Genomic DNA, 72089 nt, shown 5'->3' with positions numbered 1-72089 from the left:
AACTCTCACAAGGAGAGCAGTTGGGAGTACCTTAGCAGAGGCAGCAATCTCTATAAAAGGCTGAAATACAACAGAGCAAGAAGGAAAGTCTATGGACTGTGACAGGTAGAAAGGAACGGCCCAAGCCAGAGGAGCAGAGAAGGGGGATTTCTAAGGCAACAGGCAGAAAACAAGACGAACTGAACAGGAGACAACAGTAAACTTTCAAAGGAACCAGATTGCATCAATACTTTCTATTGCCTGTTACAGCTGCAGCGGACGTTATTCAAACAAATCACGGCGCCGTTTTCGTGTGCTCTGCTGTACTCCACGCAGCATGAACGTGGCCAATCACCCCAGGCACCCGCGCTTATCGCGATTGCTTTGTTGAATTTCATGGATTCTGTTTCTTTGGGTGCAATGAAATGAATGAATTGCAATGTGTAGTGTACTGTGCTACTCTGTCAATTTAAGGTGTTTAAAAAACAGAACTCTAAAATGCCATTTTCTGCACTCGCGTCTTAAGGCTGTACGGTTGGAAGACATCCCGCGTCATGACATCAGTATTCCGATGTACACAACGCTTGATTTGTTTGAATAACGGCCGCTGCAACTGTATGTGGAAAATCCCTTTAACATATCTGCATTGACATTTCAAATTGTGTTGGTAAAAGCTCAAACCGGAGGTCTGAATCCTTTGATAAAAACACAGGTTTGTTAATGGGAATACATATATTACCATGTAATGTAAAGCATAAATCATGTTTAGCTGCTTGATTAGTAACACTGTTGGTTATTCATTTAACTATGATGGTGCTGATCAAGTCACCATCACATTGAAACGCTCATTGAGTTAAATTTGAATTTCCGTGCTATTGTGCCCCTCATGGTACTATCCCAGTTTAATGAATAATCCTGATCATATTGACTGCACTTTAATAAATTGGTTAGGCTTACGCAGGTTTTTTTTTTCTGTAGTGTGTGTTTAATACACTTGGTGAGATTGTTACATTGTAGTGGGATAGACAGACTTCCATGCACATGTACTTTGTTGTGTTATGTCCCAATTGTTCTGTCATGTGAAGGACAAACTATGAGAAGCACTGAGCAAAACTGAGAAGCGATGAGATGTGGGTCTCAATGCTGGGGATGTTTCTCACAATCACAGGTATGCAGCCCATAATTCCCAACGAGCCTACGGCTTACCAGGGCATGATGGGTGTCCAGCAGTCTCAGAATCCAGCCATCCTCAACAACCAGAGAACCGGTGTTGGAAGTCAAATGCAGAGCATGATGGTGCAGTACACTCCAATCCCTTCATATCAAGTGAGTGGTCAGAACAAATTGGTTTGCTTATTGAGGGGACATTATTCGTCCTCCCCTTCTACTTTGCTAAAGGGGTCTGATACTGTATAGCCACATCTACAGGTTGAGTATTGTGCATGTCGGCAGTGCAGAGAAATGGGTATGTGTAGAGTTGTCATTGTTACAATACAGTCTTTGTTTTCAAGTAGAGAGTTTAAAATAAAAAATTGGGTGCAGTGAAACTGAGGTGGGGGTTGCTCAATCACCGATTCTGTGATTTATATTTTGGTGGATTCACATTTCAAAGTTTTGGTTTTACCACATCAGTGTTACTGAGCTGTCGCTCTGGTATTTAGACTTCAGAAAATAGATTGGGGACACCCCTTGGTAAAGGGGGACTAATCTCTCCAAGAATTGAAGGGCTTACAGTACAAACATCTTCATTGCATTGTTTCCCCCCCCTGAAAAAGTGAAGGTACTAGTAACATGGTGCCGTTTTAACTCTCACACCATTGTGCCAGACTCTTTATTCATATACTGTACATTGTAAAAACAATTCTGTAGTAGTTGTATGTGTCGCTTCATATATTTGACTTTGTCTAAACACCTGTCCCATAATCCATGCTCTTGTGTACAGGTTCCAGTGGCAAACGAATCACAGGGAGTTGTGCCACAGACCTATCAGCAGTCAGTGTTGGTGCCCACCAACCAGTCAGTGCAGGGAGCCATGCCAGCTGGCGGGATGCCAGTCTATTACAGTGTTCTACCACCAGCTCAGCAGAATGGCTCCAGGTATGTTTTCGTCCCATCCACATGGATCTTTGACGTTCTCAATTCTTGTTAAAAAAAAAACAAAATGAAAAGTGAGGTTGGTTAGGGTGGGGGTTTAATGTCGTATATAGGGATAGCGGGGGGGGGGGGGATTTGTTCATGGAATAGCCATTGGTGTTGCACCTTACTACATTGTATAGTGGCAGAGTGGAGCTTGTGCACTTTACTAAAATATGAAGGCGTTGATGCAGATATGTTTGATTGCGCATTGACTGAGCAGTTTGTGGCGCATGTGCTGAGGGGTCAGAACGAGAAAAGTAGTAGATCTGCGGGATAGTGTTAAAGCCACATTCCACTCTACTCACCATAAAATATAAGTCTACTTTATTTTTACCATTGCAAAGTCCTTCTGTTGCGGTTTATAATAATCCAACACTTTTTTTTAATGTTGTAGTTGAATTCTGGAGAGCAGTTACTGAAAATGTCACCCTGGGATGCCAAAGGGGCCACTGCCATTCACGTCATTAAGACAAGAGGTCGCCCTTGTTACAGCCGATTTAAAAAGAAATAGAAATTATAAACTGGTGTAAACTAAAAAATAAAAATAAAAAATTTGAAATAGATCAGCGCAACATGTTCCGACTTAATTTAATTTTTTGGCTGGATTGCTGATTTTAAGTTCAGGCAGAGGTGTTTTGGGCAGCAGTATAAGTTGCAGCAAGGATGGAATGACATTATGTGGTAGGAAAGATATTTGTAGATGGTACTAGAAAAATGAGCTCAGCGATGTGCAGTAGAGGATTGAGGTTCTCTGTTTGTGATATTCCAGAATATGTATATTTGTTACTGGAGTGAAACCAAATGTTATAGGATGTTTTTTTGTTTTTTAATTTATTTTTATTTCTGATGGAGTACTACGTATTTTCAATGCATTTTCCATTAATCTTGCCATCTCTCTCCCCACCTCTTAAGTCCCTCAGTCGGCTTTCTCCAGCCTCCTGGCTCAGAGCAGTACCAAATGTCTCAGTCTCCTTCACCCTGCAGCCCTCCACAAATCCAGCAGCAGTATTCAGGTGAGTGCTGTTTGGGATTTCCTGTTCCCAGCAGAACTGAGTTTGAGGAAATGCCAAGACTAAGGCTGCGTCCAGGGTGCCTTCTCGCGCGCGGAGGCTGAGGGAAAGTGGGTGCTTTCCCTGGCCTTGGTCCGCGCGCCGTCGGGGGGCGGGCCAGTGACGTCACGGAGCTGGTTCGCCCTCATTGGGCGAACCGCTCACGTGACCGGCTCTGCGCTCCGGCGAGCGCCAAATCTAAAATTTGGATAAGACCTACGCTTCCTCACGCTTGCGGAAGCGTCGGCGAGCCCCTACTAAAGCCGCTCTCATTGCAGCTGTAGGGGCTCACTGATAAGCACCAGCGCGCCTCAGCACAGGTCACCGCCTAAGCGCTGACCATGCCCGAGGCCTTAGATTTGGTTTTGCTATAGCTTGAAAAGTTACTCCTCATTGCAACTAAAGTTATTTATTTATATAAACACATAAGATACTAGCCGCTCAACCTTAATTAATAAACAAGTTACAAATGAATATCTAAAGTATGAGGTTTAGGGGGATACTAATATATACAGAGTGACACAAGAAGGGTCAAAAAAAGATTCCCCACAATTGCACTCAGCCAAAAATATTAAAGTCTAATGTGTCAGACTAATGGTCTTCAAATGGTGGTGTATTCATTGGTGTCAATACACCTACTGTATGCTATACATCAGAGAAATATATCTGATGTGACTTAGAACCAATATCTGGTCATAGCAAAATGTCTAAAAGCATCAAAATAATACAATTTTATTAAACAAAGAGACTCACTAAGTGATACATATACACACACATTTATACAGTGTCAATAATGAAAATCTCCAATGGTGGGATACAAATGCCTATTGAAACAATGTAAATATTCAGATACATGTAAGCAACTATCTGTTATGTTGCAATAGCATCTGAGAATGAATATCACAATCCTCTTGATCTATAACCGAGTGGATAGGTAAATAGTACTTTAAATCCAAGTGATAATCCGTTACAGGTAGGTTACCTTTCCATATATATATTGATATCCTATCATATTGAATAACTAATGGGTACTAGAAAAGTAACCATGTGGTGGTGGAACCCAATATCCCCGGTTGTTTAAGCAAAGGGTTCAATCATAATGAAACATAGTGATTCAATAAGTTATATAAAACAGCACACATTTAAAGCAAAGCAGAACAGACACCCAAAAATATGGGTAAATGCCAGATACTTTTATACTCATAATATAGTGACTGGGTAATAAGACTATATAGTGTAACCCATGAGAGTCCCCAATGGTAAGAGGGAGAAATCTAAAGTCACAGTATAATATTAATAGATGTGTTCCAGTTGTTCTCTCATGTATGAGTATACATGGAATGCTCACAAAATAGTCCGTGAACCATTGCTGTCAGCTGTAGGGTAATCTATACATGTGGCTGCATTGCGGGAGACATCAGTTTTAGTACCCAGAGTCAGGCTTAACTCAGTCCCCCTCCCAATAGCTCAGTAATGCCAGAACAGCCAGTATGTCCAATCACTATTAAAATATAAAACCACCGCTATGCGACCAGTTTTGAGGAGTGTGATTTCGGGTGCATCGGTCTCCACCGCCCGACGCCATCGTCATGACGTCAGATAAAACCCGACTTTATAACAACATTCATATGCAGTAGTGTCCTTATCCAGGGCACTGTACATTAGTTAGCACAGACACAATCTGTGATTTTGATGCCCCTCGTTCTCTCTCCGCTTGCCTCTCGCTCTCCCTCTGCTTGCCTCTCGCTCTCCCTCCGCTTGCCTCTCGCTCTCTCTCCGCTCGCCTCTCGCTCTCTCTCCGCTGGCCTCTCGCTCTCTCCCCGCTCGCTCGCCTCTCGCTCTCTCTCCGCTCGCCTCTCGCTCTCTCGCCGCTCGCCTCTCGCTCTCTCTTGCCGCTCGCCTCTCGCCTCTCGCTCTCTCTTGCCTCTCGCCTCTCGCTCTCTCTCGCCTCTCGCTCCCTCGCCTCTCTCTCCGCTCACTGCCTCTCGCTCTCTGCTTGCCTCTCGCTGCCTCTCGCTCTCTACTTGTGTGCGTGTGTTCCTTTTTAACTATCTGCGAACGGATTGTCAAAAATTCTTCTGGGAACGGATTGCTCTTTGCATCTGAAAGAAAAAAAAATCTGCCATTTTGGATTTGTCCAATGAACCGCCCGATCCAAGGCGGATCCGAATTTGCATTTTATTTTATTTTTACTCGTACTTCTATCTTGCACTATCCCCACCTTTTATTTATCTGTCGATGGGCCTTATTCATCAAAGAGAATAAGCTACGGTATAACGCATTCTGTGAACTCGTTCACCTCAAAATGTTACCTCCAGGAACTTAACTCCCCTTTGCAAATGGTTTCCAATGGTCAAAAAAAGCAACTCAGTCTAGAAGGGTATAAATGAGAAGGTAATCCGTCCACTCCTTACTATTAGTAGGGGTGATCCAAGTATAACTCCTTATATAAATGTTATAAATAAATATTCGTAGTGTCTTAATTTGATTAGATTGTCTCCCCCCTCTTCCCCCCTCTTCTGCTTGTTAGAAGAGATTCATTGTCTTTGGCCGCGGTCCCAGTGCGCTGCATGAACAAGCACCGCCCCTCAGTGGGGCTGGGCCCAGTATGTACCCTCGCATGGAATGTGCAGCCGCGCTGTATGACACGTTTTTCCAAAGGCATTCAAATTGTATTTGCGATGGAGGGGTGGTCACGCCCCCGGCGGCGGCTCAGCCAATGATGGCGAACCAGCAGTGTGTGGTCATGGCCACACCCTTGGAAAACCCCAGCCACGCCCCGCCCCCCCGTCGCAATTTCCTGCATCTTCTCCCAGACCACAGATCGCGGTAAAGCGCTGTGCACTTGCTGCCGCCCCGCGCGTGCTCAGTGCACACTGGGACTGCGGCCTTTCACTTGCATCTATGCATTGAGACTAAGAACCAGCGAATTATGGTAGCTCTTTTATTCACTTTTTCATGTGTTTGAGTAATTTGTTTACATTTACTCATTTATATTAGGAATATATAGATATATACATATCCCTGGTTAATTTATTGCATATTTTATATAATTTGATTCATATACATTGTTGCTTGAATACACATTATGAAGGCTTAAGGCTTTATTTTAATGTTTTCTTTATGTAGATGTCCATACAACATCTCTATTTTAGGAGTTGGTGGTTCTATTATATGTACAGTATTTGATTTAGATACATTGTGCTGTCTACATTTGTATTTGTATGTTACTTTGTATGTGTTTTGTGGTACCCATGTGATCCTAACATAGAACAAGTTGTCTTTATTTTTTGAGTAATTTGAGTCCATGTCCAATTTATTAACCCGCAGGTGTGTAGTATATAGGACATACCTGTATTTGTTCTGGTCCTATCAGAGTGGAGGGGGCTATTTATAGGGTCACCTGGGTGCTTAGCCATATACTCTTTGAAAAGTTCCCATTGGAACGAAACGCATCAAAGTGCGGTTTTAGCATGTGTATATCTGTGTTTTTTTTTGATCATTAAATTTGGCATTTTTTATTAATTGCGTTTGAATGACTTTTTGACTAGCAGTGCACCGCCCCGCAGCATTTTGTCTATTTCTTTTATTTAAGACCGTTCATTACTTAATCACTTAATAGTGGAATTGGAGCAATTGTGTCTGGATGATCTTGATAGATCTGTGTCGCTTTATTACCTTGATATATGTAAGAGGCACCACACATAGATTGCCATATAGTGAGAGAAATTGGGTGTGGTAGTACAGCTGTTCCTAGGAGATAAACTACTAATAAGCATTGGGTTTTCTCAGTACCTGTGCCACGGTTACTTCATCCAGATCTTCTAAGCTTTGTTGCACATCACTGCCTGCAACATTATGAATAGGAGGAGTTTCTTTTGCCCAATTGTCACTGTGGGTATTTCAGTACCCAGAGGGAGCTGGAGAGGCAGTTATAGGGAAAGGTTGAAATTGTCCTCACTGATGGAAGAAGCTGCAAAGAAACTGGGACTGCTACAGTATTTCAGGTCACCAATTGACTTCCTATCATATTGTCCAATGCTGCCATCTAATGTCTTTGCTGTTCTACTGCACTTTTTCCTAAATATTTCAGATGACCTAACTGAGTCACTTCACTACCTTTTTCAGGAGTCAGCCCTTCAAGCATGGGAGTTGTGGTAATGCAGCTGAATGTGCCCAACGGCCCTCAAGCAACATCGCAGAACCCACCTATGGTCCAGTGGAACCACTGTAAATACTTCAGTGTTGACCAGCGGGGGCAGAAACCAGAGCATCTGTATAGCCCAGATGCCAGCAGTCAGGTAGGTAGAGATAATTGCTCAAACTAGGTTGAGCCATGGCAGATTATGTAGTACTACAAAATGAACGTCCCTCTTCCCTTTTGCCTGGATCCTGTTTATACATAGAACAGACACTGTAAATGCATGTGCTGTGCAAGCTTTTCATCCAATACACATGTGGGTCTCTCACTCCAGACCCTTGTTATACTTAATGCAGGAAATACACAACCATATACTGTGCAATTATTATCCTCTTGCTAAATCGTCAGAAACCCAGTCTATTAACTACCCTGTGTACTGTGTAGAAACTGGAGTCATAGTTGGATTACCTTGCAGGTTTGAGTTAAAGGGCAAAATATCAACTTTAATAAAATAATTATCCCATTACTGTATCTATTTTTGTCCAGTGCAATGTAATTGTCCGTCTTAGTCTCTAATGAATTTCCATTTCAGATTTTGGTGCACTACAGCTCTTTCAGCTTTCAATGTGACAGATTCTGTAATCTTTTTCTCCTTGCCTCTACCTTCCCTCTAGTGAGAGATTTTCACTTAATACCCTCTCTCTACACCTTCCAAAACATTCTTGGGTTTCGTTAATTAAGTTGTGTTTATTTGCATTCAACTTTCTTGTCTTCCACTTTGCAGGCCAATAACCTGATGAGCAGCCCCATTACATCCCCAGCACAGTCCCCAACACCTTCCCCAGGCACAAACCTGAACAGTATGTGCACAGGGCTCTCTCCACTTTCTGTCCTCACACAATTCCCCCGGCCTGTGGGCCCAGCACAAGGTAATTAAGGTCTATGTAGTAGTATTCACCATTGGTGTAAAGTAACACTCATTCATGGGTCCCTTTTGCCTTTGTGTTACATGCTGTACTGGCAGAAGGTTGATGGCCATTAGTACTTCCAATTAGTGTCACAGTAAGAAAGCCATAGACATGTTGGCCATAGGTCGGTGTCCTTAAAACACACGGTCTTCGGAAAGACACTGTCTGTCTGAATCCGGTCCGCAGGTTTCCGTGGATCGTTTTATCCAAATAAGATTCGCTCACCGAAATCCGTGCGGATTGGATACTATTGTTTTGTATTGTATGTCTTTATTTATATAGCGCCATTAATGTACATAGCGCTTCACAGTAGAAATACACGTGGTAATCAAATAAATAACAGATAATATAAATAACAGATCATGGGAATAAGTGCTTTAGACATAAAAGTAACATTAAGGAAGAGGAGTCCCTGCCCCGAGGAGCTTACAGTCTAATTGGTAGGTAGGGAGAACGTACAGAGACAGTAGGAGGGAGTTCTGGTAAGTGCGTCTGCAGGGGGCCAAGCTTTATGTATCATGTGTTCAGAATATCCACAGTACTATTCATATGCTTCTTTAAGCAAGTGTGTGGGGCAGTCAGTGAAAAAGGTTTAAGGCGGGAGAAGGCTTTAGATACAAAGGGGGTAGAAAGAAGACATCCTTGAGAAGAACGCAAGAGTCGGGATGGTGCATAACGAGAAATTAGGGATGAGATGTAAGGAGGGGCAGAAGAGTGTAAAGCTTTAAAAGTGAGGAGAAGAATGGAGTGTGAGATGCGGGATTTGATCGGAAGCCAGGAGAGGGATTTCATGAGGGGAGAAGCTGAGACAGATCTAGGAAAGAGTAGAGTGATTCTGGCAGCAGCGTTTAGGATAGATTGTAGGGGAGACAGGTGAGAGGCAGGAAGGCCGGACAGCAGGAGGTTACAGTAATCAAGACGGGAGAGAATGAGGGCCTGAGTCAGAGTTTTAGCAGTCGAGCAACAGAGGAAAGGGCGTATCTTAGTTATATTGCGGAGGAAAAAGCAACAGGTTTTAGAAATGTTTTGAATGTGAGGGGCGAATGTGAGAGAGGAGTCGAGTGTGACCCCTAGGCAGCGTGCTTGGGCTACTGGGTGAATGATGGTAGTTCCAACAGTAATGTGGAAGGAGGTAGTAGGGCCAGGTTTGGGAGGAAGTATGAGGAGCTCTGTTTTAGCCATGTTGAGTTTAAGGCGGCGGAGGGCCATCCAGGATGATATAGCAGAGAGACATTCAGAAACTTTGGTTTGTACAGCAGGTGTAAGGTCGGGTGTTGAAAAGTATATTTGTGTGTCGTCAGCATAGAGGTGATAATTAAACCCAAAAGATGTTATTAGGTCACCTAGAGAGAGTGTATACAGAGAAAAGAGGAGAGGTCCCAGGACAGAGCCCTGGGGTACCCCACAGAGAGATCAATAGAGGAGGAGGAGGTATTAGCAGAAGAGACACTGAAAGTACGATGGGAGAGGTAGGATGAGATCCAGGATAGAACTTTGTTCCGAATACCAAGAGTATGGAGAATGTGGAGGAGAAGAGGGTGGTCCACGGTGTCAAATGCAGCAGAGAGGTCGAGTAATATGAGCAGAGTATAATGACACCTGTCTTTGGCAGCATGGAGGTCGTCAGTTATTTTAGTGAGGGCTGTTTCCGTGGAGTGAGCAGTACGGAAGCCAGATTGTAGAGGGTCTAGGAGAGAATAGGTGTTGAGAAAATGGTGTTGAGAAAATGGAGCAAGCGAGAGAATACAAGACGTTCAAGGAGTTTAGAGGCAAAAGGCAGGAGGGAGACAGGTCGATAGTTAGAAGGACAGGTAGGGTCAAGCTTGCTGTTTATGTGTAATGGTATGACTGTTGCATGTTTGAAGGAGGATGGAAAGGTTCCAGAGCAGAGGGAGGAGTTAAACGTGTGTGAGCGTAGGGATTATAGTAGGAGCAAGAGGTTAGAATCTTTAGAATCAGAACTCTTGATTCCATCTTGAATCCAAGTTCGAATTCTAAAAATCAGATGTCGAGACAGAGGACTCGATTTAGTAGTATCTGCGTGCGTGTGTGTGTTTGTGTGTGTGTTTGTGTGTGTGTGTTTGTGTGTGTTTATCCCCTCTAACCAGCCTCCAAATAAATTAGGGAGAAATGCTTGTGCTGAAAAAGGAGTACACTGGGAGATATGCAGAGTATATTTAAATGAGTCAAATCACACATTTCCTAAAAAGATTTCCATAAGAACTATGTTGCGTTAGCAAGCCTAGGGCACCTAGTGGCTGGAATGGTTTACTGGTGTCTGACCCGGATGTAGGCGGAAAATTCATCCATCTCTATGTATTGGTGCCACCCATTCTTTTGTTTGTCCCTTCTTGTGGTATGAAGGACAAAATGTGATGGCATGTAGGCCTCCAGTGCCGATTTGGGTTTACAAGTTGTTTTTCTTCCAGGTGATGCTCGGTACTCTCTACTTGGACAGCCACTGCAGTACAACCTTTCGGTCTGTCCCCCCTTATTGCACAGCCAGTCCCCTTACTCAGCACAACTGGTACGGTTTTATCATAAGGGGAAGATGTAGCTTAAAGGTGCATTCATGCTTACAAACCTACATATCACTTTTCTCAGTTCTTTACACTTCATAATCAAATGGTATTACATTTAGTTCACTTTTATGTCTTTAACTTATGATGCCTGACCAAGTAGCAAGTGTAGTCTAATCGAGCCTTCCTCCAATGCTCTATAAAAATCCACTTCTTTTCTCCTCACATGCTCTATTAACGCATAAGAGAGAACTCTTAGATAACACTTATTTGTATGTGCTTACTTTGGCGAGAAGGAAAGCTTATTTGCAAGCTATCCATAAGGCCTACAAAAAATGCATATTGTATGTTTTTTCTCAGAGCGGCTTCAGTGCTTTTACTTAAAAGTGCCGCAATTCAACTACAGAACTGTGGAGACAGGTATTTAGAATATTTGCTCAAATTTCTTTATTTCTTTTTTTACTACGAGTAAGATTGAATGCACCTTTATAGAGAGCTGCATTGTTTGTTTCATTGTTTGCTAGTAGAACAACTACAATACATTTTCCCTCTGTGAAGAGTTTGTTTTTCACGTTTGTGGCTGGGTGACGGATTTTCGTTTTCTATTGTGTTGTAGTCTTTTACATGGGGTCCGGTGCTCTGTAGGTGCTTGATAACATAGAAGCTGTGAGTGTGGGAAGGATGGGTATGTTTTTGGACTTGTGATTGGGTTTGTTTTACTTGCCGTTGGAAGTTGTTTCAATTCTGTGGCAGCTTCGGAACCCCACGTTTTTAAGGTTGACATAGTTGTGTGCTGATTTTCAATACCTGTTCTATGTGGTTATTCATGCTCCTGGGAGGGGGTGTGTGTGAATATGCTCTGATGCTCTATTATTAGTGGGGAGATAACAGAACTTCTTCTTTATTATCACCTTTTCTTGGTGGTCGAAGAGTGACATGTAAAGTGTAAGAGCATGGGGGTTGGGTGTAGAACATGGACTATTAAAACTTTGACTGCTGCTCACCATTTAGGCCTTTATCCCCTCTCCCTGTAGGGACAGACAGGGATGAAGCATGGGAACCGAGGAAAGAGACCGGCTCTGAAATCGGCATCCACGGACTTGGGCACAACTGAAATAGGCAAGTGACATTCACCCTACAGTATGTACTACTGTCACTGTATGTGAGCCATGTATAGCAAAGAGGCAGGAGAGGGCAATGTGCTAATATCAGAAATAGGCTTGCTGTTTCAGTGGATCATCTATGCGCTTTAACAATTGTGTGCGCTTACTATAAAGTTTCATGTCCATCCTGTACTATCTGTGTCACCTTGACACAGTAGTGTGAATGCCGTTTAGGAGAGATTTCCTTTGCCACGTTGCATCCTGTGCTTTTGGTGTTTAAGGACTGTGTGTATTGATTGGAAGCATTGTCATCAGAGTCGTATGTTTGGGAATGCATGCCCTGCTACTACATTGTTTACAGTTAAGAATTTAGCAAGGCAGTTTGCCAGGAAGCGTTTTTTTGAGACATTTGCAACGTCACTCCCCTCAGTATATCTGCTTTCACACCTGTCTCTTCTCCCACCTTTCCTAGTTCTTGGACGGGTTCTGGAGATCACAGACCTACCTGACGGAATCACGCGAGGTGATGCGGGCAAGCTTTTCACACAGCTGGCGATGTCTGGGGCCAAAATCCAGTGGCTGAGGGACACTCGGGGCCAGCCCTCGGGGCCTTGCGGCGATAACAATGGACCTGCAGAAAATGGCCGTCCCCCCCATAACAGTGACTTGGCAGCCTTTTATACCATCGTGGCAGTCTTCCCCAGCACCATGGCAGCACAGAACGCCTCCTTGCAGCTTAACGGCCCAATCAGCCGTTTCAAGCTGCGCAGCATCAAAAAGAACTACGACTTGCGCATACTGGAACGTGCCAGCTCGCAATAGCGTGTGGAGATGGGTGGAGGAGGTGTGAGCGAGGAAGCAAGAGGGCTGAGAGGGGAAACTGGGAGAATGCAAGACACATCTTCTCCCTTTCCCACGTTCTCTTCTTCCTCCTTCCCCATTCCTCCCCAAATAAGAAGCACACTGGACTTATAAATACAGCCTCTCCTTACCCAGCCCTCCCTCTCCTCTCACCTTTATTTTTAGCCGTCCCTTTCACCTCTTTCACATTCTCATTCGCTCACCTTTTCATTTGTCTACAAATCAATCCTTCACTCTTGGTTCACCCTCCGGTTCTCACACCAGTTTCTGATCTTGTGCGCTCTCATTTTCATTATAACTTTCTCTCCTATCTTGCTATCCAGCTCTTTTCATTGCATTCACTGCTTTCTTTTACTGCTGCGGTCTCGCATGCTTGGTTTCTCGCCATCGCTCTTTCTGGTCTACTGTATCTTTCTCTCCAGCTCTTTTTCAATGTGTCCTGCTTTTCTTTCACTTTCTCTCCTGTTTTCTCCTCTGTGCCTCTTTTATTGCTCTTACCGTTTTTCATTTTCATTCTCGCCCTCCACTCCCCATGCCCTTGCTTTTCCTCTGCCTCTCCCATTTGTTTTCTTGCACATACTGCATACAGTACATTGCATTACTTCGCAGTAAGTTGCAGGCTCTTCTACCGAAGGGATTAAACCTACTGTATATCTTTCGGTTTGTGTATTTCCCCCTCTTCTAATTCTTTCCTCCGCGGTTATATTGATATAGACATTACCCATTTTTTTGCTGATTGCGAGATGATGTTCTCTCTAGCGGGTATCAAGCTACCATAGGGTGAAGGAAAGAACAAATTTTTTTTAATTATTTTTCTTTTTGCCCTGAGTGGTAATTCTGCCTTTTTTATTTCTTTTTCTTGGAGTTGGTTGTCCCTGAACATTGTATATTTTTTTTTGTTTTTTTTTCGTTGACGCTTGTGAGAGTACATTAACATGGGTATTTATTTGCACAAATGGGCTGTACTCACTGTAAATTTTATTTAATCCAATTTTGTTTTTAAATATGAAAAAAAAAAAAGTCTGTGTCACATTAAAACAGTAGTGTGTCCTTTTCTTTATCGCTTTGGTAAATAAGATCTCTGCTTGTGTTGTCATTGCTGGCTCAGGGCTCCACTCTCACAGGTTCCGTGCAAGCCTGAGACGGCCTTAACATAGTGCACGGCTGTCAAAGTTGCGGGCCGCATGCCACCTTGTGGAGGTGTCGCCATGCGGCCAGCGCTCGCGAGCCAACGGGGGAGACCCGGGACAGGTGTGCCGTGCGCAATGACTGCGGGGGCCCAGTGAGCGCCGGAAGTTGGTGGTGCGCGCTGCCTCCCCCGCTGGTGTGCAACGGAAGGCGGCCACGGCATCAGAGGCTTTCCCAAGGTAAGATGCGGGGGAAGTAGTTAAATGAGGGGCTATTGTGGGGGAGGAGGGCAGGTGTGAAGCTATTGGAGGTGGTTATGGTGCTATTGTGGGGAAGGGATATTGTCAGGGCCGCCGACTGGAGGACAGATGCCCGGGCGCCGTGAGTAAAGGGGACCGGCAAACCTTGCATAGGGGGCCTGGTGGAGGCTTACCTTGGGGGTGCCTGTTTGACACAGCATGCTGCAGGCAGGTGGAAGGGTGGCTCCCCTGACAAGTACATCGGTGGGCACCCTTCAGCAATCAGCTCTACAGACCCCTTCAATCCGGAACAGCAGGTAGGCTCATCCCTATCCCCTCTCCCCGCCTCTCTTTCTCCCCCCCTCTCTCTCCCCCCCTTCCCTCTCCACCCCTCTCTCTCCCTGTCCCCCCCTCTGTCTGTCCCCCTCTCTGTCTCCCCACTCCCCACTGCCTGCTCGCTCTTCCCCCGCACACCGCCCGCTCGTGTGTTTGTGTTGCAAGAGTTATTGAGAAAGAAAGAAAAAGATACCAGCGATGTTTTTGTATTTTTAATAAGAAAAAACACAAGATAAAAAGTGTGCTCTTAGGTTATAGTGACTTTTTATTTAAAAAAAAAAAATGCTGATGCGGCCTAAGTCTTGCATTCGGACTTAGGAATCGGCACCCGAGCTATTCTGAGTTTCCATGGCCAGGCATAGTGCTTTGAACAGTGCTTGTGGTGCCTATGACAGCCTAAGTCAGGGGTGCACAATTTTCCAGGGGGTGGGAGGGGGATGCGGCGGTTACAGAGATCCAGCGCTCTCCCCAAGTCTTTTAAATTAAATCCTTTGGGGGATCGCGCGAGGCCTCTGTAACTGTCTCCTAGCTTATCTGCAGGGAAGTTTCGCCATGGTAACCTGGCATCAAATGACGCCGCGTTGCCATGGCAACATGACGTCACATGGCCCTGCAACGTCATTTGACACCGGAGCAGTGACAGGGGCACGAGCAGGGGAGAAGAGCAGGCAGGGGGGCACAGGGAGAACACTTAGGCCAAGGGTGCGCAAAGTTATCAGAGCAAGTATGTTTCCCTTTATCCAGTGGGTGGGGCTCAGTGACTTCAGTGTTCTTCTTTAGTAAACACAAGAAACATGCAGTATTCATAGCAAGTATACTGTACATTGTAATGAGTTGAACATTCAAACATTTTTAGACCTTAGGCATGGTAACAGTATCCCTATGGTAAGAGGGGTTATTTGATCTTTGTTGTATACAGTAAGACTTACTCTTCAGGACCTAAGTCATGGTTCTCTGTTTCATTACAGTATATGCTCCATCATTGAATTGACTAATTATAGTCCAACAGCTGGAAACATGTTTTGAGTTAGAGGAGACAATAATTCACTGGTAAACTCCGAATAGGATGAATATATTCTACTTTTGTATGTGAATATAAAGTTAATAATGGATGCAAAACATGCCTACAACAAGAACCACCCACGTGAATCTGGACCCTCTTGTTTTATTAAACATTCAACCTAGTTGTTGAAATGGTAAAAAAAAAAAAAGTTTTTTTTTTTTTTTTTTTTTTGTTTCTGAACTGGCAAATGTACGGTATCTACATTTCTGTGCAAAATAAGGCCTGAACTGCTGAGTATCATAAAGTGAAGGGATTGCTTTGTCTTATGAAATGGTGATATTTGACAGATGAAATCACCATCTCCTCTGCAGAAAAATGATAATGTGTTTGATTGGAATTAACATAACATTTGTCCTGTGTGTGTCAGTTGTTAATTGAGGTGTGTGTGGGCAGAAATTAATTGAGTCAGGTGACTTCTAAGGCCTATATATTTAGAGTGTCAGACTGGGGAAGAGGCATCTGCAGGGGGCAAGCAGCATTCCATCTTCAAAGTGGCCCATTTTTAAGTGAAAGTGAAACACAAGGTGGACCACAGCACACCACCTGGTCCTGGATTCTGGAGTTGAACTGCGCTGGAAACTAGGAAATTTGCTACCACAGACTCGAGACACAGGACACTTGAGCACCACCATTCATATATTGTGTCTCGCATTTTGAACATTGCCTTTATCCTAACGTCATTTTCAGTGCCCAGCCCTCAGCCAACTCTCAACAGTGAACTTGGACCACTGCCATGCCCCCTCTGCTATTTATATTTGTTTCTTTCTACCAGTCTCATTATGTCTCTAACGTCATTAATATTTCTCCATCTTCTGCACTTCTCAGTTCACATGAACTCCTTTCCAATCTGTACCCTTTAACACTGCACAACAATGCCTCCTGCATTAAACACACGCCTACAAATCCTCACACATGCTCTTTCTTTCCATGCTTCTCCTTGCTTCTGGGGCCATCTCTTCCAATCACATGCTCTTGTCCTTGTCTCACATGCCACTTCACTTCCGTGTGGTTTAAACCCCTAACCCAGGGGTTGGCAACCTGCGGATCCCGAGCTGCATGCGGCTCTTTAAGAACCTACATTCGGCTCTCCGTCCGCAGGTTGCCGTTCCTCAGCTGCTGCCTCTCCCCCTCACTGGGTTGCTGGTAGCTACGGGGGGGGGGAGGAGGGAGCGGCCGGCGCTGGTCGGGCCTCTTGTTGCCTCCGGGCATGTCCCCAGCTGCTGGCATGCCTCCTGCACTGTCCCACGCCAGGCTGCTCTGATACCAGCACGCACCGAAAAGCCTCCCTCTCTAATCCTCCTCATTTTACCCGCTGGCGAAACTTATCTGTGCGTAGTGCAGCATCTCCTGCTTCTCCCCCTTCAACTCCCGGCAATCTCCTACAACTTCATTGAAAACGGGCGCACAGCGTCAAATGTCGCATTGCCATGATAACGGGATGCTACGTGAGTTGACATGGCCGTGTTGCGGCTCTTGGAATATTTAGGACAAATAAGTTTTTTATAAAATGGCTCCTCTTCCTTGAAAGGTTGCAGACCCCTGTCCTAACCTCATACTCATTGCCTGTCAGCCTACGTCCGCCCCCGCCCCTTCCCTTGTGCCCTTTGGAATGCACGCTCCCTTTGTAACAAGTTCCTCTCTGTACATGACCTCTTTTTCTCTCAATCTCTGCTCTTTGTTATAACGGACACTTAGCTCACTCAATCTAACTACTGGAAGGTGGTCTTTCTCCAACACCCTGATTGTGAGGCTCCTCTCATGAATCTGTAATTACCGAACCCTTCCTATCACTCCCTCCTTACCTTTGAGGCTCACACTGTCCAGCTTTTTTATCCTCTCCCTCTCCAGGTGGCGGACATCTTTCGCCCACCTATGTCTACTCATCCCCCCCTCTGTCTTTCTCACTTTGAATCCTGGCTCTCCTTTCTCTCCTCTGACTCCCGTTATTCTACTTGAGGACTTCAACTGCCATATTGATGACCCCTCCCTTTGGCTTCCTGCTTCTAACCTATTTTGGTATTCACAACTGCGCAAGGATTGCCTAGACCTGCTTTTCACAAAAAAACTTCTCTCTGACATCTCCATTTGACCCTTTTCTCTCTGACCATCTAATTTTCTCTCTCACTTCTCCCCTTCTCAACCTCCATGTACCCCTTGTTTCTGCAGAAACTTACATTCCATTAACCTCCCAGCTCTTGATTCCACTTTGCGCTCCTCCCTTTCCTCTCAGCCCCGCATATAGACTGACAACCTGGTCTGGAACTACAACTCTGCCCTATCCTCTTTGGATCTACATGCCCCTCTTTGGATCTACATGCCCCTCGTTTACTCTATTTTTGCCCTTCTAACCCCAAGCCCTGGCTAAACTGCCACAAACGCAGGCTCCTCTGGATGCCTCTGAAGGAAATTGCATATTCTCGCAGACGTCTTTCACTACAAACGCATCCTATCCTGTTTAAACTCTGCCTAAACAAACCTACTTTTTATCATTAACACACACTTGCAAGTCTAACCCACACAGATTCTTCTCTGTCTTTGATTCTGCTCAGATCACGGTCTGTTACCTGTTTTTCTTCCTCTATTTCACCACAGGATTTTGCAGACTATTTCAAGTCAAAGGTGGATTCCATTCATCAAGACATGCCCTCTGTATTCTCTACATTCTACACATCTTCCTAATTCTTCTCTGATGATTGTTGATGCTCTTCTCTCTCTCTACCACTTGCCCACTTGACCCCTTCTCTCCCTTCTCTCCAATCTCCTCAAACCTCTTGCTCCTACTCTATTCCCTATACTCGTACATCTTTTCAACTTCTCCCTCTATTCTGTTACCTTTCCTGCCTCCAAGTACACAACAGTTATACCCTTACTCAAAAACCACAAGCTTGACCCTATTTCTCTCATTATCTCCCTGTCTCCCTCCTGTCTTGTGTTTCTAAACTCCTTGAACGCCTTGTATTCTCTCGCTTGCACTATTTTCTTACCACCTATACTCTCCTAGATCCACTACTCATTCCACTGAAATAGCCCTCGCTAAATAAAAACAAATGACCCCCATACTGCAAAAGACAAAGGTAATTACACTTTGCTCATATTACTCAACCTCTCTGCAGCCTTTGATACTGTGAACCATCCTGTTCTCCTTCACATTCTTGATACTCTTGGTATCGGTAAAAGAGCTTTATCCTAGATGACCTCTTCCCTTTCCAATCATACTTTCAGTGTCTTGTTTGCCAACACCACCTCTGTTCTCTCTGGGTATACCCCAGGGGTCTGTCCTGGGACCTCTTCTGTTTTCACACTCTAGATGACCTTATCACATCTCTTGGGTTCAAATATCACCTTTATGCTAATGACATACGCATTTACATTTCAGCCCCTGACCTTAAACCTGCTGTACAGACCAATGTCTACAAATGTTTCTCCGTTATATCATCCTGGAAGGTCATCCACCAATTCAAACGTAATATGTAAAAGACATCATACTCCTCATACTTCCTGCCAAGCCTGACCCTACTGTCACCTTCTACATTACTATCGGCAGTACTATCATACACTCCATGTCACAAGCACACTGCCTAGGGGTCAAATTTGAGACTCACATTCACAATGTAGGTAAAACCTGTCAATTTTTCCTCTTATCACTCTACTGCTAAAACTCTTAACGCAGGTCCTCAATCTCTCCCATCTAAACTATTCTAACCTGCTGTCCGACTTTCCGGCCTCTCACCTGACTCAACAAGCTATCCTAAATTCTGCTGCTAGAATCACTTTACTATCTTCTAATTCTGTCTCTGTCTCTCCTGCTGAAATCCCTCTCCTGGCTTCCTATTAAATCCTGCATTACTTACAAAATTCTCCTCTCTTTTTAAGGCTATACACCTTGGCTCTCAGCTCTAATTTCTTGCTATACATCTGCCTGACTTGCGTTTTGCTCAAAATGTCTTCTGTCTACCCCTTTTTTATCTAAAGCCCTCTCCCGGCTAAAACTTTTCATACTTTCTGCCTCACACCTCTGAAAACATCCTTCCTCTCAATATCCGACTGGCACCCGCTCTCTCCACCTTTAGGACCTTAAAATATACCTCTTTAATCAAACATGGGTAGCTCGGCTGCCTGATACTATACATCTCGTATGCACTGACCTTGACCCTTTGCAGACGCACTTACCAGAGCACCCTCCTACTCTCTCTGTAAATTCTCCCTATTTACCTCTTAAAGTGTAAGCTCTTTGGGGCAGAAACTCATGTCCTATTGTTACTTTCATGTCTGAAGTGCTTATTCCCATTATGTTTTATAATATTATGTCACATGTATTACTGCTGTGAAGCGCTATGGAGATAGATGGTGCTAATTAAATAAAGATATACATACATTGTGTCACATCTGATCCTCATGTAAATAGTGGTTACTGCATTGGTTGGCTACCAGGACTTATCAATTTCTTATTTTTAGAGTTGTATACTACACCATAGAATGGTTTCCACTTGGTAATGTTACCTTTTAAAAAGCAAAAGGTTTACTTTTTTATTATCTTTATTACAGAAGGCTTTAATCTGTATTCATTTCTGGTACTCCCAATATACTGGCTATTTTAACGCCTAATATCTTCACTTGGTTTTGTGTCTGATGAATCTGCCTTTTACCTGTGTAACCCCCATTGCCCCAGCTATGAATAGTGTCACATCAGATTGTGAGTGCTGGCCAGGTCTGTACGGAAGTGTGTTTATTGAATATTCGTTCAGAAACCGTTCACATAATGTAGATAAGCATTTCACAATACACATGGCAAAGTAGAAAAGCTTGAGGGGATTCCCCCTCTAGTAGGGTCCGGTCTTATTTAAAGGAGGTACTTGGCTTAGTGACTCGTTGCATAAGGATTTAGTAGTATAGTTTGTAGTCGGATAGTGATGCGAGAAGAACCTCCCGACTCAATACGAATGCAGGTTGCTAAGGGGGCAACCTTATGAGTCTGAACAGTGCTGCATCCATCTCCTACAAGCAAAGGCATTCCTGAACCTTTAACAGGTGCTGGCTAATAATCGGGGCATGTTATTTATCTTGGAAACAATAAACAGTCACAAGATATAGTTGGCTGCACACTAGACACACAAAATGTATATACAAGACTTACATTACATTACATTAAGGACCCCAGTCAGAACTCTGAAGAACCTGCTTCCAAGACAAAGGGTGGGGTTATTTCTACCCTTATGCTGATGTCATACAGTACATCACAAGGTAGCTAGGGGAAGGGGGGGTGGGGAACATGAGGGTACACACCCAGTTAACCTCTTAAGGCAGTAAACTCTTTCTAGAAACCAGTTCCCATCCAAGAGGGGGCTACAGCCGTAACAGTTACAACATACAAGAGTCTTTACTGATGCCATAATTGCTCTATGGATTGCACTGGGGTCAGAAATCATGATTTTAGTTGCTGTTTTCACCATGGACATTTTAAAAACCTTAAGTATTGCTGTATATTTCAACATGTTATGGTTTAGGGCTTTGCAGTGCACCATTAAAGCAACAGTTTGTTTGGGCCATTCCCGTCACAAATACATACTGTATATAAATATACACTGAGAATACTGTTTGATAGTACTGTATGCCAATGCTGATTCTAGCTCTACACTTTTGTTTTCCCCAAATTGGCTTGGCGATTTTCAACCAGGATGTTATTTCTAAAGCAATATTTTAAAAACCGCAACAAACTCAGAGGTATTTGAAATGTAGAACTATAAACTTGCATACATTAGAATGTGAACATTATGCATGGTTAAAGTTGTCAGACAATATTAAATTAAGTCAAATAAGGGTTTAAATAGCCCTGGCATATATGTCACCTGTGTTTAAAAAAAAAAAAAAAAATGCTTGGTGTGTTTAACTACTGTTCTAAATTAAGAGCTGGTCCAAATAGAAGTTCTTGGAAGGGCTCCAAGAAAAGCTTAATACAGCTGCCCCCACGAGTTCTTCAGATGTTTAATAAGCATTCTTTTGGTAGCTGGGATGGGAAAGCAGTTAACAGGCCTTGAACGACAGCAAGAAGAAGCTCATAGCGATTGTAGTTGTGATTCTATATAGCAGGTGCCAGGTTGTTGCATTTCCTATTGACATCAATGGTGGATACCTTCTAAACCTGTTACAAATGGAAAGGGACCCACTTGTGTTAACTTCCTTCTGCCTTGTCATGTTTAATAAATGTAATTGTACAGATACAAATAAATAAATTGTGAATGGCAGTGGTTTATCTATAAACTCTTAGGGGCTTATTCCGTAAGGTGTGATAGCACAGATGACGTGCTATCGGATAAACTCCCATTTACTCGAATTGGTCTTTTCATGCAATCGCACGTCATCTGCGCTATCACACCTTGCAGAATAAGGCCTTTAGTCCCATATTTACTCCATCTCATCCCAAGTAACCCTTCAGATGCTGTTATCTGTATTGTTAACAGTAAACGGAAAGGAACCTTAAAGTTGCATTCCTACATTGAACTAATGGCAGTGATATGTTTAATACCTTGGTTATTGATTCCCATGTCAAAAAAAACACAAACTTTTAATATAATTCTTTAGTCTGGATATTTTCTATTTCATTAGCGACCCTGAAGGGAGAGAGGGAGAATGGTAGTCCCATTTGTACCTCCTCCGTGATCGGGTAATCAGATGTATTCACACTCTCCAAAAATTGAATAACTTGAAAGATTGGACAAAACCCCAGCAAGCTCTTTTTGGGAACCACTGAGCCCCCACTGTGTGTGTGTGTGTGTGTGTGTGTGTGTGTGTGTGTGTGTGTGTGTGTGTGTGTGTGTGTGTGTGTGTGTGTGTGTGTGTGTGTGTGTGTGTGTAAAAGGAGAGCTTGTGAGCGTGGCATATGTATACAACAAACGACAGAGAAGCCCAATGCTACATCCAATATGACAAAAATACACAGATTGGACAAAACAAGGTAGACTTAAGGACAGTAAAATTCAGACTTCCATGTTTAGGAACATTGTCAGGAAGCATTCACAAATATAACATAACATACGTACACACACTCTGATCCTTTTATTTATTTTTTACATTTCAGAAGAAATAGGGTCTGGTTTGCACTCACCTGCTGGTTAAATTTAGGAGCGGTGCTAGTACATGTGGGATGGCATATCCCACCCAGAGGTATACAGGAACAAGGGGACCTCAATTCAAGAAAATTGGCAAAAAATGCTATGCAGAGCGATGGGAGAAAAGAGCACAACGTTTCAGTGTTGGCCTTCGTCAGGTAAAAAGAGAGCAAACCTATAGATAATCAGTGTCCTTAAATACCTTTAACCTAATATTGCAACCCTCCCGCTTCTCTCAAAAGGCGCCAAAACGGATGCATTCATGTCACAATCAATTAGCATATTTGATGATATCATGGCCTCATAAACGCATGACATCAGGAATGCATTCCTTTGAGTGCCTTTTGTGAGAAGTGGGAGGTTTTCCAATGGTACTGCTGCGACACACTTTATTCGAGCAAATACCCAGTATGTACCTGGCAGATACCTGGAATGCACCGCTCCTCACCTCTGACAAGCCCCGTTGCATTTGCCTTCCCAGCCTGGGTTCATGCCTGGCTGATGGGCGGCTGATCTGTTAAATGATAATGATTAGGATTTAATAGGCTGCAATGCTTCGCGTGTCTACCAGATGGCATAAATTCATGAATTGTAATGCAGTATATATATATATATATATATATATATATATATATATATATATATATATATATATATATATATATATATATATATATATACACACTGTGCAGTATTGCAGCCAGAGGGAATAAAATGCTTCAATCCCTGCCTGGAAAATACCTCAATGCACTCGGGCAGAAAACAGTCACAAACCTCAATACACCCGGGTATACCCGAATTCGTGGGACTAGCCGAGCTCGAATAAAGTGTGTCGCCAGTGTAGGTTAAATGTATGTAAGGACACTGATTAACTTTAGGCATTCTTTCTCTAACCCTGAAAGGTTGTGCTCTTTTTTTTTTTTCTCCCTGAATTACATCGCTCTTTTTAATACATTCTTTATTTTTGCTAGCAGTTTTTGCCAAACTTCTTTTTTGAGTACTGCAGGTTTCCTTGTTCCTTTTGGGAATGTACAAATCACCTAATTTTTTTAAATTGTATTTATTTTTTACTGAACATACAGTATCCAAAGTCAAAGATTTGTAAGTGGATCTAAAGCTGAGCTATGTACGCCTAAAACCTGGAACACGACAAGCCTTTTTCAAAGGGAACTTAACCTACATTCAAAGCCTCCCTTTGTCCCCTCTAAATTAAAGTGGTGTTCTGTTACCTGAATATGATCTCATCCAGCAACCAATCCCTTTTATAAGTTCTGACTACTACAAGCTGTCACTATTACCGTAAAAAGGCTCTTGGGACGAGTCACCCTCAGGCGCTATCAACCCAGTCTTTAAAGAATCTGCCTCGGTATGTCCGTGTGGCCCTGTCATTTGGAAACACAATCCCTGAATGTCTAGTTACATCATAAAATCAAGGTTTGTGCGGTGGAAATTGGCTGCAAACTCTTTATTGCAAGAGTAAAAGATATGAAGAGAAATGTACAAGTAACCATATACTGTAAGTAGCAAGGGTTTGGTACCAGTTTAAGCAACTTCGGAACAATGGTCAAGCACAAAAGAAGGCTCGTCTATGGATGCCCAATTGTTTCTCTTTTGCAAATCTATGATAAAGCATAATGTGTGGGAGACTGAAAGATTTCAGAGTACCACAGGCAACGGGTAAATATCAGCTCTGGTGGAAGGAAATTTGTAATGTCTAGAACAACTTTTAGAATGTTCTGAGCTTCTTAATTTCTATTGTTGGAATGCGAAGAATGTAGAGTACAATATTTAGAATGTGCACAACTTTTAGAAAATACTGAACAACATTTGAGTTGACCCTTATTTTGTACACACAGCCCCCCATCCATGCAATAGTAATAAAACAATTTCTACGCCTCCCCTTGACCCTATTAATTACATCTCCTCCACCCCCTTCATTCCCAGTTGGGCCTACAGCAGCCATGCTCCCGCTTGCTTGTAAAATCTCCAATTTCTCTGTGTCAGCCTTAGCATCTCAGCTGTCCTGTCACCTCCAGACTTGTCACTCCCCTTCGTCCAAGGAACAGTTTATTGGTATCCGAGAGGAGTGAAGGACGCAGCTCTGAGTAAGCCACCGGATCTTTAGCCCTGATCTTAGCCTTTATAACTGTCCCTTGAAGACATACTGTGTAACTGAGCTTCAGCTAGAAGCCTAAGGTAAGGAAAATGTATAACATTGTAAATCATTTCTTCTGTTCTGTACTTTCCACTGTCTGAAGTTCTGGTGGCTCCATTACAGCTGTGATCTGTGTTCTTCAATTGTTGTAGAACACTTGCTGTGAAATTAACCTTTTTATGCCATGTGCAGTGATCCTTACTTTTTTTTTTTATGCTGCAGCACTACAGAGTTATCTGCTTGATTTACTCTATTTTTTCTGAGTTGCTAAATAATGTCTGAAGGTAAATTAAAGATTTTCTCCAGAAAGATTAGTAAGCAAGTGCTACTTGGTCACAACATACAAAGCCATTGATGCAAAATGTACATTATGACAATTCATTGTAAATGCCTTAAGATCTGAAGTGGTGGACAGCAAGTTATTGGGGGCCCAATATACTTTTTTTTATTTTGAGCTGCTTTTTGTTGGCTTTGCTCACCACATTTACTTTTTTGATAGCTCGAAAAAAATGGTTTAATATTGCAGATAGAAATGTCAGGGCAAGCTGGTTCGATGGGAAATATTTTTTTTTTAATGCAAATCTGGTAAATGGTGGTAAAAAAAATAAAGAGACTTATCAGAACAAAGGTTAAAGCATGAATAAGATATTGAAAGGCTTTTTTTTTTGTAAGATGCCTACAAAACATTGTGCTGACTTGTTCCATCTTACTGGTGAAGATAACAAGAGTATGACTAGTGTCCAGGAAGCTGGGCATCACCAGTGTGCCTCCACCCACCGCTACATATTACTGCACATCATCACATATCATTTTCAGAGGGGCAGAGCGCTGTTTGACGAACATACAATATCAGCTATAGGCATTCCTAGTTTTGTTTCCCAAACCCCTTCACTAGTTTGCTTACAAATGATGTTGCGGTTTGACGAGGGTAAATCTGCTCCACTGGTCTTTCTAGACAGGAAAGATGTAATTATTTGTTCTAATGACTTAAGCAGACTCTAAATGTGTGTTTTTTAAATATATATATATATATATATGTGTCTTTATTTATATATCGCCATTAAAGTACATGGCACTTCACCGTAGTAATACACGTGACAATCGTATAAATAACAAATAATACAAATAACATGTCATGGGAATAAGTGCTTCAGACATAAAAGTAACATTTTGGAAGAGGAGTCCCTTCTCTGAAGAGCATACAATCTAATTGGTAGGGAGGAAGAATGTACAGAGACAGTAGGAGGGCATTCTGTTAAGTGCGTCTGCAGGGGTATACCTAAAGTGCAAGCTTTAGGTATCGTGTATAGTATTGGCCACAGTGCTACTCATGCTAGAAGAGTGTAAAGCTTTAAAAGTGAGGAGAAGAATTGAGAGTTAATATAAATTTGTCTACTAACCCAGAGGAGTAAATAATGTGAAATTATCTTCCAAATGGAAAGATTTAATGCTTCCTGGGCCCATCTAGGAAATGCATATAATGCGTTGCTTACAGATCAGTTGCTTGCACCTCTGATCTGGTAGGGGTTAATAGTACAGTTTAAAGTGTTCAGACACAGTGCAGCTGCTGCCAGCCATCAAACTTGGTTTTAAATACCTCTGCGACTTCAGTTACACAGCCAATTAAAATAGTGTGTTCCAAAAATCCCAAGTGGGAGTAGTGTGTAGAGTTAATTATGTACGTAGATCGTTTCCTTCATATTGCACCTTTAGTCCAGTGGTTTTCATTCTTTTTTTCTCTCCCCTACAACAGGACAGGGTCACAGAAAACAGGACACAGCAGACAGTCAGAGGGGGCAGGGAGTCACAGAAAGTACACATACACACACACAGCCTCATCTCTTTACTGCTCATGCTGTTTCCTCGTCCTCTGCTTGGCCTTACCACGCAGGCTCCTGACACCTCCTCCTTATTGGCTGCTGCTGGGTAATGCAGCCAATCGGGTTAGAGGAAACTGCCCAGCTCTGGGAGATCGGGGAAATCCCGCGGCACCCTTTTGATCCTCTCACGGAACCCCAGGGTGCCACGGAACCCCGGTTGGGAAACACTGCTCTAGTGTATTGTGCTCTATAATTATATATAAATACACGTACGTACGTATGTATGTATGTATGTGTTGGCGGCACTCCTACGTTTGGTGCATAACTGCCCGGGTGCAATTGCAGATGTTGGTAGAAGCAAAAAGAGTGAAAAACAAGCACTCAAATGACATCTTATATACTTGCAACCAGAGTACCTGGAAGATCATTGGGGGGGCCTTCATCCAGCAATGGATCGACAGGGCTGAAGATTTGTATGTATGTATGTCTTTATATAGCGCCATTAATGTACATAGCGCTTCACAGCCGTAATACACATGACAATCATATAATTAACAAATACAAATAACAGATCATGGGTATAAGTGCTTCAGACATAAAAGTAACATTTAGGAAAAGGAGTCCCTGCTTTGAAGAGCTTACAATCTAAGTGGTAGGGTGAACATACAGAGACAGTAGCAGGGCGTTCTGGTATGTGCGTCTGCAGGGGGCCAAGTTTATGTATGAGGTGTATAGTTTTAGCCATGGAGCTACTCGTATGCTTTGTTAAGCAGGTGTGTTTTAAGGTGGGTCTTAAAGGTGGATAGAGAGGGTGCTAGTCGGGTATTTAGGGGAAGGGCATTCCAGAGGTATGGGGCAGTGAGAGGTTTAAGGCGGGAGAGGGATTTAGATATACAGTATGTATGTCTGTATGGAAGGGGTTAGGGCACACACTTAAATGGTATAGACCAGACTACTGGAGAGGGTGCCGCTATCAGAGTACCTATATGGTATAGTACAAAACTAACAAAGGGATATGCACACCAAAAATATGCAAACATGTATTTTATTGGCCCAACGTTTCGACTACCTTCCGGATAAAGGTGTGTGTCTGTGTGTTAGGAAGCAAGCACACCTGGTCTTGGAGAAAAAAATATCACATTTATTTAAACATAACGTTTCAGCTCACTCGTCTTGAGGAAGGCTCCACAGTGAGCCGAAACGTTGATATGTTTAAATAAAATATCAAATGTTTCTCCAAGCCCTAGTGTTCCTGCTTCCATCAGCTTTTATACTTACCTTTGCTGCAATCTGCACCCAGGCAGTTAATTTAGCTTTAGTGGAGTGCCACTATTACCTGCATTATTTAGATATATAGAGGGATATAGATATACAGTCATGTGAAAAAGAAAGTACACACTTTGAATTCCATGGTTTTACATATCAGGACATACTGTAATAACAATCATCTGTTCCGTAGCAGGTCTTAAAATTAGGTAAATACAACCTCAGATGAACAACAACACATGACATATCTAGTGTCTGTGTCATGATTTATTTAACAAAAATAAAGCCAAAATGGAGAAGCCATGTGTGAAAAACTAAGTACACCTTATGATTCAATAACTTGTAGAACCACCTTTAGCAGCAATAACTTGAAGTAATCGGTTTCTGTATGACTTTATCAGTCTCTCACATCGTTGTGGAGAAATTTTGGCCCACTCTTCTTTACAACATTGCTTCAGTTCATTGAGGTTTGCAGGCATTTGCTTATGCACAGCTCTCTTAAGGTCCAGCCACAGCATTTCAATCGGGTTGAGGTCTGGACTTTGACTGGGCCATTGCAACACCTTGATTCTTTGCTTTTTCAGTCATTCTGTTGTAAATTTGCTGGTGTGCTTGGGATCATTGTCCTGTTGCATGACCCAATTTCGGCCAAGCTTTAGCTGTCAGACAGATGGCCTCACATTTCACTCTAGAATACTTTGGTATACAGAGGAGTTCATGGTCAACTCAATGACTGCAAGGTTCCCAGGTCCTGTGGCTGCAAAAAAAAAAGCCCAAATCATCACCTCTCCACCACCGTGCTTTACCGTTGGTATGAGGTGTTTGTGCTGATATGCTGTGTTTGGTTTTCGCCAAACGTGGCGCTTTGCATTATGGCCAAACATCTCCACTTTGGTCTCGTCTGCCCAAAGGACATTGTTCCAGAAGTCTTGTGGTTTGTTCAGATGCAACTTTGCAATCCTAAGCCATGCTGCCATCTTCTTTTCAGAGAGAAGAGGTTTTCACCTGTCCACCCTTCCAAACAAACCATACTTGTTCAGTCTTTTTCTAATTGTACTGTCATGAACTTTAATATTTAACATGCTAACTGAGGCCTGTAGAGTCTGAGATGTAACGCTTGGGTTTTTTTGCAATTTGTCTGAGTATTGCACGGTCTGACCTTGGGGTGAATTTGCTGGGACGTCCACTTTTGGGAAGATTGGCAATTGTCTTGAATGTTTTCCACTTTTGAATAATCTGTCTCACTGTAGAATGATGGACTTTAAATTGTTTGGAAATGGCCTTATAGCCCTTCCCAGATTGATGGGCAGCAACAATTGCTTCTCTAAGATCATTGGTGATGTCTTTCCTCCTTGGCATTGTGTTAACACACACCTGAATGCTCCAGACCAGCAAACTGCTAAAACTTCGACTTTTATAGAAGTGGTCACACTTGCTGATGATCAATTAATCAAGGGCATTTGATTAGCAGCACCTGTCTGCTACTTAGCATCTTAATGCCTATGGAAGCAGTAAGGGTGTACTTAGTTTTTCACACACAGCTTCTCCATTTTGGCTTTATTTTTGTTATATTACACTGTGTCATGATTTATTTGTCATGTTGTTGTTCATCTGAGGTTGTATTTACCTAATTTTTAGACCTGTTAAGGAACAGATGATTGTTATGTCCTGATACGTAAAACCATGGAATTCAAAGAGGGTGTACTTTCTTTTTCACATGACTGTATTTTAGTATATAATATTGTATCACTATCAGTGTGCAGAGGAATTCAATACATCATTTAAATGAAGACGCTTGTCTATAGAGTTTACATTCGGGTTTTAGGAAAATGCAGGGACATAAATTGTCCGCCAAGTAACTTGGCCCTGAGCTTCTCCCCCTCCATGTGTCTAATTTGTGAGAACAGTAAAGGGAGAAGCCCCAATGTATATCCAATATGACAACTTAGTGGATTCATTTTTATATGTTATTTCTTCTGATATGGTAAGGGGAGGGGGATTTAGTTCAATCTTTTGGCCAAAACATTTCAAGTCTGCAACCACGTCATGGTAGACTCTGATCCAGATCTATAAAAAGAAACAATATCCTATTGCTTTCAATTGAATTTTTGCTGTTGATACACAGGGTGCAGATTATTTGCCCCACGTATGTATGTATGTATGTATATTTATTTAAATAGCGCCATCCATTTACATAGCACTTCACAGCAGTAATGCACGTGACATAATAATATAACACATACTGGGAATAAGCGCTTCAGGCATAAAAGTAACATTAGGATAAGGAGTCTGCCCTGAAGTGCTTACAATCTAAGTTGTAAGTAGGGAGAACTTAGAGACATGAGGTGGGTCTACAAGGGGTCAAAGTTGATGTGAGGTCTATAATATCAGCCACGGAGCTACCCATATGCTTTGATAAAAAGGTGTGTTTTAAGATGGGTCTTAAATGTGGAGAGAGAGAGAGAGTGCTAGTCGGATGTTAAGGGGAAGGGCATTCATGAGGTATAGGGCAGTAAGTGAGAGAGGGATGAGTCAAATGTGACATCTAGGCAGTGTGCTTGTGTCAGTGGGTGTATGATAGTTCTGCAAACCGTAATGGAGAAGGGGGCAGTAGGGCCAGGCTTAGGAGGAAGTTTGAGGAGCTGTCTTTGACATGTTAAATTGGAGTTCAGTCAGTTAGGGGGTGTGGGGGTGTGGATGGGTCAGTGTGTGGGGGTGTGGGTGGGTCAGTCAGTGGGTGTGGGGTGGGTCAGTCAGTGTGTGTGGGGGTGTGGGTGGGTCAGTCAGTGTGTGTGGGGGTGTGGGTGAGTCAGTGTGTGTGGGGGTGTGGGTGGGTCAGTCAGTGGGTGTGGGTGGGTCAGTCAGTGGGGGTGTGGGTGGGTCAGTCAGTGGGTGTGGGGGTGTGGGTGGGTCAGTCAGTAGGGGTGTGGGTGGGTCAGTCAGTGGGTGTGGGGGTGTGGGTGGGTCAGTCAGTGGGGGTGTGGGTGGGTCAGTCAGTGGGTGTGAGGGTGTGGGTGGGTCAGTCAGTGGGTGTGGGGGGGTGGGTGGGTCAGTCAGTGGGTGTGGGGGTGTGGGTGGGTCAGTCAGTGTGTGTGTGTCCTGCTGCAGCCAGGGGCGGGTTGTAACATTGCACACCACCTCTCTCTCCCCCCCCCCACATGCAAATTCTGCATACACACACACACACACACACACCCCCCTGCACACAAATTCTGCACACACACACCCCCGCGGGGTACATGCGCCCGGCACGGGCATGAATGACCGTGTCCCTGTGCCGCGCGGGTTGCGCCCGGGTTTGGGCCGTGTACCAGTGGAGGGCTGATTGGCGCCACTGTCAATGGGCGTTAGGAGCGTGTGGGTGGAAACGACGCCGCTGGCAGCTGCTTCTGCGCATGTGTGGCGTCTGTCAGCGGTGCCATCACAACTGCGCATGCGCGGCATGGCAGCGGTCGTGGAACAGTTAGGCGGGCCGTTAGGAGCGGCGGCGGCTATCGCCGCCGCATATGTCAGCAGCCGTGTGTGGGGGTTGGGGGTGTGTGTGGGGGTGGGGGGTGCGGCGGCGATTAGGAGCGGCTCCGGCGGCTATCGCCGCCGCCGCATGTGACAGGGGACGTGTGAGCGGAGCGGCGTCCATTACGTGACGTCACTTCGGTTTCACATTTCGCCCCCCATCTCTCCAGTTTTGTTGTATCAGGACTAGGTGCCACGAAAGAAGTTTCACTTCAAAAAATGACAGACGGGCTTGCACTCATACATGCATGCAGGTCTTGTTAGCATGTTATGATGAGATATTATGTTCTGCATTATCACTGCCATTAAATCCTAAGGTAATTGTGATATTCTGTATTATAATGCAATATTCTACAGAAGTCTGCTACATTGGTACAGGACATGATTTCACTTGTGCGTTCAGCAAACTGAACAAAATAGTCATGCATACACTAATAAAGTTAACACACAGCCTCACTCATACACAAATTGCCATGGGTGACTGACAGTCTCCCATGTCTACCTAGTCTACCTAATATTCTGATTATATGAAGAAACCTAGCCAGTCTGAACTTTGAAGACCTTTGGGGGATTTTCCTGGGTACTCAATGGGCCAGTCTGAGTCTGCTCCATAATGTCACATGGAATGCTTTTGATACCATATGATAAGGTATAGGATAATGTGAGATCAGTCTAAACTGATGGGGAGGGAAATGACATTGACATATTAGTTATTGACAGCTTTTTATGAAAATGAACCAATCTACTATTCAACCACTGGAGCACCAACTCGCATACTGGTCAATGAATACATTTGTAATCATAATTTGTAAAAATCCACCCTGGAATAAAATTTCCTGAATGAAAATAAATTGGCCTGTATGCCTCTACTATGTCCAATTACAAGCTGCATTCATCTTCGTGATTTGATACACATTTTCTTTGTGACCAGCATGGTAAGAGACTCAAAGTACTGATGACTTTCAGTTACTATTGAGTTGGCTGGTTCCCCAGAATCTTTAGGGTGTTACCTAATTGTGATTTTGGGACTCAACATCACAGTACTTTCTTGGTGTACAAGATCAAGGGTAGCAGGGTAAGTTAACACAGTCACTTCTTGCAAAAAAAAAAATGTTGTGGTCACTTTCTAATCTGTTTCCATTTCATAAGACAATGAAATGTTTAGATATAACAATGTCTGCACTAAAACTGGCTGTTTCTCTGTATGACCAACGAATAACTGTACCACTCAATGGTGAATGCAGGGGACAGTAACTTGTTTCCTTTTTGAGTACAATAACACTAACCGTATCATGCCACCAAAATACGAATAAAGGCCCATCATGTGTTGGAGTACCATCTTACATTGACTGCTGGGATAGCTTTGGAATGACCAGTAGACTTGATACCCTTGTGATCAGGGGATTTTTTTTCAGGCTTCTGCTTTTGATAAAGCCGTGGGATCAAAAGTTAGATTAGGAGCAGAAAATCTATGAACTGAATTTAGGAAGTCTTGACTACTGTGGTCCAACACTATCCTTGGTTTATGTTGGAGAAACATGTTACTCCTCTCCCAAACTGTTAACAGAATAACTGTCAACAGAGTCACTTTATTTCCTTTATTACAAATACTATTAATTATATATTTTATCTCTCCTGTGGTAGGTGTCAAGAGACATGTATCTTCTGTAGATCCAGTAGGAAAGAGGTTAATTATGCGAGTCCTGTAGATACCTTGTATGCATGCTAGGTCTTACAGTCACCCCAACAGGCCTAAATACCAACTTTTCAGTTGTAGAGATGCCTATTAAGTATTTCTTTACAAGGCGGGTGCCGCTGTCATTGGACAGGTTCATGAAGACCTCTGTTGTTCCACCTTGTGGTTGGAATGCATTGTGTTACTTTCATGTTGCTAAGATGACCCTGTTTATCTTTGAATGTTTCTAGAATGACAGAGATCGAAGTTCCAGATCCTTCCTCCTCTAATGAGGCTGGAGAGAACGAGAACTCTGTAAGTAATTCTGTTTTTCCCCACGAGTTCTGATACTACCACTTCTGAGCTTCTGCAGACAGTTCTGTGCTATTTGTATCGTCGATAGGATGAGTTATTTTTGTATAACTATCTCTCAATCTTCCTCTCTAATTGCAATATGCACAGTTCTCACTCTGCTCATCTCTCCATGATATGCTTTTTCTCACTCTGTTACATACACAGTAATGCTCTGCTTCTTTTAAATTCAAAGCTATGTTTCATTCTGCTCATTTTACACAGTGCCATACACAATTATAGCTCAGCCTACTCCTCCCTCATTCTGGCTACCAAGTATAGGATCAGCAGATAGATTTAGACTGTTGGGTATAGTTGACCGTGTGTAAGCGGTGAAATCATGAGAACAAAGTCAACAATATGTAACATACCCAGCCCCTCTCCAGTGAGTTAATGGGACAAAACGTACATCTCATTGTTCTGTATTTTTAGCATCTTTAAATCCCCTCATAACTTCAGCTCCCATTTGCAGTGGCACACAAGGGAAGTGGGTGGGATGAAGAGTTGAATAGTATTGATCAGCAGAATCCGATATCAGATACCCATGCAGGGAACAAGCAAGAAGGCAAAGGGATTTTGCAATTATGCAGAAGGTAAAGTTTTGTCTATCGCTTCTTAGTTCTATTTCAAATTTGTAGTACTCACTTGGAGACAGAGTATTAAATAAGAGAGAGCTGTTTGTTATGTTGAGTGAGTGTCAAAGCGAGAGATAGCGTTTTGTGAGACAAGTGTGCTTGCTTTAGGAGATTTTTTCAGAGATGGCCATCTACACAGGTATCTTTCATTCTTCTCCTTGCCATAACATTTGTATCCTCAACTGTGATATACGCAGCTACAGTATCTCTCATTGTAATTCTCTTTGTGGGATGTATATTTATAGTTACACGTGGCCACTTTCGCTGGTGTTTTGTTTGTAAATATGTTTGTTTTTTTTTAATTATGGGCATAATCTCAAAATATCTAAAAGTTTTTACTTTTTCAAAAAGTTTACAGGTTTTACTCAAATGTTCACTTAGTTTCTTGAAACCCAAAATAAAATTATATATTTTCAACTTTAACTTCCGAACTACCTTTGAAGTTTGCAAAGTTTGGATTAGGACCTGGCCATCCTTGGTTTCACCATGGAAGAAACATCCCAGTCATAAGGTCGCTGAGTTAGGCTTATTACCCACTCTATATAGTAGTTATGGAAATCCTTTTAGGATGTGTGGGATGGGACTCATTTAAATATACTTTGCATATCTCATTAGCTTATCTCCCAGCTGTGTACCTCAGGTGTGCTCCTTTTTCAGCATAGGCATGTCTCCCTAATTTATTTGGAAGGAAGTCTGAGGGGATTTAAAAAAATAATAATAATAATATATATATAATACATACACACACTGCTAAATTGTACATTTCTCTCTCTCTCTCTTCCCCCCTCTCCTCTACTTGTCCCTCCCCTTCTTTCCATCCCCTTTTCCCAAGTGGTGGATTTTAATTAATTTGCTCGTCTTTTTTAGCACCCGTTCTGCAGATGGATTTTGGGGGGGATGGGGGCGACGGATGGATTTGGCCTAGAAAATCTACGGATTTGAGCTGGTTCACCTATCTCTAGTCTCAGGGAGTCAGGAGGAACAGTGTGTGTGGCACCTGGTTATGTGCTAGTAGAGGTAGGACCTTTTCAGAGCTGTGCAACTCATTAATTTAGCAGCAGTGTGTGCAATTTTAAATTATGTTTCTTCCATGGTGAAGCTAAGGAATCTTCCTTCTTCCATGGTGAAACTAAGGATGGCCAGGTTCTAAATCCGATGTTTGGAAACTTCAAAGGTAGTTTGGAAGTTAGAGTTGAAAATGTATAGTTTAGTTTTTTTTAAGAAACTATCTGAACTTTTGAGAAAAAAACGTGTACATTTTTTGAAAAAGTTCAAACTTTGAGATATTTTGACATTATTCCTATAATTAAAAAAAAGTTTACAACCAAAACACCAGCGAAAGTGGCCATGTTTAACTATAAATATACGTACATGCCGCAAGAGAAATAAAACGAGATATGCTGTAGCTGCGCATGTCACAGTTGAGGATACAAATGTTATGACAAGATGAAGAATGAAAGATAGCTGTGTACTGTACATAGCAGGGAACACAATGAAAGAAAGCTGTTTCTGCATTTCTCTCATTCTTTCTAACCCCCTTTCAACCATCAAGAGGTAAGTAAGTTGCTGAGAGTGGTCCAAGCGTGTGTCTGGACTAAGAGGCCTGCATTGCTGCTGCCTTTGCTTTACCTGCTTAGTGCATAAATGGATGGATGTACCAGGCAGTGTATTTGAGAGGCTTGTATTGGAGTTTCCCATGCATCTTAAGTGCAGAAATGCTGCTCTGGCAATGCGGTATATGTTGGTTGAGGTACTTTTACAGCTGTTGCGTGCACTGAGCATCCTATGGGTATAAAAAGAAGATCTTGGCAATCCAATAAATTCAGACTTCATCCCTCAGTAAAGCATTAAGTAGACAAATAACACAGACCTTTCCATCCCATTTCAAACAAACATGAGACAACAATGTACTGTATTTGTAAATGTAGTAACCTGAAAATGTAGCTGTTCATCTTTATGTTACGTCACCTTCTCCTGTTTGGGGCTCTCACAGGGAGGCAGTGTGTGCGTAATTATGCGTCCTTGCTTACAAAATACTTTTTTTTGTCAAAGAACCTGAATTGTTGTTTAAAAAAAAAATATATATATATATACATTTCTAAATTGGTGATATTTACACACACACACACACACACACACACACACACACACACACACACACACACACACACACACACACACACACACACACACACACTATTGACATATATTTTTCTTTAGCTAAGTGGTACTGTTTTTTTTTTTTAACACACCTTTCTTCCAGGTGCTGAAGTTCAAGCAGATGTTCAAAAAGAAGAAAGAGAACAATGAGCCAGAGGCCCCAGAGACTCAACCAAACGGGGAGTTGCCTAACTCTGGCCCAATTATCTACTACATCTACGAGTCGGAGGAGGAAGAGGATGATAAGATAGATGAGCCCCTGCCGGAGCCACCCCGGCCAGTGAATGACAAACCCCACAAGTTCAAGGATCATTACCTGAAGAAACCCAAGTTCTGCGATGTGTGTGCCAGGATGATTGTCCGTAGGTTAAGCTTGATGCTTTGTGGTTGGGACTTGAGAGCGATGCTCTACAGGGTGTTAGTCACATGGGCCAAGGAAAGGAGTGACTTTTCATTGCCATGACTAGGCCTGTGAAGGGTTGCAAGCAGCAAGAAATAGAAGGGACAAGGGTAGCTTATCATACACCTGTTAACCTCTCTCTTCTGTCAGAGGGGCGTTTAACATGTCATGGCCATCATTTATCTTCCAATGAATGCATTCATCAATCCACCATTTTATTTATCGGCCTAACAAGCATGCATCTAGTATATGAAGCTTGAGATAAGTGTGGCTAATTGTTGCAGTATTCAATAATTAGAATTGTGCTTGGATGTAATGCTTTCTTTCCCTGACACACCTTAGGCAAACCAATTACTACCCTACTCCTGTGCTTACCAAGTACTGGTCTTTTCCTCCTTAGAGACTCGAGGTGTCCATTAGACCTCAGCTCCAGCAAAATGCTGCCAGATATTATTTCCCAAAAGTTCTATGCATTTTAATCATAAATGCCATACAGTGTTGAGATTAACCTTTTCAATGCTGAACAGAATTGCATTGCTGTGCTCTACCGAACTGAAAAGGTTGAAATAAGACGCCACCCATAAAACTTAGCCCTAAAATGTTAACCAAATTAGTATGTCAATTATTGGAGGCATACAAAATACAATCTTAAATAGAATGTCAGTGAAGGCAGCCATTTTAAATCTTAAATTAAATTCAGGACACTGGAATGAATTAATAAATTCCAAGAATGGGACAATTTGGCAAGGTCTTTTTGCCGCGGTCTATTTCGCTGCTGTATTTAGGCTTTTTATGGTTTTGTTTTTTTAGGGGCTAGGTGTTACGGTTAGGAATATTATAGTTGGGGTTTAAGGGATAAGGTTAGGAACAGTAGGGTTAGGAGCTACCGATTTTAAGGTTTTAAGAGTTCGTGGTTAGGGTTAGAGGTTAAAGTTCTAGGTTGCAGTTATCAGCATTGCCCAAAATGACCCAAAACCTCCAGACTCCCAAGGTCATCTGCGGCGGTGAACGGTTCTGTCGGCCAAACAGCCGCGGCAAATGGCCATGGACAACTGTCCAAGACCCATGAACACCTGTCATCTAATTGTAGGACACCCGTGTTCTAATGATTCGGTCTTGGTTGTGTATTCCCATTTGCTGGCCTGTTGGCAAAATTCACATAACAGAGGTAAGATCTGAAGAGAGAGCTGTCTGGATCATTATCACACTGCGGACCTGAAATTAGTAGGCAGATCTGGAAGGATCAGGAAAGCAGAACCACATATAATGAATTTATTGTTTCTGAATTCTACCTTTCATAGAACACCACCCATACAGTATGTCCTCACAATTGTATTATAGATGAAAAAGAAGGTCACTGCTGAAGGACTTCCGGTGTCATAAATAACATACACATCATATATGAATGCCTCCTGCCTATAAGAAGGGCGGAGACTACCACGAATTGTTTCAAAGGAAAACAAATAGGAAATGATAGAGTATGGCTGGCACTTTAACCCCTCTTTTTTTTAATTATTTATTTGTAGTAAATAACAAGTTCGGACTGAGATGCAGAAACTGCAAAACCAACATTCACCATCACTGCCAGTCCTACGTGGAGTTCCAGAAATGTTTTGGGAAGATAGTAAGTGATTGAGAAGGCTCTATTTTTCTGCCTGTGTTGTACAGTACAGTATCTGATCTTTTTTAAAATGGAGGCTTTTTCAGGAAACTTTTAAGAGGATAATGTTGCAGGTTCTCGCGGTTTTTAATTCTTATGGAAAAATGGATGCGTTGTCAGTGTAATGTCAATTACAGAATATTCCAGGTCTCAATCCATAAGAAAATGAATATTTTGATGATATGCAGAATTGCCAACCAGACTCCATAGCATCATGAATTTAGTATAGTACATATTATTGTTAACACTAGCCCCAGTGAATTCTGGAATATAATAGTCACGTATCTTTATGGGAAATACTGACTTGGAAAACCAGAACTGGATCCCATTCTCATGATGACATGAAGGTAAATTGGCAATAATCATGTAACAATCTCTGAATCGGTAAAGTGAGAAGAGAGGAGACGTCATCGACATACCCATCCATTTTTTGTATATGTAAAACCGAATATAAGCTCAAGGAAAACACAGTTCAAAATATAGCAAATTACTATAAATAAAACAGAGCAGAAATCAGGTTAATAGGAGGATGTAGTCAAGCCCGGTAGCAGTATAAATGAAACAGGAGGATAGAAGGAGACACACATATGGGGAAAATTGAAGGTAAACAAATAGAACACTCACAGGAGGACTGAATATGGTTGTCAGTGAATGTCCAGCGCTGGTTTCTTTTTCATTTGTTGGCCATTAGTCAATGCAGAAGTTCAGTTGCTTTATTGCTTTTACATCACTATATCACGCATCTTCTTATAAGTTTTAAAAGCCTGCTAACTACCAGTACTACTTATGTCAACTTTGTCTCAAAAGATGCTCTTCAAAGTGCAGGAATTAACCCTCTTCCATCTTACCTTGCAGCCCCCAGGTTTTCGCCGAGCATATAGCTCCCCCCTGTACAGTAACCAACAATATGCATGTGTGAAGGAACTGCTTCCTTTCTGTGAGTATCATTCATTCCCTTCACAATCTACAGTATTCTGTCATGAGGAAAAGTGACCAACTGGATTTTTTGTTTTTATTACAAGGTCATCTTGTAGAGTCCTTTGGTCCATTTGGGATGGTGAAGACAGATTTTACTCATGGTCTTACTCTCTCACTGTCATCCTGAATCAGGAATGAATGACTGGATGAACCAGTCTGTGCCTTAATTATTCCCCTGAAATAAGGGGGACATTTTCAAAAGAGCATACATCCTTTCTGTCACTGAATTGCTATGTAACTACTGTATACAGGCAGTCCTCGGTTATCCGACACAATGCGTTACTCAAAATGGCGTTGGATAGCGAAACGTTGTAAAGCGAAACACGTTTTCCCATAGGAACACTGTTTAAATGAAAGGTTCCGTTCCTGAAGGCATTTTTAATGCTAAAATACACAAACTATTTTACGCAGACAATAAGATATGCAGCACACACATAAATTATATAGTGTACATAATATATTATATAGTTTAATATATTATATAGTATAATATTATAAATATATATATATATATACGCTCTTACGACGCTTTGCAATGTATATGCAATGAATATATATATATATATACACACACACACACATAAACAACGTTGCAAAGCGTCGTAAGAGTGTTGGATAAGCCGTTTTGGCGTTGTAAAAATGAACATAGGTATGCATTGCATAGCGTTGGATAAGCCATTCGTTGTAAAACGAGGACTGCCAGTATAGTGAAAGTACTAACCGAAGTTGTCCATAAATCTCTTATCTCTGCATCACTGTATCATCCTGCAGCCTACAGATAGTGTCAGAAATGGAAAAGTAGAAAATACATGATAGAAAATGTACAGTCTTATTCACACAACTGGTGTCTGTCAGTAGGCTACATACATTAGTTCTATTCTGATTGTTTTTGCATCATTCACCAAGCACCCACCTGTATGGGAGAGACAGATGGCAGAACAGGTCCAATTCCACAAGAGCTAAATGATGGATACTGTGTATCTGTTTTGAGCCAGTGACCACAAGATGGCATCACTATTCCACAGAAGCTATTCATGTTAAGACTGTACTAGTACACCGTTTCTCAGCCCTCTCCCAGGACAGCACAGCCATACCACACTTTAGGAATAATCAACGAATTACCAAGCACTCATGTTTGCACTTATTTACAGTTTATATCAATGTGTAGTTTGCTATCTATCTATGCTATCTATCTATGTGTAAAATATCGCTCTTTTACAGACGACAATTTAAATAAATTTAAATTTCAACCTGTCGTCGTATTTGAAGTCATGTGGCCACACTAGGTCACTGGTATGGAAGGGTTAGAACCTTTTTTTTTTTACTGCGTTTCATTGGCTATTTTGTTGATTGCACAAGATTCTCAATTCAATTTCTATTCCTCATGCATGTTCTGTATGAAATTGCCTCAGTTTGCCCATATGTAAATGTTAACATTATTGATAGCTTACAGTACTTCCATGTCATCATGAGGCATCGGACCAGTCCTGTTTAAAAAAATTTTTTTTAGAACTCCATTTTCCATAAAAACACAGAACTACAGTAAAAATGGTTGAAACTACCGAATGGTTGAAACCAAAGGGAAGGTTTTTAGAGGAAAGGTCAACAATGTAGTAACTACAATTCAATACCAAGAAGTTCTTAATCATGCATTTTGTGCTTCTAAAACCCAGGTGCAGAAAACATATGTGGTACAATACTGCCACCATAGAGGAAACAGAAGAAAGGATTATTATGTGTGTTTCTGTAAGTGATAGGACAAGCCAGCATGATGCTCAATTCTATTGGGGCATTCATTAGCAGCAGGAAGAAATATAGTTAGTAAATGAACTTTATAGATCTTTGTTACAGTACGTTATTCAATTCTGAAAGTAATACCATTAGTAGGACAAAATTGAGGTAATGCAAAAATAAATAAATAGTAAAATTAAAGTTGTGCATTGATTGGTTATAAAGACCTCAACATGTATAGCCTAGAAGACAGGAGGGGAGGGGGATATCATACGACCTTTTAAATACATTTTGCAGAGAAAGAAAAATACTACAACATGAGATCATGAAGTGAAGCTGGAGAATGTTATGCTCAGGGAAATGTCAAGAAGTATTTCTTCACTAAAAGGTAGATGGGTGAACCTGTCTGAATCCGACCCGCACAAATAATGGAAGGAGTTCAATTTCAGTAGTGTATCCAATAAAGGAAGGAGTTCAATTTCAGTAGTGTCTCCAGTTGTGTGTGTGTATATATATATATATATATATATATATATATATATATATATATATATATATATATATATATATATATATATATATATATATATATATATATATATATATATATATATATACATATATGCACTGAAACCTCCCTCCAAATAAATTAGGGAGACATGTCTGCACTGAAAAAGGAGTACACCTGAGGTACCCTGGGAGATATGCTAATGGTTATACAAAGTATATTTAAATGAGTCACATCCCACATTTCCTAAAATAATTTCCATAAGAACCATATTAAGTTGACAAGCCTAAGGCATCTAATGACTGGAATGGTGCACTGGTGTCTGACCTAACAGAACTAGAACCCAGAACCACTGCTTTTCTTGGCAGCAGCTCTAACAGTGTGAGATAAACCAGCTGATGGCTATCACCACTGTAGCTGTGTAACTGTGTGTACTAGCATATCTCCAAGAGATATATATATCTTATACTATATTAGTGAAAGCACTGTATGTTTGCCTGCATGCATGCCTGCCTGCCTGCCTGCCTGCCTGGATGTCCGGTGTCCCTAGGGGAAATCTCATTGGTCCCTTGGGCCGCCCCCGCACACCTCTCATTGGCCTGAGGCGGAGTGACGGGCCAAAGGACACACAGGGACACACACACACACACAGGGACACACACAGGGACACACACACACAGGGACACACATACACAGGGACACACACATACACAGGGACACACACACACACAGGGACACAAACACACACACACACACGGACACACACACACGGACACACACAGGGACACACACACATACACACAGTAGGGGGGGGGTGTACATTAGCAGCATGTATAACCCGGGGGGTGGGGCTCACATACCCACCGGTCCCGGAGCCTCCGCCTCTTCCTCCCCGAACATCAGCCTCCACACCCGCGCGCACCTCCTCCTCTCCCCGTGTCCCGCGCTTTCAGCCCCCCCCCTTCCCCCGGCGCCGCTACAGTCAGCGGGGGAACGAGCGCCCGGGACACAGCGGGGGAACGAGCGCCCGGGACACAGCGGGGGAGCGGCCACAACAAGCTGCCTCCCGCCTCAGATCCACGTGGGAGCTTCCGGACGGGTGAGTGAGCGGCCTTCACCCCCCCTTCACTTCACCTCCCCCCTTCACCTCCCCCCTTCACCTCCCCTCCACCCCCCCCTTCACCTCCCCTCCACCCCCTCCCCCCCGGCGCCGCTACAGTCAGCGGGGGAGCGAGCGCCCGGGACACAGCGGGGGAGCGGCCACAACAAGCTGCCTCCCGCCTCAGATCCACGTGGGAGCTGCCGGACGGCTGAGGGAGCAGCCGGACGGGTGAGTGAGCGGCCGGACAGGTGAGGGAGCGGCCTTCACCTCCCCTCACCCCCCTTCACCCTCCCTCCACCTCCCTCCACCCCCCCTCCACCTCCCTCCACCCCCCCTCCACCTCCCTCCACCCCCCTTCACCTCCCCTTCACCCCCCTTCACCTCACCTCCACCCCCCTTCACCTCCCCTCCACCCTCCCCTCCACCCCCCCCTTCACCTCTCCTCCACCCCCCCCTTCACCTCTCCTCCACCCCCCCTTCACCTCTCCTCCATCCCCCCCTTCACATCCCCTTCACCCCCCCCCCCTTCACATCCCCTCCACCCCCCCTTCACCTCCCCTTCACCTCCCCTCCACCCTCCCCCTTCACCTCCCCTCCACCCCCCACCCCCTTCACCTCCCCTCCACCCCCCACCCCCTCCACCTCCCACCCCCTTCACCTCCCCTCCACCTCCCCCCCTTCCCACCACCTCCCCCCCCCCCTTCCCACCACCTTCCCCCCCACCCCACCCTTCCAACCACCTTCCCCCCCACCACCTTCCCCCCTTCCCACCACCTTCCCCCCTTCCCACCACTTCCCCCCTCCTCCCCACCACCTCCCCCCCTCCTCCCCACCACCTCCCCCCCTCCTCCCCACCACCTCCCCCCCTTCCCCCCTCCTCCCCACCACCTCCCCCCTCCTCCCCCCTTCCCACCACCTCCCCCCCACTTCCTACCACCTCCCCCCCTTCCCACCACCTCCCCCCCTTCCCACCACCTCCCCCCCTTCCCACCACCTCCCCCCCCCCTCCCACCACCTCCCCCCCTTCCCACCACCTCCCCCCCTTCCTCCCCCCGCCCTTCCCCCCTCCCCCCTCCTCCCCACCACCTCCCCCCTTCCCCCCCACCACCTCCCCCCTCCTCCTCCCCCCTTCCCACCACCTCCCCCCCTTCCCACCACCCCCCCCTTCCCACCCCCCCCCCTTCCCACCCCCTCCCCCCCCTTCCCCCCTCCCCCCTTCCCCCCCCCCACCCCCCTCCTCCCTTCCCCCCTCCCCCCCCACCCCCCTCCTCCTCCCCCTCCTCCCCACCACCTCCCCCCCTTCCCACCACCTCCCCCCTCCTCCCCCCCCTTCCCACCACCTCCCCCCTCCTCCCCCCCCTTCCCACCAGCTCCCCCCTCCTCCCCACCACCTCCCCCCTCCTCCCCACCACCTCCCCCCCTTCCCACCACCTCCCCCCTCCTCCCCCCCTTCCCACCACCTCCCCCCTCTACCCCTCTTCCCACCACCTCCCCTTCCCACCCCACCCCCCCTTCCCACCACCCCCCCTTCCCACCACCTCCCCCCACCACCTCCACCCCCCCTTCCCACCACCTCCCCTCTCCCTCCCCCCCTTCCCCTCCCCCCCTTCCCCTCCCCCTTCCCCTCCCCCCTCCTCACCACCTCCTCCCCTTCCCCCCTCCTCACCACCTCCCCCCCTTCCCCCCTCCTCACCACCTCCCCCCTTCCCCCCTCCTCACCACCTCCCCCCCTTCCCCCCTCCTCACCACCTCCCCCCCCTTCCCACCTCCTCCCCCCCATCCCACCTCCTCCCCCCCCTTCCCACCTCCTCCACCCCCTTCCCACCTCCTCCCCCCCCTTCCCACCTCCTCCCCCCCTTCCCACCTCCTCCCCCCCCTTCCCACCTCCTCCCCCCCCTTCCCACCTCCTCCCCCCCCTTCCCACCTCCTCCCCCCCCCTTCCCACCTCCTCCCCCCCCTTCCCACCTTCTCCCCCCCCTTTCCCACCTTCTCCCCCTCCCTTTTCCACCTCCTCCCCCCCTTCTCCCCCCCCTTCCCACCTCCTCCCCCCCTTTCCCACCTCCTCCTCCCCCCCCCTTCCCACCTCCTCCTCCCCCCCCCTTCCCACCTCCTCCTCCCCCTCCTTCCCACCTCATCCTTCCCCCCCCCTTCCCACCTCCTCCCCCCCTTCCCACCTCCTCCCCCCCACAAACATGTATACACACACACACTATCCCCAGCACCACCACATCAGCACACCGGTATCCCATGCCCCCCAAGCACACTGGCATTCTCGGCTCCCCGCCATTCCCAGCCCCCATCAACACCATCAGCACCCACACATCGCCACCTTTGCACCTCCCCCATCGGCACACCCACATCCGCACCCCCACATCAGCACCAAACCCTCCCAAATCAGCACACCGATACAATCACCATCAGTACAGCCACAGCAGCAGTACCACCGCACATGGGCCGCGTGGACCACTCCCCACCCAAATGCCACACCCACACCACAAACATCCCGGGCAACGCCGGGGCTCTCAGCTAGTATATAAGTATATATATATATATATATATATATATATATATTATTTTTTTGTTGATTGTAACTTTGAAAGGACTTCAAGCACAAAGTAATATGTACTGAGGGCTATGCATTACAGAAGCCAGGTGAGATTAAATAAAACATACAAAAGTAAAAACAAGGTCAAGCACAGCAAATAAAGCAGAGGCAGAGATAAAGTAAGATAACAAAGTGACCTGGGGACTTGAGTTAGTAGTATGTAACCCATATTCCCCCCCTCCCAATCGCAGATAGGGTGTATATGAGGGGATCTATATGCATTACCCAGTGTGGTGCTTTACCTGTTAGGCTCACAGGAGGCCTAAGCCTCCGCCACGGAGAGCCTGGGGCACGTATGACACAATATGAATAACCTCGCACTTGGTGCAATGCCTCCACCTGCAATGGCTCCCACCAGAGGGGGAGTGGTTCCTTGCAGGACACTATATATATCACTCCACAAACAGTAGGCAAAACAACAATGACTTGTGAGCATAGGAAACGTACTGGTGCATATAATCAACAGGTGTCCCTCCCTAGAGGAGACACTAGCTACTGCACTCGCAGGACGCTACCTCCACCTCAACCAGATGATCCCACCCAGTGTCCAGAAATCCCACACAGTATTTACCCCACCCTCAAGTGAGAGAGAGATGTGTGACTGCGCAGCCACTATGTCCCTTGTGAATGTGATATGACTCGTTGGTGCACTAGTAGATTACCTGCCGGGCACTCCGGTGCCCGGGCCTGCCAAGGAACTTCACAAAAGATCCTGATGTCGACTTTACATAGGAACTACCGTCCGGGGCGATCCCACCCGGATGGCTGATGCAGCAACAGCGAAGGTCTGAGCCCAAACCTCTGGACGGACGCGCAGCGTCTGCTGGGCCCCTAACTGACTCTAGATAGTAAGTGGCAGGGTCCGTAACCTGGGGGCTGTCCTTGACACAACTCACACTACTGGGTGACTCAGGGCTAGCTGGGGCCTTGGGGGCTGCTGGCCTAATGCAGGGAGTCACTGACTCCTGCACCCTACATCCTTCCCCTAGCTTCTCCTGGCGCCAACTGACTCTCTCCTTCAAACCCCGCGAAATGTATCCCTTCTCTCGGCAGGGCAATCCTCCAGCCCTATTGGCTACTCTGGGGCACCTGGTACCTTCCCCCCTTAGCCTCCTGGGAATTGTAGTCCCGTGGAGGCTGTTTCTATACTGGGGCCGCGTGCGCGATTCCACTGCGCATGCGCAACCCCTCAATGGCCGCCACAACTCCCTGGCCTCTTCCGCGCATGCGCGACCCCGGCGTATGCGCGCGCAACTACAATGGCGGCCCCCGCTAGCCGGGTGCGCCGCCGAGCATCCTAAGGCTCGCAACACTCCCTGCTCCGGCCCCCACCTTTGGAAGCAGCCGGCGGGTCCGTCGCTGGCTCCGGCGGCACCCGCGACCACGCTGCACCAAAGGAGGGGAGTCTCTAGGAGCCGCCGGGGACCGGGGCTACAAGTAATTCTAATCTTATAAAGGATAAATACAGTGGGTCATATTTACTAAGCAATATTGTGTCATAAGGCACCTTCGGTGCAGGAATACATTATGACTATTCAAATAAATGGACAGTAAGGTGTCTTCCCCGGCCATAAGGTCTCTCATGGCAGAAGACTGCTTACTCTTGTTTAGATATTGTTGTCTGTACCAGAAGAGGTAAAGTGCTTTGTACCTACAGAGGCGGCACATTTTATTTGAGTGCGGCTAGCTCCGCAAGCCTGGGGATGCCCCGGCATGCAAGCCGCACTCCCTCGGCGTGCCGCGCGTCATCGGGTGCCTGCGCCCCCTGCACGCGCGTCCAGGGCTCCCCGAGGGAGCCCTGGTGTCCCGCGATGTGGGGGACGGCGGCAGGGGGTTCCGGCGGACCCGGCAGCGGGAGGGAGAAAGCCCCGATCGGAGGGCGCTCCTCCGTGTCTTCGGCGCGCGCCCGGCACCCTCTGGCGCACGCCAGGTTACTGCTGCGGCCGAGAACGGGCAAATGCTCGAATAAACTCGGCCGCAGCAGTATATGAGCACTAAATGAGAAGTAGGGCTCAAATGTATGCTGTGACAGTAGTGCTAGCTATCAGCTGGTTTTGCTCACACTGCTATGCAGTAGCTGCTGTCCTGAATAACAGAGGTTGTGTAGGTTCTAATCCTGTTGGGTCAGACAGGCAACTCTCCTTAAATTATTTGGAGGGTGGATTAAGGATAGATATAGATCTCTGTCTCTGTCTCTCTGTCTCTCTGTCTCTCTGTCTCTCTGTCTCTCTGTCTCTCTGTCTCTCTGTCTCTCTGTCTCTGTCTCTCTGTCTCTGTCTCTGTCTCTCTGTCTCTGTCTCTGTCTCTGTCTCTCTGTCTCTGTCTCTGTCTCTCTGTCTCTCTGTCTCTGTCTCTCTGTCTTTGTCTCTCTGTCTCTGTCTCTCTGTCTCTGTCTCTCTGTCTCTGTCTCTCTGTCTCTGTCTCTGTCTCTGTCTCTCTGTCTCTGTCTCTCTGTCTCTGTCTCTCTGTCTCTGTCTCTCTGTCTCTGTCTCTCTGTCTATCTCTCTGTCTCTCTCTCTCTCTCTCTCTCTCTGTCTCTCTCTCTGTCTCTCTCTCTGTCTCTCTCTCTGTCTCTCTGTCTCTCTCTCTGTCTCTCTCTCTGTCTCTGTCTCTGTCTCTGTCTCTGTCTCTGTCTCTCTCTCTCCACATACACATACACATACACATATCACATTTTAGCATCTTTTAGTCCCAGATAAAGGCAGGAAACGTCGTACTTTTCTTACGTGGGGTTTATTTACAGGGATTAAATCATATGCTAACAGCCCACCGTCCCTTTAAATCAAAACAACACATAAAAATAACACCTATTCTCTTTAGGGAAAACTAACTACACTGTAGCTTTAGCCCTTGCTAACTGGATGGCCAGCTAAACTGGTTCCCAAGCTAAAACATGGCCTGGCATATGTCACAGTGTAACACAGTCTCTGCATACAACAATAAAGTGTTTTTGCTTATCTGTCAGTCCTTTGGAGCAGACGTCGCCGCTTCAGCACGGTCTCTCCTCTTTTCTTCCTAGGGGAACTCAGCCCCATGTTGAGCTCAGAAAAACTCCTCTGTAGGTCCTCTATACCAGCTTCCGCAGCTGGGGAGCACTTTCTATCTCCCCCCTTCTCTGGGGAAAACAGTCTCTCAACATAGCAGCTTTCAGTCTGTCTTTTAAACCTGTCTTTTAAACCACTTCCTTGTTCACTCAGACCAAGCTGATTAACTCCATTAGTTAGCAGCTGCTGCTGGCTTCTCTTTGAGGAATTAACTCTCTGTGGACTGGAAAGCATACTTACTGCACTGTTCCAGCCCCTAGAGGACAGTGATCACAACACATATACATACACACACACACACACATACACACACAGACACCTAGAGACACTACTAAAATTTAACTCAACCCTTTTTAAGACTAATCCGCAGCTGAAAGGAATTGACCAATCCGTGTCGAATTTGGATTTTGACGGAAAATCCACCCATCTCTACTGGAAAGATGGTGGAATCATGGAAGAGACTCCAAGAAGAGGCGGTGGAGGGTAATATAGTATAGGAATTGAAGACTGCTTGAGATTGGAATGAAATCCAGAATTAAATGGGGTCCAGGGGCAGGAAAGAATATTGACAGACAAGGTTGGCCACACAGTCCTTAACTGCTATCAGCATACAGTACACTTTTCTGTGTTTCATGGTTACATGGACATACAGTAAGCTGGCAATACTCTATTGATATCACAGTCCCCTTTTCTCCCTTATGTGTTGAAGGAGATTGAAATGTCAGAATTCGACCACAGAGGTGACTTCTACAATATAAATTAAAGCACTGTCTTTTGCAGGTTTTGATGTGATACTTAATTTATATTACATTAAGAATGCACATCTGTAATCTATATTTGTTAAACTATCACATGGTGTATTAAATGCTGCAGATGTACCTATAACAAATTACATCTGTCAGCCTTTGCACATTGCAGAGGTCACTCAGGAAGGCTGAAAAACCGGATGAGGTTCTAATTGTTGAAGAGCATTTTTGTAGAAGCCAGCAATATCTGCTCCTATTTCTTTTAAATGGCATTATTATTATTATTATTATTATTATTATTATTATTATTATTATTATATGAACACAATATAACTTTTCAAAAATCCTTTCAACAACTTCTGGCGGGCCGCTTTGTCTTGTTTTGTAAAACAATATAGCATTGCTGGCACCTTTTCCCGGCCACATCCATATAATTTTATATTTAAAAATCAAAGCCTGCTTTTGTCTGGGACCAATGTGGCTACTAAAACTCTTCGATGTAAAGCACTTCGTAAATGAAAAGCATTATACAATAGCAAACAGCTTTAAACAGCTATACAGAGCAAACAGCTTTAAACAGCTATACAGAGCAAACCTCTTTAAACAGCTATACAGAGCAAACCTCTTTAAACAGCTATACAGAGCAAACGGCTTTAAACAGCTATACAGAGCAAACGGCTTTAAACAGCTATACAGAGCAAACGGCTTTAAACAGCTATACAGAGCAAACGGCTTTAAACAGCTATACAGAGCAAACGGCTTTAAACAGCTATACAGAGCAAACGGCTTTAAACAGCTATACAGAGCAAACGGCTTTAAACAGCTATACAGAGCAAACCTCTTTAAACAGCTATACAGAGCAAACGGCTTTAAACAGCTATACAGAGCAAACGGCTTTAAACAGCTATACAGAGCAAACCTCTTTAAACAGCTATACAGAGCAAACCTCTTTAAACAGCTATACAGAGCAAACCTCTTTAAACAGCTATACAGAGCAAACGGCTTTAAACAGCTATACAAGCAGGCAGCTTTAAACAGCTATACAGAGCCTACAGCTTTAAAAACAGTTTCTCAGACACAGAAGCTGCAGCACTGCTACACAGATCCGTGCATTATATACAGCACTATCACTCTCCTATCCTGCCTGGGTCCATACTCTGCACAGCTACACACTGAGGTACAGCCATCACACCTACCCCTGCGCTACGTATCAATGGCACAGTCTACCAAGGGCCATGCCATCGGACATCCGCCAGGACACGGGTCAGAGCTACGGACACCTGTATGTACAGCTATCACTACGCTGACCGCTGCAGGACACCGACCGGCAGCATCTGAAACAGTCGTCCATCGTTGACGCAGGTAACAGACCACGCGCCACACGCACTGACTAAAGGCTTACATACACCTGCCGCATGGCAGAACTCCGATCCCCACCAGACACCACGCATGAGTGACAACTCAGACATGACACAGGAGAGTGACAACTCAGATGCTGAGACCGCTACACAACTTCAACAGAAGCAAGAAGGCGCCAGGCCTAAGCGTGCAGTTACACTTACACACAAGGACTGCGAAAAATATGAAGCTGACATTGATGCACACCGCGACAAGCTAGAGAAGGCCTGGGAAAAAAATGGACTTGAAATGTGTAATGTTGCAAGCGTGACAGACGCCACGTGACAGACGCCACTAACCAGCAGCCATCGCACACCCACACCAAGGAAGAGGCGACCGCAAGGCTCCTCCCGGCAACCACCATTCACAGGATGGACGTGTCTCCTACAATCTACATGAGTCCCAACCAGTCAGCTGCTGTAAACAAGAAACCAAGGGAACCTAATAGAGAATGTCCCATACACAAAAAACCGCACACACTTAACACGTGCATTGGGTTCAGAATGAAGCCCATAGAGGAGCGCAAGTGCTTACTCAGAGAACTTGGAGTCTGCTTGAAATGCTGTGCTTCCACAGGCCACTTGTTCAAGGACTGTTAAGAAGCTATAAAGTGCACAGTGTAATAGTGACGGGCATGTACTGCACCGACACACTTTATTCGAGCAAATACCCATTATGTACCTGGCAGATACCTGGAATGCGCCGCTCCTCACCTCTGACAAGCCCCGTTGCGTTTGCCTTCCCAGCCTGGGTTCATGCCTGGCTGACGGGCGGCTGATCTGTTAAATGATAATGATTAGGATTTAATAGGCTGCAATACTTCGCGTGTCTACCAGATGGCATAAATTCATGAATTGTAATGCAGTATATATATATATATATACTGTGCAGTATTGCAGCCAGCGGGAATAAAATGCTTCAATCCCTGCCTGGAAAATACCTCAATGCACTCGGGCAGAAAACAGTCACAAACCTCAGATCACCCGGGTATACCCGAATTCGTGGGACTAGCCGAGCTCGAATAAAGTGTGTCGCCAGTGTAGCAGCTTTACATCCAGAGACATTTAAACCTAAACCATTCAAGGCCCCTAACCATGTGACAAAGCAGGGTGGGGAGGAGGAAGAGGAGGAAATACCCACCCACCCCCATCCGTAGCATCTAAATGCACTGAGGTTTGTGGAGAAGGGCGTGATGGTAGATTCTGTTCTAAGATATGTCTTGTTGCCCAGAGGGACAACCCGAAAGAACTATAAGAATGTATGCTATCATCGGCGACCAAAGCAACCGATCATTGGTCAGGTCAGAATTCTTTGACCTATTCAACATACGAGATAGCGCCTCTCCCTACATGCTCAGAACATGCGCAGGGCGGATAGAAACAGGGAGGAGAGCAAATGGCTATACCATACATTCCGTGGATGGCAGAGTGAAGATACCTCTCCCTACACTCATAGGGGGTTATGCACTAAGCAGTGATAAGTGCTTTTAAGTGAGATAAATGCCTTTATAGCGTTATACTGCCTGTTGTGAGATTCACAAAGCAGTGATAACAGTGCAGTATTGTGCTATAATGTCTTTTTATCCCACTTAAAAGCACTTATCACAGCTTTGTGAATCTCATAGCAGACAGTATCACGCTATAAATGCATTTATCTCACTTAAAAGACTTATCACTGCTTTGTGAATCTCACAGCAGGCAATATCACGCTATAATGGCTTTTTATCTCACTTAAAAGCACTTATCACTGCTTAGTGCATAACCCCCATAGAGTGCAATCACATGGCGGCAAACAGGAATGAGATTCCTACACCAGACGTGGCACGTCATCACCCACACCTTAGGGGAATAGCTGACCGCATCCCACCGATAGGGCAAGATGTCAAGATTTTGCTACTGCTCGGCAGGGACATCCTGAGGTGCACAAAATCCGCAAATGGCGCAACGGGCCCCATTTGCCCAAAGACTTGACCTAGGATGGGTGATAGTGGGAAATGTATGCATTGGCAAAGGGCATAAACCAGACTAAGTTGACGCTCGCAGAACAGATATAATGGAACGTGGACACACATCCCTCTTCAAGCCATGCTTGGCCATATCCAAGTGACAGAAAGGCCTAGCAAGGAAAAGAAACAAGGTCATACCTCTGAGTACCACAAAACATCTTCACATCAGGGGAGAGTGACAATGACCTTGGATGTTCAGTAGTCTAGACGACAGAACATGAGTCAACTTTACTAAGGGAAGAAAAAAATCTCCTGAAGGTGATCGACAACGAGGTCGTCCAAGATAAGACAAACAATCAGACAACTCTGCTTCCGCTCCATCCACCCACCCAGCGGACACCCCCTAACCAAGGGAAAGGAGTTGAAGGGTCGACACAACCAAATCAGTGGCACCATGTGCCCACAGACCAGAATCCTGCAGACCATGCTACTAGATCAATGTCTGCTGCGCACGTCGTGGGGTACAGGACCAAAGGTTCTAATACAACCCGATGAAACACCAACAGCACCAGCTGATGGCTTTGAACTTGTAGATCCTGAAAAAGACACAGAGAAACGACCTAGAGTATCCGTTTTGCTCACAAACCATAGTGCCTAGAAACACGTTCGGATATCATCACTTCTCAAGATGGACAACCCTCCTGCGAGCAATGGAACATCTCTGATGCATAGACATTTCTTTCCGCCAAACGATAGGTGGTGAAGCAGCCAGCTGTCACGGCTGGTATCTATGCAAAGGTTGCACACTGTCGACGAAATCACAGAGGCAAAAAAGACTGTTCTCCGACACGTTCAGAAGGAAACGTATGCAGAGGAGATCAGTTGCAGAGACTTTAACTAAAAGACATTGTGGAGCACCTAGCCATCCTGAACTGGTGCGCCTACTTGGCATCCCTTGCCAAAGGGATCTCACAGCCAGTAGTACCGGCTGGCACCACGTTGTTATGTGAACATGGACTTTATACATTGCATTGTATTTTATATGTTCCACATTTATGTTGGATATAGTGGTATCTACTGATGCCTGACGGGGAGTGTCCTGGAACAGGATTGTTTTATTTTTGGTGTATTTTTTCTGCTCTCAGGCTGCCAGCTCTCCCCAGGGAAAGTTATGTTTCACTGTTTTCAAGCAGTCAGTGCTGCTGTGTAAATTGAAACATACACTTTTTCCACGTGCCACTAGTCAGTTGCCCTGGCAACCTCCCAATGCTCATAGTTGAGATTGGTTTAGCTCTCTCCCCCTGCTTCTCTATATTTTGTTATGCCCCTTGGTTTTTTCCTGTCTGGAAAGGAAAGTGTGCTCTCTCTCTTTTCAACAGCAGCCAAAGTGAGTAGACACATCTTCCACTGCTCCCTTTGAATGGGTTCCTTTTTACCTTCCCCTCAGAGAAGCACTTCCCCTGATACCAAAGCCAATTAGGATAGCTCTCCTCACGAGATATTTCCTACCATAAACTACATGCAAGTACTTTTATATTTCTGTTAACCCCACTCAATAAAGTTGAAGAAAATAGGACTTTGTGTGCTTTAAAAAGGGGATGAGTTAAGCTAAATTGATCTTCACATGCTACAAGTGAGCCTGGATCCAGAATAGGTGTGATACTTAATTTATATTACATTAAGAATGCACATCTGTAATCTATATTTCTGTTAAACTATCACATGGTGTATTAAATGCTGCAGATGTACCTACTGTAAAATGAATTACATCTGTCAGTCTTTGCACATTAGAGGCCACTCAGGAAGGCTGAAAAAAAGGATGAGGTTCTAATTGCTGAAGAGCGTTTTTGAAGAAGCCAGCCATATCTACTCCTCCTTCTTTTAAATGTCATTATTATTATATGAACATGATATAACTTTTCAAAACTCCTTTCAACAACTTCTGGTTGCTTTGTATTATGTTGTAATACAATTTTGCATTGCTGGCACATTTTTCCGGCCACATCCATATAATTGTATATTTAAAAATCAAAGCCTGGTTTTGTCTGTGACCAACGTGGCTATTAAAAGTCTTCGATGTAAAGCATTTCGGAAATGAAAAGTATTATACAATAGCAGGTTGTAGAGGCTGACAATCGGAAAGATCTCTCCTCTTCTTGGCCCCGGCAGTGTTAGATGAAACAGCAGTGCATTGCAATTTTTGCAAAGGATGACACTTGAGTGGTTAAGGGCGGAATGATGCAGTCTCTTGAACAGTTGAATCTCAACCATTATGTCTTCTCTTTTTGTGTCTGTTTTACAGCTGCTGCTAATCGCACAGATCCTGTATTTGATACACTGAGGTCAGGGGTCATCATGGCGAATAAGGAAAGAAAGAAAGGTCAAGATGACAAGAAAAATGTAAGGCACTTCTCAGTGTGAGACTGTGTTTGTGTTCATGTGGTATCAAGGGCTCTCTTCCACTTCTTGATGTTGTGTGACACCTTGATAAAGTGCTTAGGCACGAAACGCGTAGGTGCATTTAATCTTATCCATCCACCCTATTGAGCTTGCAATACATTGATCTTTGTATTATTGGAGTTGCCCTTATCCTATGCTGATTCATTTTTGGCTATTTTTGTGTGGCTATTTTCTGCTGTGCTCTGTATCTTTCTACAACTACTACTGCACTTCTGGGGTAGGCAGAACACAATATAGTATTATATTTATTCATGATAATACCCGGGCTTACTGTATTAACCTCTTGGCTGCCAGAGTGGCCAACAGCATCATGTAAGGCAAAGCAAATGCTTAATTGGCCCCTCTGTCAGTCATGGGGTGACTAGTATTAGGTATACCAACCAAAGACATTGTCTGCAATACCTGCTGTTATGCAACATTCATAATACGTAGATCAGCTTGCGTGTACTGATTGATCTGTGTGGTTGATTGAAGTGCTGGTTGGTTAAAGTGTGTGCAGTTAGAACCAGAAGCAGTTTGAGCAAGGAAGCAGTTAAACAAGGTATAGTTATTGAAGTAAAGTTTACTGTTAGTACTTCTAAACGTCATAGTTGCTAGAATGAGCAGGATTGAAAATGCCACTCAATGCACATCTTGCCACATGTATGTGCACTTGGAGCAGCTGTTCAAGGAGCATACCGCTGTGAGAAGTGTGAGCAGGTGGTCTCTTTAGAATCAGAGATTGCTGATCTGAAGAGGCAACTTGCAATATTGATGGACATTGGCAATCTTGAAAGGGAATTAGAGCTCACTGAGCAGGCCCTTGCTTCGACTAGTGGTGCAGATGGTGGCGCTTTTAGTGAGGAGCAGGTAGGTAGCTTAGTTGCTGTTAGTGAGGAGCAGGTAGGTAGCTGGGTGACAGTTAGAAGGGGAAGCAGGGGCAATAGGGAGAGGCAGGTAGTTTCTGAGCTGACACATCCCAATAGATTTGCCATGTTGAGTGAAGATATTGGGAATGTTGGGGCAGAAATGGCAAGGCTGGGGGATCGGGTAGACAGATTGTTGGGGGGGGCTGGGATTGACCCGGCGGTCTTGGTACATGTTGGCACCAATGACAAAGTTAGAGAAAGGTGGAGGGATCTAGGCCAAATGCTTAAGGCAAGGACCTCCAAGGTAGTATTTTCTGAAATACTACCAGTGCCATGCGCTACCGCAGGGAGACAGTCAGAGATCAGGGAGGTTAATGCATGGCTAAGAAAGTGGTGTAGGAAGGAGGGGTTTGGGTTTTTAGAGCACTGGGACTCCTTTTCTGAGAGGTGCCATCTATATTCTAGGGACGGATTGCACCTCAATGAAGAGGGATCTTCTGTGCTAGGGGGGGAGAATGCTAAAAAGGTTGGAGGAGATTTTAAACTAGGATGGAGGGTGGAGGGGAATGAAACAGATAATGAACTAAATGGAATAGATGAGGATACAAGGTGGTATGGAGGTAGAATGGGGGCAAGTGCAAGGTTGACAAGCAGTGAGATACCCATAGTAAATAGAGATAATACTAGAAAACTTCTAAAGACTAAACCAGGTGGGAGCAGAAAGGAATGAGCAGATAAGATAATAGTACAGGCTGAAAAAAAACTTAAATGCATGCTTGCTAATGCCAGAAGCCTGACAGATAAAATGGGGGAGCTTGAATTAATAGCTACAAGGGAGGAGTATGATATCATAGGCATTACTGAAACATGGTGGGATGAAACTCATGACTGGACAGTTAATTTAAAGGGGTATTCTCTTTTTCGGAAGGATCGAACAAATAGAAGGGGAGGTGGAGTATGTCTATATGTTAAACCAGATCTAAAACCTATTATAAGGGATGATGTCTATGAAGGGAATGATGAAAATGTAGAGACCTTGTGGATAGAAATTAGCAGTGGAGGTAAAAGTATAAAGAAAATGTTTGTGGGAATATGCTATAAACCACCAAATATCTGTGAGATTGAGGAAGCTAAAATACATTTGCAAATGGAGAAGGCATCAAAACTGGCTCATGTTTGCATAATGGGGGATTTTAATTATCCAGACATAGACTGGGGCAATGAAATTAGCGTTACAACAAAAGGAAACGGGTTTTTGGGGGTGCTTAAAGATAATTATATGACCCAAATTATTGAGGAACCAACCAGGAGAGGGGCAGTTCTGGATTTGGTCATATCAAACAATGTAGAAGTAATAACAAATATTCAAGTCCTGGAACATTTGGGTAACAGTGATCATAACATGGTCTCATTTGAAATAAATGATCAAAAAACAGATTACTTGGGTTCAACAAAGACTTTAAACTTTAGAAAGGCAGATTTTAATAAATAAAACCAGATTTTAGTAATACAATGGGATGATGTTTTTGCAGGGAATAATGTAGAAGATAAATGGGCAGTCTTTAAAACATTGTTAGAAAAGCACACTTATCAGTATATACCCTTGGGTAATAAGTATAAAAGAAATAAGTCAAAACCAATGTGGCTAAATAAACAGGTAGGGGAGGAAATGGACAAGAAGAGGAAGGCGTTTAGATTCTTTAAGTCAGAAGGGACAGAGACATCGTATCAGAATTATAAGGAATGTAACAAAAATTGCAAAAGGGCAATTAAATGAGCAAAAATGGATAATGAAAAAAGGATTGCAATAGAAAGTAAGGTCAACCCTAAAAAGTTCTGTAAGTACCTTAATAACAAAAAAATGAGAAAAGAAAATATAGGACCCTTTCAGTGTGAGATGGGTAGGCAGATTATTGGAGATAAGGAAAAAGCAGAGGTATTAAACAAATTCTTTGCCTCTGTGTTTACCAGGGAAGAATCAAGTTCAATAGTAGCGCCACAGGAGGAAGCCACAACCTACATATTAATGACCAATTGGTTAACTGAGGAAGAAGTTCATAAGCGACTTGAAAAAATTAAAGTAAATAAGGCACCTGGCCCCGATGGCATACATCCAAGAGTTCTCAAGGAGTTAAGCTCAGTAATAGCAAAACCATTATATTTAATATTCAAGGACTCCATTTCTGCAGGCTCAGTACCACAAGATTGGCGTAAAGCAGATGTGGTGCCTATATTTAAAAAGGAGCTAGATCACACCCGGGGAATTACAGACCTGTAAGCCTGACTTCAATAGTAGGAAAACTACTTGAAGGTTTAATACGGGATAATATTCAGGAATACCTAATGGAATTTTTTTTTTTTTAGTAATAGTCAGCATGGATTTATGAAGGATAGATCTTGCCAAACTAACCTTATTTGTTTCTTTGAGGAGGTAAGTAGGAATTTAGACCAGGGTAATGCAGTTGATGTGGTCTAGATATTGCAAAGGCTTTTGATACGGTTTCACGGAGACACAATAGGTTGGTGTACAAAATAAAGAAAATTGGACTCAGTAATAATATATGCACCTGGATTGAAAACTGGTTAAAGGACAGACAACAGAGGGTTGTCATAAATGGAACTTTTTCAGGTTGGGTTAAAGTCGTGAGTGGAGTACCTCAAGGATCGGTACTGGGACCCCTGCTTTTTAACTTGTTTATTAATGACCTTGAGGTTGGGATCGAGAGCAAAGTCTCCATCTTTGCTGATGATACTAAATTGTGTAAGGTAATAGAATCAGAGCAGGATGTAATTTCTCTTCAGAAGGACTTGGAGAGACTGGAAACGTGGGCAGATAAATGGCAAATGAGGTTTAATACAAATAAATGTAAGGTTATGCATTTGGGATGCAAGAATAAAAAGGCGACTTACAAATTAAATGGAGATATATTGGGGGAATCCTTGATGGAGAAGGATTTAGGAGTGCTTGTAGACAGCAGGCTTAGCAATAGTGCCCAATGTCATGCAGTAGCTGCAAAGGCAAACAAGATCTTATCTTGCATCAAACATGCAATGGATGGAAGGAAAGTAAACATAATTATGCCCCTTTACAAAGCATTAGTAAGACCACACCTTGAATATGGAGTACAATTTTGGGCACCAATCCTAAGAAAAGACATTATGGAACTAGAGAGAGTGCAGAGAAGAGCCACCAAATTAATAAAGGGGATGGACATTCTAACTTGAGGAGAGGCTAGCTAAATTAGATTTATTTACATTAGAAAAGAGGCGTCTAAGAGGGGATATGATAACTATATACAAATATATTCAGGGACAAAACAAGGAACTTTCAAAAGAACTATTCATCCCACGGGCAGAACAAAGGACTCGGGCCATCCCTTAAGGTTGGAGGAAAGGAAATTTCACCAGCAACAAAGGAAAGGGTTCTTTACAGTAAGGACAGTTAAAATGTGGAATTCATTACCCATGGAGACTGTGATGGCAGATACAATAGATTTGTTCAAAAAAAGGTTGGACATCTTTTTAGATGGGAAAGGTATACAGGGCTACACCAAATAAGTATACATGGGAAGGATGTTGATCCAGGGATTAATCCGATTTGCCAATTCTTGGAGTCAGGAAGGAATTAATTTTTCCCCTTAATGGGGTGTTTTGTTTGCCTTCCTCTGGATCAATAAGTATAGATATAGGATAAAGTATCTGTTGTCTAAATTTAGCATAGGTTGAACTTCATGGACGGAAGTCTTTTTTCAACCTCATCTACTATGTAACTATGTAACTAATCATTTTGAGAGTTACAGGGTTCAGCATTTGCTCAGTTGTGCCTGGTCTGGAGTATAAGCAAATGACAAAAATATAGTCTCAGAAACAAAACCATTTGAATACTACAGGTCAGCTACCGTGCAAAATTAAACTAAATATGGCTTACACTACACGTTGTGATTACTTTTGTGTGACTACTAAACTTTTTAATGTGGGAGCATGAAGGCCATATTTATTAACCGTGAGAGCCCATAAGAACTTCCGATGTTGGAAGACACCTGTCTGCCCATTCAGTTCAATGGTACAATATTCTGTTTCTCAGAGCAGGTAGGCGGTTTACACAATAACACAGCATAGTTAATATGAACCAATATATCTTACCTTTTTGGCAACTTAGGACAGCTTTTTACACCCTTCTTGAAGCTGTATTATGACAAGTATTTTCATACACATTTCAACCACATAGAACATATTCTATTTTGAGAATGGAGACCCAAAAATCATATATGGATCCCCTGTCTGCACCCAACACTGCCCCCCAAATATTAATAGAGAAATTGGCATTGTTGAAAAGAATGACTGGAACAGTCTAATGAGCTCATCCTGCTGCTGAGTGAGATAATACACCTAACATGTCATGACAGATATCTAATATTAAGTTATTGAACAACTTTTGACTGGAGCATTTTAATAATGTCATCACCCTGAGGGGAATTAATTTCATAGCCAGCTATATGGTTCCTTACTACAACAGCTCGCCAATGTAAAAGTTTGCCAGCTCAAATCTTGACAAGGCCTCCTCAGTCTTTCATGCCTTTAAATACGATGTACCGATTCGAACAGGGGAATAATTCATGCTGTGATACGATAATTGTGTCTGTAACATGCTTTCAAGTTTAGAAATGAAAAGGCTACCTTCTGATTAAAATGGTCTCTGTGTGTGTATCGGCCCTTATTTATGTGACTGGATACTTCTCTCTGCTCTGTTTCTGCAGCCTGTAGCTATGATGGATGAGGAACCTGAGCCACCAAAACAAGAGGAGGGGAAGCCGGAAGAAGGTGATAGAGAGCCCCTTTCCCCTTTTCCTCATTAGCCTCCTGTTCCATCTGCTACTTTCTCCCCATTTCCACTCTTTTTCTCTACAGCCCCCTTATATCTGCTGAATAATAAGATCAGAAAAGCAGCTCAGCCAGTAATGGTTCCTCTCTTTAATAGCTTCCCTGATGTGAAGGTCAGAGATATTATTCCACAGAAGGTCAATTCATCCTTTTATCCTCTCAAGGAAGATAATGAGCACCAATTATAAATGAATAATAATAATTGCAGCCCAATGTTTTAATTGTTTCTGAAAGGAGCTTTGAGATCTTAGAATGAAAAGTGCTGCACAAGTGAAAAGCTGTCATTTGCTCAGCTGTTGTCCTGTTCAATCCTAGATTCCCCTGATGGTGACAAGAAAGGTGAAAAAAATCCACAGGATGCGAAGGTAATTGGTACAAACATTACAAAAACCGTGTTCCTTCAACCCAAGAGCTAATGATCACAATACATTAATAATAGTTTGTGAGCAGAAAAGATAATAAAGTAAACTTACGGTTTGCTGTCATGGGATTGAACGTGAGGAAAGGACATGTACTTTTACAGTGGAGGAGATGTGAGGAAAAAAAGCTAATTTTGTTTTTATTTTGTTAAGGAAAAGGGAAACTCTCAATAGCAACAGAGAGCACAATTGTTTACGTAGCCCACAATGGTAAAAACATACATACATAGGTAATGGTGTTTCCCCCACCCGATGGGAGATTTGGCCATTACTACGTATGTGGTGCATGATACCTGCTGGTAACAGGAGGGCTGAGTCATCCGCCGGTGGTAGTGGGGACACAGGACTAGGCTTCTGGGGTTCATACCCTACATATTCTTTAGCAGTGCAGCTCCTCCATTTGCCGTAGGCTCCAGGAACTGAAGGTGATCTCCCACAGTAGAACGATTACCTCTCCCCCCAGTAAGGTCACACACCAGGCAGGAGGTATAACAGGAATGGTTTATTGTCCTCACTGTACAGTACAGAAACAAGGCAGAGTTCTGCCCTATGCAGTATCTTCAGCTACCACTGACGGATGGTCCCTGGTCCTTCACTACAGGCCAAGGGCACCCACAGCAGTCCCAGCTCTTCCCTGCCCCCTCTAGCAGAGGCAGAGGTATGGTCCACACTCACTCTTCCCCAGAAGGGAAGAGGACCAGAGAAGGCCCAATAGTTAGGCTCTTGGCTGTGTGACCTGCTCCTCTCAAGTGGGTAGAGGCACTCCTGAATTTGGGGCGGCACTGCACTAAAGTACAGACAGGAGGTGGGCACCAGGTCTGTCTCATGATTGATCATGCCCAGACCGGATGTCACCGCCTCCCGCTGTCACTCAAGTGCAGCTCCTCGAAGGGGGAAAACCCCATATAAACTACTGGCAACCTGATTGTACCAGGGCTTACTGCCAGTACAGGGCAGAATAGTAGCCATCAGGTTACCTGGCTACACATATAAAGTATATTCTGTGTGTATATACATGTGTATGTATTGTAACCCAACCAAAATAAGGGGTCTCCACCCAAAACGTTGCCTTCCTTATTACCCTCCCCCCTCCACCCATTTGTGTTGTCCCCCTCTCCTTACCTAGTGTCTATCCCACTCCCTGTCCCTGTGTATTTTCACCCCCACCACCGTTATTGTAGGATTTTGTTTATTCATTTGCGCCACATCACTCCAAGTTGTACTATATTATCTTGTGCATACATTAAATTACTTACTTGTTTGGCATATACTAGTACCTAGTTTTTGGACTTTCTCTGAGTCAGAGAGTGCTGGAACTCTAGTTATTTTTGACTATTGGTTGTGGGTGAATTTGGATCCTCCTGGTTTCCGTAGGCACCCTGCACATTTATATTTATACTGATTGAGTGAGGGCTGTCTATCCTCTTTGTGTAGGCTTATAAATAATAATATTAATAATAATAATGTGGCAAAATATCGTTCACATATACAGTATTTGGTAAGTTCTCTATCGGCTGGATGTTTTAAGCTATCCTTTCCCCACAATTCTTGTACAGTAACGTGCAAAAGAAATATGACCACGTTTCATGTAGATATGATCGTTACCAAATAATGCTTTATTTTAACCTCTTGACCGTCATACAAGCCTGTGATGCATTGCTATGCAACATGTCAGAGCCCTCTCCGTCAGCCAATGGGTTCATGTAATGTCCACCATTGTGTAAAGTCAGTCAGTACTAGTGCAGTAGATGTCGCCTTGGGCGGCAGAGCACACAATCTCAGTTGCTCCTTTTAAACTGTTTTAAAAACAGATTCTCAATAAGATCTAGAGTTTGAATCTACAGTAGATCTGTATTAAAAGAAGAGGTGGCTTGTCCATTTTTAAACTGAAGACAAGAGGGATAAAGTAATAGGATAGGAGTTGCAATCTCCTGTTGCATACAGTATGTATTTAGTATAGCTGTGTCACTATTACATTGTTAACGAGATATATAAGAAAGATATATCTCCTTTGTATAAAGTAATGCAACTTGTACACAGGAAGCACAAGGGACAACCCGGCCCATTTACTCTGATGTTTTAGGTGCAGCACTGAATTGCTTGTCAATGTGTTTCATCTCCCGGCAGCTCTGTTGGGGATAAAGGGGTTGTGGGTTATGTTCTTGATATCTCCAGAGTAACCTTCCTTCTATATGTTTCCTCCATTGTCGTCTTGTAGAATAAGAAGACACAGCCAGGAGTGCGAGGAGGCTTCATGCAGTCACATTATTTTGTGGCTTTGTACCGCTTCAAAGCTCTGGAGAAAGATGACCTAGATTTCCAGTGAGTTCAGGTTTCTGTCGTGATTTTGATGTTGCTTCAGCTAATAATGGACCTTGTCCTTTACTATTTTGTCTCCAGTGGGGTAGCTAGGGCAGGGCCTGATCGGGCAATCCCCAAATATTCAGGCCATCTTCCTGCTTCCATTGTACTCCACTTCCTGCCGTCCCTGAGTGCAATGTTGAGGAGCCGAGCTGTGATGCAATAAATATTGGTGCACAACGTTCCAAAACTTGTCTGGGACAAGTACTGACTATTCCCATGCTTGTGACCCCTCTTTTCTCTTCCTTTTCTACCTATCAGACCCCAACATCTGAAAAGCCTCAATTGATTCATTAGATATATATATATATCTATATATATATATATATATAGATATATATATATAGATATATATTCACATAAAAAGTTCACTTGTGAGCACATTCACATGTCTTAGACAGGTCTGCAACCTGCCTTTCACCATTATCACCTAGCATACAGTGCTTCCACTGCAGCTAGGGATTCTGGGAAATGACATGCAAATGAGCACACTGTGTCACCTTTTGCCTAAAATCCATTTTTACATAGAACCCCTATAAGCGAATGCTCACTGTTAACACTGCTTTTAAGGAATGCACGGGAACCGGATGCAAAGCGAGAGAAACCACACACAGACATGTTTCAACCTTAATGGGTCTCCTCTATGTGAGGTTGGTTGTACTGGCTTTGCAATTTTCAAGGCAGTAGGATTTTCCATATACATTTTAAGTTATGGTGGGGGAAAAAGGCAACAAAAACTCTCCACCATACAGCATATAGCACACACTAATCTTTTTATGTGCTATATGTTGTACGATGAACAACTTAAAGAGTATGTGTACTGTATATGTGTGTATATATATATCTATATATATATCTATATATCATTTTGTTTTCTAAAATGTATATTTCCATTTGCTTCCTTTGATCTTTTACTACACTCCTACATTTTCTTCGACCCTGCCATACTCCCTACTGTTAATTCAAATCAGCTAGCACTCCGTCATATTCAATGAGAGGGTAGCATTTGCTACTTTACTCTCGGATCACCTACTGTTCACTAAAAGCTTCCTATTTCTGTTTTGCATCCCTGGACGTCATTGCTGTGCACTGATGCTCCTACCTTTTTGCCTCTCCAACTCCCTCACATATCTTGCTTTTAATTTACAGAGCCGGGGACAGAATCACAGTTATTGATGATTCCAATGAAGAATGGTGGAGGGTAAGTACATAACACTAACTTGTTTCTTTATAAGGGCCACAGGGTGTAGGCCACCCAACCAGAAATCAAGGACATCAAGGACATCAATGCAAAGTAGGGGCAACATCCGAAAATTCCAATAGAGGACACTTCAGAAATTACTTCTTATAAATGGTTATTATTTGCCCTAGACGCTGTAGCAAATGTTAAATGTTAAGGAATGATCCAGTAAGTACACTGTGGTGTCAAACTATGGTAAAAGGTACCATTGGCTAGTGTATTTAGATCAGGCATTATTGCAGGCTGTGAAATGGCAACATATTCATGCAGTGAAAACATACTATTTGAATACTGCAAATGGAATCCCAACGTTGGCTTTAATTGGAACGTATCAGACGTTACACCACTAGATCTCTTGGGAAATTAAATAGGAAAATAGGATGTAAAGAATCCCCAGCCAGTGATTGAAAAAAAGAATAAAACCTAAAAACACAGCTGTCACACTGGGGTGCAACCCCATAATGAAATGTAGGGATCTGGATAATACTTCCCTTTCCACCTTATTGGTTTGGATCTTTAAGGCTCCACAGTAAATATTTACCATACATGTATTACAGAGGGGGGCAGAGGTTTTCATTGAGTTACTATGGTTGATTTTGCGTTGTTATCCAATGTATTGTAGGGTAAGATCGGTGAGAAGGCTGGCTACTTGCCAGCTAACTTCCTTATCCGTGTGCGAGCTGGAGAGAGAGTGTACAAAGTGACACGTTCTTTTGTAGGAAACAAGGAGATTGGGCAGATCACACTGAAAAAAGACCAGGTAAGAAGGAACTTGTATTTTTTTTATTTTACCAGGCAGTGTACGCTGTGCTTTACAGACATATTGTACAAGTTTGCGCACCTTTTTTACTTTTGGCTCAGTCAGATTTGCCATGCATTAAGTCAATTTCCTTTAATGATGCCTGAAATATGGCTAATGAGGGAGAGCAAGTCCTATTTTTGTTAAAAAAAAAAAAAAAAAAAGGAAATAAACCAATTGAAATAATTCAAATGTACTTGGCATAATGCAAAGTAGGTAATTTACCAGGTATCTCAAGCATCTCTCCACATGTTGATTAAATGAGGGTTTGGGGAGGTATAAAAGTCACTGGATACTTTACAAAATTAGAACTCTCTCCCTCTCCAGCAAAAGCTCTATTTCAGACATCATTCAACAAACTTACAGTGCTTAAAATCACTTGCGAATTGTGATCGAGCTGCGATCCATTGGTGAAACGGTGGTAGAAATGTATAATTTCTGAGTCACTTTTAGTCCTTAAAAGTTCTGCAAACCGGTTTGCCAGGAATCGATTTTGGTACAAACAAATTGCACAAAAGCTTGCAGATGTTTTTGAAACTTTTGCACATCTCTATACCAGAAATAAAAATACAAATAGGGATAAATGCATAATGCATCAAAGTAGTCACCGGGTAAAAGGATTCCTTAGCCAAACAGGTGTATTAGTTGAAACAGAAACAAAGGGAGCACATGGAATGACACATTTTATAAGGAAACTTTGAGAGCGTAAGTGTGTATGCTGTGGCTCATGTGGTCATTCCACACTTTACAAAAGCTTCCTGGTAAAGGTGACTTTCGAGGTGGATCTAGAAGACGGGGAGAGAAGGAGGTGGAAATATTTGAGATGGGATAGAGCTTTAGCAACAAGTCGGCAGTGAGAAGAGCAGATGACACAAGCAGGTACATAGTAAGATGTGAGGAGAGGAGAGGGGTGGGGGGTGCAGGTGATACAGATTTGAATGAGAATCTTGTTAAGGGCTATGACGAGGGGAAAAACAGACACAGACCTGAGAAAACGTTAAAATTCTAGATGCAGAGTTTTGCATACATTATAAGGTAGTGAGAAGGAGTGGCTCAGTGAGTAAAGACACTGACTTTGAGTTTTAAGCAGGGGAACCTGGTTCAATTCCTGGTGTTGGCTGCTTGTGACCTTGGGCAAGTCACTTTATCTCCCTGTGCCTCAGGCACCAAAAACATAGATTGTAAGCTCCACAGGGCAGGGACCTGTGCTAGACAAAATGTCTCTGTAAAGCAAGCAGTGCTATACAAGAAGAAGTTGTTGTTGTTGTTGTTATTATTATATAACTGTGAGACAGGAAGTCAAGAAAACAGATTGTTGCATTCTCAAGACCTGAGAGAATGAGGAAATTAGTGTCAGCTGTAGATTGACATAGGAAGGGGGAAGATTTTAGAAATATTACAGAGGAGGCCTTGCAAGACTTGGCATCCGCATGAACGTGAGAGGTGAAGGAGAGGGAGGAGTAAAATATTACACGTGCGGAACGTGCTTGGAAGACAGATTGATAGTAGTATTTTCAGCAGTGATCGAAAACTGTCAAGAGGACCAGGCTTAGGTGGGATTAGAGGCGCTCAGTCTTGGACATATAAAGTTTTAGGTAACCATCAGCCAACCAGGCTGTCTGGACAGCTGCGTGCTGAGATGGATATATATATATGTGTGTGTGTGTGTGTGTGTCACCTGCATAAAGGAGATACTTAAATGTTAAATCCAAGGAAGTTAATGAGAACAAGTAACCGAACCTTGGTGCACACACTGGAATTGTTTGGGGCTTACTGGAGGGGGCTGGGTGGTCTTGTTCTAATGTTATCAGATTTTTGGTTAAGTAGCAAACCTCTTTATTTAAAGGCAAGGTCAATTATAAATAGGCCTTGTGCAATTCTTGCAAGTTTCATGCAGCTGCATTTGCCTATATCTTGATAAGATATTTTGCTTATCCTCTTTAAACTAACCCTATTCGGCATTAGAACATTAACCCATGCTTTCCTGGTTCATGATTGCACAGTCCCATCATAGTATTCAGTCTCTCTCTTATGGGGGTCATATACCACAATTCCCACAATCTCTGTGTTTTTTTTACTTCAATTTTATCCTGATAAAGGTTCATGTAAGGAACGAATTGTCGACCCACTTTTGTGTTCACCTAATAAACTCTATGTCCATGTAATGTACTTCTAATTTTTAATTACACTAAACCTAAATGTAAACACACTATTGTTCTTGTCTCTTATCCATAACAGATTGTGGTGCAGAAAGGAGAAGAATTAAATGGTTACATCAAAGTCCTGACAGGACGGAAGGTTGGGCTTTTCCCTTTAGACTTTATGCAGGAGATCTGATGGGAGAATAAGAACAAAAGTCTGACAAATCAGGAGAGGCAGAACTTTAGGCTGCTTCACCTAATGCTCAGCTCCTTCTCTGGGCACTTGAGAGGATACCACTGCGCATCAGCAAACACCGCTCTCATTCCCTGCAACCTTTGTGGGACTTTAAATGAGAGACTTCATCAACGTTGTATTCACTGCTCTGTCTGGATTCCCTCTGTGTTTGTATGGGATGTTCTCATACAAGTGAGAGCAACCAGACCAAAATCTAGGAGAGGACCTGACCAATATTTCGGCACTTCTTGGTGCCTCTAAAATCAACAGATCAATAATGCAATCTGAAGTTCGGATAGCAACAGGTGCTATCACTCAGGCACCAGGAAGGCTCATTTAGCCTGATTGAATCCAAACTCTTGAGCGTCATATTCCATCAAACATCGTGAACTATGATGGAAGCAGTCACAAGCCCAGTTGTTTTTCATGTCAATTCTGCTGTTACATAAACATTTTGGAGGAAGCTATTGACCCCGAAATGCCATATTGGTTCTCTGGTCACATATTGAGGTTCCAGAAACATTATGGATGCTCAGAATACAAGGAGTGCAATAAAGTCCAAATCAAGAACGATGGCAACCAATTGTGCAAAATGGCTTCTTAATGATGGACTTAGTAAACACAAACTAATATTTTAAAGTTTACCTAACTTATGTTGAAGAGATGTTATCATATACATATGGTCAGAATGTTGCCAAGATTGTGATTGGTTTGGGGATTTATAACTTGGTTCCTTATAATTTATGGCACACACAACCCTTATAGCCACTGCTTTTTGAGCCATTTTTGGACCCGGTTAAACTTGGTGAAGTACGTTTTCTATTTTCTTCTTCTTAGGGTTAACAATGTTAATGCCTATAAACTAAATGTAAGGTTATTTAACTAGTCCTTAGGTTCTGGAGAGACGGGCAGTTCACTGTTCTGTAAAGCTGTGTACACGTTAAAGTGGTATGAAATGAAACTAACTTGTATTAGGTAGAAATCTGGACGTCATACTGTACTGGTTCTGGAGAATGCTAAAGTTGCTGTAGACTTTGATACCTTGTATGGAAACAGGAAAATTCTTCATAGATGTAAAAAAATATACCACAAATACTGTATCTCTAGAAAAAAAAGATTATTGTCTTTAGTGTTCAAGCATTAACGGCATTTATGAAGAGCTTTTAAGATGTTATTATGAAGTAGAGTGAAAAATATATGTTACAGATTTTAGAGTAAATGTTTGTTGTCCTTTATTGTTACCTAGCTCTACCAATATATGCTGCATTATACAAGGTAGAACAATTCAAGCACAATGAATTACTGCCGGGAAGAGTTTACACTGTGCATATGAAGAGTGGGAAGGTGCAAAATTGAAGCTGACAAATACTAAATGTGTGCTGTACCGGATCTGTGTTTAAAGTCTTGTAAGATAAATAAGTATGTGAAGATAAAGAGAAGTATCACTGCCGCTTCCGCACATGTACTAACACCGCAAGCTGTTTGCGTCACGTAATTGCAAAACTTCTTGAATGACTTGGTAAATATTGCCATACTGTATGTCTGCTTTGTGTATAAATGAAGACTTTGTCCTTCAGACTTTCTAAACAAAAAAACAAACAAATAATATAAAACAACGACCATCCCAAATCTATGTATACTGTAGTACCATCTTTTGCCAAGATGACATTAAATTCCTAATGACATCTGACATGAATCACAAATAGTATATGGCTATTAACAATCCTCTGACAACACTTTAACAATGACAATTTCTGCCTACATATAATTCAAACTGCAATAGAAGCCAGGACAACACCACCATGTACAAATGTCAACTTTATACCAGCAAAAAAACCTTAGAAATACAACAGGTACAGTAGAACAATGATGTTTACAAAATATGAAGATGTAGAAGACAACTTGAAACAATTAGACAACCCTTTCAACTTATCCTATTGATCCATCTACCAATCCATTAATCATCCAGTACATTTTATTGATATGAGTCACACTAAATAATGGAAAATTGTCATACATTTACATATAAAAAAAAAAAAACATGACGGTGTTACTGGAATACATTTGTCTTCCATCACTATAACAAATACTACTGTATCACTTCTTACTGTATGAATTTTCTAAATGTCCTGCTGTACTCTGAACACTACAGTATACTGTTTAAATAAAACATACCATCTGGTGAGTCTTTGTCTGATTCTCTCCAACCCCCCACCTCCACCACCCCTTCACATGCTCTTATTATTAATTTCTTAGGAATATCACACATGTAGTGAAGCAGTGTAAGTCTCCTTCATATTTCTGTCAATCCTACATCTTTTTGTACATTTTATGAAGCAAATCTGTTAACTAACCCCATCTTTGTCTTTCTCTAGTCCTTTATTCCCTTCGATCTGTTATCATTTCTCACCATTCTCTTTTTAATGTTCTTCCTATTTCTGAAGGTGCCATCCATAATGTTGTTTTAAAAAGTTAAAAGTTCCTTTTACGGTTGAGTCTTGATACACTAATTTAAAAGCATCTGTTGGCCTGAAAAAAAGAGTCTAAAGCTTTTCTTACAAAAACATTCTGTCAGTGCAAATAAAAGTGTAATCTAATAAGCATGAACTTATTTTTGCACAATTGAAACACACAGGTATTTACGGAACATTGTTTGAGTGCCATAAATTCAACAGTTCTGAAGCTGAGCCTGAAATAACCACGGCATACTTGTGACAGGTTCAGCTGTTGTAGCTATGACAGCAACTCCGCTGAAGGAGACCAGCTCAGCAGTAGGGTTTCTGTATCCATGGGTGCTGAATTCTTATACCTGATTTGCAACGCTACTGAGTCCTGAAATGTGTTGCATGCTCCTTATACAACTCAAGTTTGTCATAACTCGGCACCTTACCTTCCCAAAGTATTTCAATGCAGTGAGAACATTTCCTAGACCATTGGAAGGGCAAATCTGGGTGACAACCGTCATATACTTTATAGCTGTGATTTTGCTTCTCCCCTATGGGCAGAGTCGTTGGAAAACAGTTTCTACGTCATGTTCTGGCTGCAGTCTGGTCCACTGATGTCAGCTGAACTCATAATATGTCCTGCACTGGATATAGCATGTTATTTCTTTCCATTGGAAAATATGAGTGATGGTTTCTCAGTTACAAAAATAAATAGCTACAGAGATACACAGTTACAAAGCTATTTTGATTTGACATCTATCTATAGTTATAAGGGTACACCGGAAATGCATACTTAAAATTATGGACAGTTACTCCAATATAGAAAATTATATCCCGTAAGATAAATATATAAATACACACTTAGACTTTACTGCTATTGCATATATTACTGACAGATCAGACTTAACATATACAGTTCTAAAATGCAGTCTGATTACATGTCAGTTTGTCATTAATATTGAAATGTTGGCTGGTGTGCTTTCCTTCCTACTGTAGATTATCTTTCATTATATTATGGGTTCCAATAAAGTGCTATCCTGTATTCTCAAGTTCCACAGCTGTAGAAATAGTTAACATTTGTAGACAGTGGTGAAATTGAAGAGGGAAATTTGCAAGAGTAAAAAAAAATGGTGCTCAAAGAAAGCAAAAATAGTACCATGATAAACTAATAATTACAGATTCTCCTCCCCCCCCTACTACTGAAAATCGCCAGATTTGGAATCCGAACCGGCAAACTGAATCTCTCAAATGGAATTATAATAGGGGGAGGAGTACATAAATAGTGGTGCAGCATCAAGCTTAAGCCATTGTGTTGTAGGCAGTACACAGGTTTTAGCTGTTGTTTGGTTAGGGCTGCTGTATGCTGTTGCTGTAGTACTATTGCCCAAACATTTGCACATTATTCACTTAATAAAACTTGTAGTTGAACAATTAACCAGGCATTAACCTATGACTAAAAAACAAAAAGAAAGAAGCGCCAGCTCCGTGATGTAATAGAGAAAATAAATGAGATTTATTGAGAGGTAGAGTGGTCAATAGGACCTATGCGCTCAGGTGAGATTAAAAAGCATACAATTAAAACATATGGTTGCAAAATATAGCAGTAAACAAGCAGTATGAGGTATAGGATCAGAGACAGGAGAGTGGGGCATCACTGGTTAATGAAGCAAACAGTGAGGGTAAGTCATCTATGCCAGATATAGTCCATGAACAGTCGTGTGGCACAAGCAGTCAGAGTTCACATATCACCAATAGAGAATGTCCCTTCGGACAGGCATTAACCTATGACTAACTGGAGTGGCCTTTGTGTGTCACCACCACTAGTCGGCCTGTGGCCGGGCTGGCCTCAGTGTGGTCTGGGGCTCTGGGCTCTTGCTGCCACAGTCTGTCTGATCATATGCTAGCTAACAGCAAGCCTGGTATATTGAAAATAAAATGATC

The 72089-nt window shown here is 43.3% G+C and overlaps 2 protein-coding genes across 15 annotated transcripts in view; both read left to right on the top strand.

Annotated features, from left to right (window-relative positions):
- Positions 1-13794, top strand: part of R3HDM2 (R3H domain containing 2) — a 165578-nt gene extending 151784 nt beyond the window's left edge. For 8 of the 10 annotated variants that reach the window (XM_075591510.1, XM_075591512.1, XM_075591507.1 and 5 more), the window contains 8 exons: positions 1148-1305; positions 1922-2076; positions 3028-3128; positions 7293-7465; positions 8090-8234; positions 10703-10800; positions 11827-11911; positions 12368-13794. In XM_075591510.1, coding sequence (XP_075447625.1) covers positions 1148-1305; positions 1922-2076; positions 3028-3128; positions 7293-7465; positions 8090-8234; positions 10703-10800; positions 11827-11911; positions 12368-12717 — 1265 coding nt within the window. In that variant the 3' untranslated portion in view covers positions 12718-13794. Of the gene's footprint in view, positions 1-1147; positions 1306-1921; positions 2077-3027; positions 3129-7292; positions 7466-8089; positions 8235-10702; positions 10838-11152; positions 11213-11826; positions 11912-12367 lie in introns of those variants that run through there. The other 2 variants (XM_075591517.1, XM_075591516.1) reach the window with 2 other exon arrangements.
- Positions 13795-24558: 10764 nt separating this feature from the next.
- On the top strand, positions 24559-69889 carry STAC3 (SH3 and cysteine rich domain 3). Of its 5 annotated transcripts, XM_075591502.1 has the most exons (12): positions 24559-24824; positions 33309-33372; positions 36307-36565; positions 38130-38227; positions 39119-39200; positions 54623-54720; positions 60386-60449; positions 60825-60874; positions 63147-63250; positions 64439-64490; positions 65152-65289; positions 67567-69889. In XM_075591502.1, the coding sequence occupies exons 2-12, from the start codon at positions 33310-33312 to the stop codon at positions 67663-67665; spliced, it is 1107 nt and encodes a 368-aa protein (XP_075447617.1). In that variant the 5' UTR covers positions 24559-24824; position 33309; the 3' UTR covers positions 67666-69889. The 5 variants fall into 5 exon arrangements, with proteins under 5 accessions (XP_075447617.1, XP_075447619.1, XP_075447621.1 ...); XM_075591504.1 differs by lacking the exon at positions 33309-33372 and having other exon boundaries at positions 24566-24824; XM_075591503.1 differs by lacking the exons at positions 24559-24824; positions 33309-33372 and adding an exon at positions 33859-34001.
- The last annotated feature ends 2200 nt before the right edge of the window (positions 69890-72089 follow it).

Source organism: Ascaphus truei, chromosome 3, assembly GCF_040206685.1.
Source record: "Ascaphus truei isolate aAscTru1 chromosome 3, aAscTru1.hap1, whole genome shotgun sequence".
Classification (NCBI taxonomy): Eukaryota; Metazoa; Chordata; class Amphibia; order Anura; family Ascaphidae; genus Ascaphus; species Ascaphus truei.
The sequence above is the reverse complement of the archived record's forward strand: the minus strand, read 5'-3'. Positions and strand labels throughout refer to the sequence as shown.

Coding starts and splice junctions, on each gene's coding strand:
- STAC3 (XM_075591502.1), top strand. CDS start 33,310: ATGACAGAGATCGAAGTTCCAGATCCTTCCTCCTCTAATGAGGCTGGA. Junction 39,201..54,622: donor GAAGGAACTGCTTCCTTTCT/GTGAGTATCATT, acceptor TCTGTTTTACAG/CTGCTGCTAATCGCACAGAT. Junction 63,251..64,438: donor AAAGATGACCTAGATTTCCA/GTGAGTTCAGGT, acceptor TTTAATTTACAG/AGCCGGGGACAGAATCACAG.